We start from the raw sequence: 72,089 nt of genomic DNA, 5'->3' as shown, positions 1-72,089 counted from the left end.
ATTCGTCGAACACTGGTGTTCATCATCCTACCACAGTGTTGACTTTCCGCTTTTGAGAACTCCCAGACTCATCTGGACTTTTCTGATCCATCACCTTGTATTCCCGACTCCTCCGTACTCCACGGGGATCGCACTCCTGGGATTATACCAACTTTCCAGTCTTTAGACTTTGAAGAGTCTTCTTGATTAACTTTCCAGGATCGTCGTCGTAATCCTTCACCGTCCTCTCATTATTCGTCTATCCCTTGCCCCTGGTTGGACTTTGTGGGGATCTCCTTTTTTCAAAAGGCTTCATATCACTACCTGTCAGCGAATGAAGATATCTAACAGCACCTGCACAAGAGATTGTCAGATAAAAGCGTGCCCCAGGCGTGCCAACACTTCAACATCTTGGTCACTCAAACTTCCGAATAGGATTTTTGGATTTCAATCTTATAAGCATGCATCGGAAGGGACCTCCATGTTTCAAAATGCAAATATTCTTATCAAAATAAACGGATGTTTTCGTAATCAAATCGGTAATGAAAACAAAAACAAAACTATTTGACTGAACACGCATTTATTGACTAAACAAAGATAGCTCAAAACCGATCAACACACAGGAAGCAATCCCTAGAAAGAGGTGATCGCGCACAAAGGAAAAAATCTATCCTATTGGCAATGCGGAACCGTGATCTCATCGGGTTCCAACTCGGTTACACCCCATATGTCCTCAAGACTTTCCGCACTTTCGGCCTTCTGAACCAGACGCTTCCGATCGATCTCTGTCAGAGATTAGCTGAGATGTCTTAACCAAAGCACAAACGATCATGCTAGACGCAGTTGTTCGTTTCAATCCCTCTTTTGTCTGGACCGCTCTTTCGGGTTTCAGTCCACAGGGATACCCTTTTTTGCCCAAGCCGCCCTTGTGGGGTTTTCGACTTGCCGGGTATACAGTTCTTTTCTTTTATTATCCCTAACTTTTGCCCGAACCTTTTCTCTTTTTTTCTTGGTTCGCCGGGATGCCCCTTTTTGCCTGGACTCTTTTATTCTTTTTGTCCAGCGGGTCTCTTTCTTCACGAAGTATTTTCTAACTGCGTCTGCACTCACAGGGAATGGAAAATCTTCATCATTCGTGGTCGTCAACAACAAAGCTCTGTCAGAGGAGACTTTTTTTTGACCACGAACGAACCTTCATAATTTGTTCATCCACTTGCCCCACGATCGTTGAGGAGGAAGGCTCCTTTTCAACACCACATCTCTTCCATGCTACTCGCGAGATCGCACGTCTCGGTTAACAACACTCTTCATTTACTGGGTACAACTGCCCCATGACAAGTAACTGTCAGCCTCTTTTCGCAATCAGGCCTAACGCGTCATACTGAGTCCTTATCTACTCATCCTTTTCTAACTTCTCATCCATCTGGACTCTCCACAATGAGATCTAGCCTCTAGCAGGCAATATCACTTCCATCCCATACTGAATGAGGAAGGCGCTGCCCCAGTAGATGCACGTATCGAGGTACGACATTCAGGACACCAACTTCGTACTCAGCCACCATCGTTGGTGCTTTCAAATGTTATCGGGGAAGCATTAGCTCATTCACTTTAAACTCTCCCCATCAGACATCAGAATCCGTTCGGATTCAGGGTCAGGCCCCTCCTCCGGGATCGGTCACTCTCAATCTTTCGATTTGAGTACCTCGAGATGTCCTCATCAGGGACCTCAAACTTTCTCAGTCAATAATCCTCCATGGGTTGCTGGGCGACATAATTAAGCCTTACACTTACTGCTTCTCGGGAGGTACTTTGAACACCATGTTCAATCAACAGCATTTGCCCTCTCGCAACCCGTCCGGTCCATTGCTGACTTCTCAAGCACATACTTGATCAGATCCATTTTGGACATCCACAAGGTGGTATGAATCAGCATACACTGTCTCAATCGGCGAGCAGCCTATGCCAAAGTACATCAAGTTTTCTCGAACAGTGAGTGTATTGTTTCACAGTCGATAAACTTTTTGCTTAGGCAAATTGCATGCTCTTTTCGACAAGACTAGTCATGCTGACCCAATACGCCTCATAGACCCCTTAAAGGCTGTCAAGTACCAGATTAACAGTTGTTTCCTCCAAGGAAAGCATCAGAATCAGAGATTCCTGCTACTCATTTTTTCTTTCCATGCCCCTTGGCAGTCATCATTCCACCTGACCGTTTGATTTCTTTTTTTTTCGGCTCAGGCGTTTCTTGTATTGTTTTTTTTTTCTTTTTTTTTCTTCTTTTTTTTTTCTTTTTTTTTTTTTTTTAGCAGGATCGACCTCGACTCCTCTTTCGTTCACAATAAGCCTCGGCAGCTCGCTGAACAACACTCCATAAGTGCACTGACTTAGACTCAACAGTATGAGTATCTTAACCGGTTAAACAACTTGATCAAGTCCACCGGGTGCCCCTCTTCTGCTTGGGACTTTGTCATCATGTCATCAACATGGCATTCGCTTTCACGATGAGTCGTATCATGAAACAAAGTCACCGTAGCCCTTTGATCCGTGGCACCGGCCCTCTTCTTCACTAGAGGATAGTCTGCTCTCGACGGTAGCTCGTGCCCCGCAACATGGGTATTCCACCCTGGTGTATCTTGATGCAACCAGGTGAAGATATCAACCTGCTCTTTCAACAGGGCTACCAGTTTGTTCTCGACTCGCCTCTGAAGCGGCCTCAACTTTCATTTCCCTTCTGACCTTGGCGGTACTTGGGATGACAATCTTGAATCACTCCTTGTGCGGTTGAATCACCTTCTCCTCTTGTTTCAACAACCCAGCTAATTCCAGCAGATCACAATCTTCTTCGCCTTTTTCTTCGGCATGATAGCTTAGATTGTCGAAGTCATACGGAGGTGTAACCGAATTGTTGTCAACGAGATCAGGAGAATAGTCACTTTTGTGGTTGGAACAAGACAAGTTCAAAAGAAAAACGAAAAACATTTCCATTTTTATTTTTTTAAAACTGCAAAAAATGAAAAACAGGGAACACCGCTTTTGATCACAAAAACATCCATTCATTACTGATGCAAAATGTTGCACAATGAAACACATGAGGTGACCCTTACAATGGACCATTACGTTTCGGGCAAAATGTATGGCTTTCATGCAAACAAAATCAAAACACAGAAATGCTACACTTCCGGATGAGCGACAGTGGTGATTTTGGAGGCCTTCCAATCGCCTGGTACGCACGACTTTATCCACAGCTCTAGCTCGCGGTCGCGGTCGATCTCTTCACTCACTGAACAAGCATGATCAGAATCCAGCATTCCTGCACTGACAAAGATGTACGGCGGACGACGTCCTCTGTTTGGTCTAGACGACTCTTGATCTGGATAACCAATCCCGAACATGTCTGCCTTTACCACTATGTCAATGATCCTTCCCCAGCCTCGGGCCTCTTTGTTCTTCACCACCTCCAAAGCTTGTTTATAAGAAGAAATGGACAACTTCTTCTCCTTCTCAATAACAACAGCATTCTCCACCTTGACGGTTTCGATTGCTTGACTGGGTGTTTCAAATTTTTCACTGTCCATTTCTACTTCTATCATCTTCTGGGTCGTATCTCCTATCAATACACACCCCTATGTGGTGACGGTCGCACACCAATTATCAGTACCAGGGAAAACTCCATCATTCATCAGAGGTTTTGGGACCGCAGGCATCGGACCCTTTAACTGATCTTCCTCAGTCACCTCCATTCCTTTCTTGACCTTTTTCACCATCTTCATCTTTACAGGACCCTGCCTGGGTACAGGATTGACATCCCCATCCATGATCTGTGCCAAGCTGATGATCTTGGAGTCCACCATATCCTGGACAACATGCTTGAAAGCTCTACAACCCTCAATGTTGTGTCCGGGTGCCTCAGAATGGAACTCGCACCTGGCGTTCTCGTCATAGTGTGCAGGCCTCTTCTGTTGTGCTATGGGAATCAAAATCCTTGGCCGGATTAACCCCAAATCCCTCAGTCTCTTGAACAAAAGGGTGTAGGTCACAGGTGGTTCCTCGAACTGACGCTCCTCCTTTTTCTTCTTCACCTGGCTCCTAGCTCTCGGTGCCTTCTGTTGAGGTGGTAGTTGTTGCGGTGGTACAAGTGGATTACCAACAGGAGCGGTTACAGCAGCAGCATAAGGATGATAACGATCCTTACTGCGTTCTTTCTTTGCTGGCACACCGCTTGACTCAACCTCTTTTTTGAGCGGACCACTACCAGAGATTTTCTTTGCTACAGAGTCAGAGGGATTTGTCACCTCGGGTGACGGAGCTTTTCCCTGAACTTTCTCCTTGATCATCCAGCCCTCAATCCTTTCCAATCTCTCGGCCATGGCTTTCTGCCCCAAGGCAAGCCCTTGCACAACACTGACCAAATACCTCACCATCTCTTTCAGTTCGAGAATGTCGGCGTTGGGAAGATCCATCAGCTCGGATTTGTTGCCCCCTAGCAGGATATCTGAGCAAACGAGCTATGCGCACCGGTTGACACCTACAAAACAGCAAATGGGTTAGTATGACTCACACATGCAGCGTCTACCCGTACCAGGACTATCTGTCCTTTGATTTTGGTTTCACAGAGACAGAGAATTTTTCATTAATAACAATCCGACATCTGGATGTCTCTCAACCAGAATCTTAATCAAAAATAATGGACCCTGAGTACGGATGGACATGAGTTAAATGCAGATGAATGCGGAATGAGACCGATGCAAATGCATGAATGCAGGTCACTGGGCCACCAAGTCATCTGAAGACCCATTCTCTGAACCAGTCACATTCAACTGAGTCACCATAAATCCGACTTGGGGAGTTCCGAAATAAACGGAACTGGAGATTACATCCCTATCATCACAGGAACATTCACTGAACGGATGATAGCCAGATCCTCTGAACAGGTACTCTCAAATTCAACCCAGGGATCCGAAATAAACGGAACCCGCTGATAAACCACGGACAGAACTCCGGCGTCCCAGAAATAAATGTCCATAATTCACAGTCACCATCAGTACCAAGAGTCACCAACAAGTCACCAACCAGTCAGCAACTGTACCTGTAATAATCATTCCCTCCCACTCACGGGTGTCATCTAGGCCAGGGTAAGGTCGAAAGAAACGCAGCATAAATAACCTTTCGCAGAATATCATCCTGTGCACACCCGATGTATGCACCGATAATATCCCACCAGGGTCTGAACTGCTCGTGATATCAATGTTCCGCTAAGTGGCGCATACCACCCGCTTCCCATGACTCACTCTATTCCTAGGCTTCCTAGATTGCACTCATAGCCTGGGTATTGGGCCTTTTACCTCAAGTATCACCCACCCCCAATCAGAGAACACACAGCCAGCACAGCAGATGAAATGAATGAATGCAAACATTAATGCACACATTGAATGCAAACAGTAAATGAAATGAATGCAATAAATACAGCAGCAAATAACAACCAAAGCCCTAACCTAGAGAGCGCTAGGAGAGACTCGCTTAAGGAAGAAGGACCAGCACAGGTCAACTTCTCTATGGTCCCCAGCAGAGTCGCCAGCTGTCGCATTACGCGAAAAACCGGCGGGAAAACAAGAACAACAGAGCCGCCACCGTGCGTTATTTATCCCAAAAGAGGGAAAGGAAACGCTCAGAGTAAACCTGGGAAAAGACGTGGTCTCGCTACCAAAGAGAATGGGATCGGGAGTCGGTTATGCGGAGGGAAGGTATTAGCACCCCTACGCATCCGTCGTACTCGACGGGATCCACGCACAATAGGAAGGAAAAATGGTTGCTAAAACACTGCTCAAATAAACATCTATACAGGCTGAAAGAGACACAAGAAAACAGACAAGACTGACTCGGCAAGATATCGCATCCTGGGCCTACTTAGTCTATCAAGCATAGACATCAGAGTCAAAGTAGTTCGAATTGGGGAAACGACACATGCTCGCTAGGATATCGCATCCTATGCATACGTATCTCCTCGGACGAAGAAGAATCAGAGCATCCGTAGCTCGGCTAACACGCACACAAACAAACACAGGCAAAGGCAAACGTGGAGCCTGAATGCCAATCAATGGGCTTACATCAGCATCCGAACCAAAACACACACAAGGAGGCAAACGTGGAGCCTGAATGCCAATCACTGGGCTTACATCAGCATCCGAACCAAAAATACGCACTAACACTGGAACCCGAATGCCACTCGATGGACTTACATCAGCTTCCAAGCACACAACAAGACACAGGAAGAAGAAGGGTCTCGATTGCAACTAGGGCAAGAGAAAGGGGAGGTCTCAATCGCAACGAGGGCGAGAGAAAAGCATTATGTATGGTGATTTTATGATTAAAATGTCAAAACATGTGAAATTGGCATACATAGTTGCAATCGAGACCCTTCTTCTTCCTGTGTCTTGTTGTGTGCTTGGAAGCTGATGTAAGTCCATCGAGTGGCATTCGGGTTCCAGTGTTAGTGCGTATTTTTGGTTCGGATGCTGATGTAAGCCCAGTGATTGGCATTCAGGCTCCACGTTTGCCTCCTTGTGTGTGTTTTGGTTCGGATGCTGATGTAAGCCCATTGATTGGCATTCAGGCTCCACGTTTGCCTTTGCCTGTGTTTGTTTGTGTGCGTGTTAGCCGAGCTACGGATGCTCTGATTCTTCTTCGTCCGAGGAGATACGTATGCATAGGATGCGATATCCTAGCGAGCATGTGTCGTTTCCCCAATTCGAACTACTTTGACTCTGATGTCTATGCTTGATAGACTAAGTAGGCCCAGGATGCGATATCTTGCCGAGTCAGTCTTGTCTGTTTTCTTGTGTCTCTTTCAGCCTGTATAGATGTTTATTTGAGCAGTGTTTTAGCAACCATTTTTCCTTCCTATTGTGCGTGGATCCCGTCGAGTACGACGGATGCGTAGGGGTGCTAATACCTTCCCTCCGCATAACCGACTCCCGATCCCATTCTCTTTGGTAGCGAGACCACGTCTTTTCCCAGGTTTACTCTGAGCGTTTCCTTTCCCTCTTTTGGGATAAATAACGCACGGTGGCGGCTCTGTTGTTCTTGTTTTCCCGCCGGTTTTTCGCGTAATGCGACAGCTGGCGACTCTGCTGGGGACCATAGAGAAGTTGACCTGTGCTGGTCCTTCTTCCTTAAGCGAGTCTCTCCTAGCGCTCTCTAGGTTAGGGCTTTGGTTGTTATTTGCTGCTGTATTTATTGCATTCATTTCATTTACTGTTTGCATTCAATGTGTGCATTAATGTTTGTAGAATGCCAATCACTGGACTTACATCAGCATCCGAACCAACACAGGAAGAAGAAGGGTCTCGATTGCAACTAGGGCAAGAGAAGGGGAGGTCTCAATCGCAACGAGGGCGAGAGAAAAGCATTAGTGTTAGTTGTTAGTCAAACTCGACAAGACATCGCATCTCGTGCCTACGTATCTCATCTGGACATGAGAATCAGAGTTGCCGTAGTTCGGCTAAACTATTCCTGTTGGTTTGTGTTTTTTAAGTGGACCACGTCACTACGCAATCTACCGGATGCTCGACCATTGGAGACTTACTCACCTGTAGTAGAAGGAGTTGACGTATCCTTAAGAGGGGATGATGTTTGTTTGTGTCTTAGGAAAGCTCAAGCAAGAAAGGAAGTCCTATACGAAGGAACCGTGCTACCTTAATTGTCATGCAAACGAGACTACGCGGAGTCTAGCAAACCTAGGGGATACAATCACACCACACAAACATATACAGTATGAAATAAACACACCAACAAGGGGCTCAAACATCAGGGCTAGGCTTTAGTCGAGGGGTCATATCAACCTCAACAAACAAGCCTCTGTATCGGGGTCAGGTTAGCTCTTAACCTTGCCATTGAAGGGCTAAGGTGAAGCTAGATGAGAGGTGATGAGGGGTGTGCCTCATTGCTTCTATCTCAGGTCCGAGAGAGCATGTAAATATAAGAATGTGGGGGAGTTCAGAAAGATGGAACTCTTTCCCCAATTGGACTCGATAGATCTTGGGTTTGGATCTCAATGCTACAACCATGTAATGGGAGCAAGGAGAAGACTCACAGAATAGTGGGGGATAGATTGCTTATCCCTACCTTCCACCAATTGCCTCAAATGAGGACTTTTCCTGCTTGGGACAAATATAAACATACACAAGCATTGCCTCTTAAGGAGGACTTCAGACAGTTTTGCCCGGCCCGGTAACAGCCGGGTCTCCAGACTACATGAAGAAGAAAGTTCTATACCTCAATGCCAATTGCTTATAAGCAAAGCAATGCAAGTTCTTAAGAGAACTGAGCAACTAAGTGTACCTGTACAAAAGTCAAACAGAATCAGCATCCCATTCATAATCAGACAACAATATAATGATCAATTAACAATCCCAATGATGTGCATAGCACAAGTCCATGTGGACCAACATCCTACAAAACAGCTACATTAGTTTACAAGTATCAAGCAAAACATCCCAAATGTGAAACAATATCCTTAAGCCTTAACTTCTTAACCTGAAAAGCCAAAGACAAGTTCAAATGTAAGTGACAAGACCACTAGGACTAGCCTAGGGTCCAAAAGAAGGAAAAATCCTAAAACAGCAACCAATTCATGATCAAAGTCAAGCTATTTCAATCACAAAGGGATTCCAATTGGTCCCATATCCAAACCATACACCAATTTCAAGTTATGCAACATGTAAGGCAAAGGAAGCAAATGTAAACCACATATGAGCAACCAGCAAGATCACATCAAAAAAAATATCAAAACAGCATGGAAAATTCCACAAAAATTATATCCTAAACAGAGGACATTCAACAAGCTACATGTCAATTTTCATACAATTTGGCCTAGTGGAACTATGGGAATTAATTCAACATGACAAAGCATGCAAAAACACAATCAAATGAAGCTACAAAATGTACATTAACTTCAATCCAATGGCAAACAGTGACATTACATGGGAAATGGATGGGACCAAAGCTAAATGAAAGCTTAATGTGTTACGAAACACTCTATCAAATTTCATGTTCATGTCATTCATCATGCTCATTCTATGCACAAAATAAGGCAAACTAGTTCAAAGGAAGCACTAAGCCTACAAACAAAACTATTGCATTCAAATCCACATCAACACAATCCCAAAAATTCTCAAACAATTTACACCTAAACAGGGGATATTCAAGGTCTACCATGTCAAATTTGAGCTCAATTGGGCAAATGGAACCATGTCAATGAAAATCAACAAAAACAGACACAATTATAGGCTCCAAATCACAACATCAATACATGCTTCCACTTCAAAAATTCATAATTCAATGAAAACAACAAAGAAATGGATGAGACCAAAACAGGGAGGTCCTAACATGTGTATACTACAAGCATGCCAAATTTCATGATCATACAGTACCATATGAGCATTTCTCAATCAATCTACCAACCTATATCACACAAGCTTGCACAATTGGTCAACAAAAATGAAAAATCACAAACAATTTGAAAATGCAATGAAAAATTCCACAAAAATTCACAAAGCATCTTAACATGTTAATGATTCACCATGCAAAGTTTCACATCATTTCAACAAGTATAGACCACTCAATTAAATCCAGCAAGTTGACATAAGGAGGTGTGACACACATTGTCACACCTAAGTTCAAAAATTCACATCTCAATGATCAGGTATCAAAAATGCATGAAATTTACATGGAAATAAACCTCAGCCAGTCAACATTCATCACAAAAATTTTCAGACATTTATTTTATGATATGAGAATTTCATGATCAAATTGGTGCAAGGTATCAAAAATATACATGTGTGAATGAACCCTAGGTCAAATACTATTTACACCAAGCACAACTTTGACCAATAGGTCAAAAATCATCTACACTCAACCACAAAGTCAACAAAATAATTTTCACAATTTTCTGATTTTTCTACATTTTTCTATGATTTATTGAACATGTTATGTATCTTTTTGGATTTTTTAGAATTAAATAAAATTAATTGAATATGAGTAATGGCATTTTGGTAATTAAAGAGGCGCGGGCGGTAAACACCGCATTCAAAAATTCAAACGGATTTCCAGATCAAACAAGCATTTGCGCAGGATTCTCATCGTCTTCCCCAGAATTGCTCAAGAACACTCAAATTTCGAAACATCACCAAAACACGCAAATGAGTAGCCGTTAGAACCGTCTCAACATGAGGAACACGAATATGAACTCGATTTATCCTAACAATTCCTAAATCATGCGAATCGACCGATCTAGGGTTTTGGATCTATACTTCGAGTCGCGATTTCTCACGCTACAATTGATCATTTGCAAATCTAAAAGTATCATCGTAATCTACATAACACGACCTATAGAACGCACATAAGCATGGATCAAATGGTGATATTCGAATCTGGAGGTACCTGAACTCGTAGTGATGAAATCAATGGAATTGGCACGTGATTTGATGAAACAAAAACAGCATGGACTTGAGGAAGCAAGATGTGAAGCTCAGGTTTGCTCGATTGTGCTCCTAGTTCTCGGATCCGCAATTCACCATGTGAGGACCTTGAAAATGCAGCTGCGTTTGGCACGGTTTAGGAAGCTCAAAAGCACAAACAGATGAAGTAGGTGGTAATGCAAGATTGCTGCAACACGAATTCTGCAGAATGATCAAGGATTCATGGAGTTTTGCTTGATTTTGGTTTTGGAGTTCTTGAATGAATTTGAGAGGATTGTGATGATTTGATCTGATTTTTTTGGTGAAATGAAATTTCGTTATGTTTAGGAAGTAATTAGGCTTATATACATTGCACTAATCCACAATTAACCATGTAATTAGCCAAGTTGAAAGATTAGCAAATTGCATTTTCACTCAAAGTGGCCAAAATGCCCTTTCTCTAAAACAGTCCATATATCAGCTCAACTTTGATTCAAACAAGTCCAAAATATCACATGTGATGTGTAGAAACAAGTCCCATTTCCATTGGCCATGTATTTTTGAATTTCACCATTTGATAGCAAAATGTCCAATTTTAACCATTGCATTTTTCAAACCAAATCTCAATTTACAAAGCCTATGCATAAAGTGATGATTCAAACACATTCCAAATGCCATTCCTGAGGTGTTGCAAACAGTCCCATCTCAAAATTCCAAATATTTTGACATTTGGACAATTTTGCCCCTGATCCAATTTAACAGTCCAGTTGAAAAGTGACTTTTTGCATTGGCCACTTTTGGAAAAATCCAATGATGCACCCTTGAAGTACATGTCAAATGGAGTTTGTGCATATAAAGAACTTGCAATTTGGACAATCCATGTGGTAGTTATGGCCTCCTGATTACGGGTCTTTTCTGAAATTCACTGAGCCATATTTTGCAAACCACACATTGGATTTTTGAGTTCTTGGACTTTTTGGAAAGGTGAGAACAATATCTTCAACTTTCATGTTGGACAAAATTCCATTTGAAGCTTGTATGATGAAGTTATTTTGAGGAGAAAAAGTTTCCATTTTGGGCAGCTGAGATTACAGGTCACCTGCTATTTTTGGAAACTTTCTGTCTGACCTCCAAATCTTCAACCTTGGTCTTTGGTATGTCAAATGAGACACATATGGACATGAATGAAGCCTTTCAAACCATTTCCCACCTTCCAATCCATAAAATCGGGCACAGTTGACCACAGTTGACTTTTTAGGGTTTCTGGTTGACTGAACAATGACTGGTGACTTCTGAGCATCCAACCCTTGGCCAAACCACCTCAAAATGATACTTGGACCATATGAGCTTGATAAATCAACCCTAGGGCCTTGTCCCAATGAAAATGGCACTCACTTGCTTGATTGACTGATTCTCCTGATCATTCTGACCCAATCCATCAATTGAGCTTGCACTTGGGCAAATGGACAATGCAATGTTATGCAGTGGACATGTTATGTTATGACCTAATATGAAATGAATGTACAAATGGGAGGGTGCAAATTTGAGGTGCTACACCAGGATGCTAGCATAATCCTCCATCAAAGGTCCCAACAAATAATCCGGGAAGACGAAACACCTCAAGCCCGGGTCATAAAACTGGAGAAGAGTATGAATGGCGCTCCTATCGCTGTCTGTGATCCTGAAAACCAACTTCAGAATACCACTGTATGCCTCCCTGAACATCCCCACATGGTCGGGTGTAATCAATGCTATCATATCTCTCAACACACCAATCTCTGGGTCGAAGAAACTGTAGACAACATCGTCTTTCAAGCCGGTCCTCATATCTGAAACGAAGAAGTCTCTCAACCAGGATCTCAATCAAGAATGTCCCCTGCATATGGATAAACATGTGTTAGATGCAGATAAATGCAAAATGTGAATGATGTTGATGTATGAATGCAATGCACTGTGCCATCCTCCAAGTCATCTGAACAACCACTGCACTGAGTTACAGCCTCTAAACTGATCACCACCATCTGAAGGAATATGTAACCACAAATCCCACTCAGGGTTCCGAAATAAACGGAACTGAAAGATACATCACCATCATCACCAGAGACTCTCTGAACAGATAACCATACAATCATCTGAACCAGCCCAGGGAATCCTGAAATAAACGGATCCCCACTGATAAATACCACGGACGGAACTCCGGCGTCTCGGAAGTAAAGGTCCATAAATCTGACTTATAAATAGAACTCTGATCAATAACTGAACCCTTAGTCACCATCAAAGTCACCATCAGAACATGCATCTGTAAGAATCAACCCTCCCCTCACAGGTGAATTCTAATCAGGTCATCCTAAGGCGGATAATGGTCTCGATAATCGGGCAAAGATACTCAACGGGTTTGCCCTTTCAGGTGTGCCGTTGTAGCTCTCTTAAGATCGTCTAATCCAAAGATCCGGGAATGAACGGTCACCGAAGTCAATAGTTCAGATGAAGTTACTCAACCAAAGTGGATACTCAACAAAGGAAGAGCTCCCTCAAAGAACCTCGTCCGGCTTGTGGTATGTCACATCGCCCAAAACATGTTGACCTAACATGAGAGGCAACATGAGACCACACTAATCCTAGGTGTATACTCGGGCCTGGGTTTTAGCCCCACTCAGAACACCCTCCCCAAAACAGAGAAACCACCTGTACAGAAGACAACACAATGATAGTATGATGCATGCAAACATTTATGCAAATATATACACAACATAATAATCATAAATGCAATAAATAGAGCAACACAAGCAACCTAAAGTATCCTAGAGCGCTAGGAGAGACTCGCTTAGGGAAGATGGACCAGCCAGAGGTCAACTTCTTTAGTCCCCAGCAGAGTCGCCAGCTGTCGCATCCGCGAAAAACAACCGGCGGGCTAAAACAAAACAAACAGAGCCGCCACCGTGCGTTATTTATCCCACAAGAGGGAAAGGAAATGCTCGAAGTAAACCTGGAAAAGACATGGTCTCGCGACCAAAGAGAGATGGGATCGGAAGTCGGTTACGCAAGGGGAAGGTATTAGCACCCCTCACGTCCGTCGTACTCGACGGGATCCACGCTCAAAAGAATAGAAGAAAGGTTGCTAAACGCTGCTCAAAAGAATGCACACACACACCGGAAAGAAACACAGGTGGGAGAAGAGGGGAACGGGCTCGCTAGGATATCGCATCCTATGCCTACGTATCTCATCTGGAATGAGAATCAGAGCTACCGTAGTTCGGCTCACGCACGCCAAACAAAACACACACAAACAGGCAAACATGGAAACCGAATGCCAATCGCTGGACTTACATCAGACTCCGAACCAAACAAACCCACACTGGAAACCAAATGCCAATTCCTGGACTTATATCGGACTCCAAGCACACAACAATAAGATACGGACTGCCAATCGCTGGTCTTACATCCATCTCCTAACACACAAGAAGGTTGACACACAAACAAGTTACTAAGGAGTCTGGCACTCGAGCCTAGTAACTGTCAAGCAAACACACACAAAAAGAAAAAGGGTGCCCGGAGAGATCTCGTACGATCTCCTGCCTACGTACCTCATCTGGTATGAGGATCAGGGCAACATAGTTCCCCTTAACAGGGGAGAAACTTTCTCCTAACCAGAGACTGGGAAATAGCCAACTAGAAGGGAGACTGACTCGAGCCTAATAGTTATCATGTAATCCACAATGGTCCTAGGTTGAGGTTTCTATCTAACTTGCACAGGCAGCAAGCTATCCTAAATAACACCAGCAAAGCAAACACACACACAATTAGCACACACTATATACAAACAAAGTAGGCTCACACAAGGTTAGGCTGTGAAACACAAGCCAACTGGAATCGGGTGTAGTTAGCTTTTAACCCTAACATTGAGAGTTAGGGTGAAGCAGATGAAATGGGAAGTGAGGGTAAGACCTCACAGCTCTTATCCCTGGCCTTGGAGAGCTTCAGACAAATGAAAGTGGGAGTTCAGAAAGTTGGAACTCTTCTCCACATATGACTGACTCAACAAAGATCTTGGGTTAATATCCACAATACATCAACACAAGGTGTGTGAGCAAAGTGGATGACACACTGAATAGCAGGAGATGGATTGTACATCTCTTTTATCTGCCAATTGCCTTATCAAAGGTCTTTTCCTGCTTGGCACAAACATAAACATTCACAAGCATTGCCTCTTAAGGAGGGCTTCAGACAGGTGCCTGCCCAAGTAACAGGACAGGTCTTCCAAACTACATGAAGTCAGAAATATCATACCTATGTGGTTAAGCAACCAAGCAAAAGCAAGTTCAAATTGAACTTAAGCAACTTATGTACCTGTTGAAACATCACACAAGTCAGTTAAACTGTACAGACAAACAGACAACATTAATATCAACAGTCAAACCCAATAAACAAAGGCATAAGCCACAAGTCAAACTCAAATGAGTTAACAACCCTACAAAACACACAATGTTAGTAGTCAAAAGCAAGCATCAAATTCTCAAGTGAGGTTGCATCATGAACCATATAACCTAGATGTTCAACCTGAAATCAAAGCTCAAAGATGAGACAAACCACTAGGTCAAGGCCTAGGGTCAAAGATGGAGAAAAAATTCAAAACAGAACTTGAAAATTGACATGAATCAACTTCAATCAATTAAGAACATCATCCAAAAAATACCACATCAATATCAATTACCAATTCCATTTCATGAACAAAATATGTCAAGGTATGCACATTGTAACCACATTGTGACAACAGAATGAACAAATGCACATTAAATCAAAAATGATTCAATTAATTTTGGCAAAATTCATGGGTAAACAGAACATACAACATGATCAGCACACCAAAAATTAAGTCATTTGGACAAGTTTAAGCATGGCAAAGAAATTCTATAAGGAAAGGTAAGCACAAACAAGCTCAAATAGGACACCAAATGGTACATCAACTTAGCACAAGCCTAAAACAGAATTGGCAAATGATAGAAACTTCAAACCAAAGCCAAAACAACCTCTAACATGTCTAGAAACATTGTGCAAAATTCACATCCATAGGATAAACAACCATCATTTCACAAACAAATGAAAATCATGACTATTCAAAAGTTCACAAATGATCATCCAGAATGAAAAATCCCAATCAAATCAGAAATGATTCCAAAAATTCCACAAACAATCATGAGCATTCACAACATTTATATCAAGCATCATACAAAAAATCATGGCAATTGTAATTCACTTGATAGGGTAAATTCATCAATCATGTTGGACAAGCAAAGGTGTGACACAAATTGTCGCACCTAACTTAGAAAAATCATAACTCAGCAATGGCAATTGATAAAAATGCAAACTCAACACCAACATGTCCAGCAAGGTGTCTAGTTTTATCATGTAAAATTTCATGAGCATTGGATGAAAATTGAGCATTTCACAAATGAAGAACCAAGGCAAGGTCAAAACATGACATGTATACACAAACCCTAGGGCAAAATTAAATCCAGCCAGGGACAATTCATGAAAAAATAATGAAAACAAACTAGACATAAAATGTGACCTAATGCAAAAATCCTGGTATTTTTTGGAGCATTATTTAATTTGTTATGGATTTTGGAAGTGAAAGAAAAATTAAAAAAAACATGTGAGAATATATACATGAGCATGGCATGGAATAAAGAATGAAATATTGAAAACTGCCACAGCCTAGGTTCGAACACGGTGCATTTTTGAATTGGATGTTGGCGCGCTGCATGGGAATCCCATGCAGCCAATCACAGGCCTTGCCCTAGCGCACCTAAGGCAACGCTTTTGCGTGGCCATGCAAAGCGAAAACCGTTGCCAAAAGTGCAACTTCTTCTTCTCCAGATTTCACGCGCAGCAACAGTACTCATTCATCTTCATCAAGAACAAATTTCTTATTTCTTGCAATTAAACATACTAATGCCTAGATCTTTCAACACATAACAATAATCCACCATTAATTTAACACGAAACAACACCATATTCAAGAATCGAAGATTTCAAGTTTCACTATCAAAACTTTAAACACATGTAACTTCATGAATATTACACCAAATCACTCGATTCAAAGTGCAGAATTATCACCATTAAAAGACCTACAAGAACATATCAACAATTTCATGAATTAAAGAGATCGAAAAAGTGACCTCTTGAAGTGCAATTCTTGAATTCGCGTTTTCCAGGCCTGGCTATGCTTAAATCTTCCTCTACAAAGCTTGTATGAGTGAATGGATGAAGTCTTGATGTTCAATTGAGCACGATTCAACAGATTTTGAATTCCACCATTGATGAACTTCAAGCTTGCATAGGCTTCAAACTCCACGAATTCATGTGATTCTAGCTTCAATCTTGCTCCACAATGATGCTAGATGATGAATCAACCAAGAAAAATGCAAAGTGTTTGAAGAAAATTTTGAGAGAAAGTGAGAGAGAATTTTGAGAGACTTTGGAAATTCTAGATCTAGAATTGGGAAATGTGAAAATTCTGTTATGATTTGTGTTATATATGAGCTCCTAATCATGATTAATTAACCTCTAATCAAATGCTAATGAAAAATGGTTAATTTGGAGGTGTTTTGCAAAAATTATTTTTTCACCTTATGCATGGGATGCATGTGAATAGTGCACGTTTTTGCCTTGTATTTTCACTCAAAATGATATTTTAAGACCAATGGAAATGTTAAAATGTGAAAACAATGCATTATTTTTGAACTTGATTTTTTCCCTCCAAAATGAATTGAATTTTCAAATATTTATATGAATGGAATGCATGCCATGTAATGCATGTTTTGAAAACTAGAAGATGAAACAAGAATGTTACAAAAAGAACCATTCCATTTGGACTTATGGTTTGAAAGTTATGCCCCTTTGAAGTTCCATGTTCATTTGACCAAGATTTGACCATATCTCTTCAACCATACATGAGAAGTTCATGATCTTGGACTTTTTGGAAATTGGAGAACAAGATCTACAACTTTCATGTTCAACAAAATTTCATTTGAAGCATTTTTGATGATGTAATCTTGAGGAGAAAACCTTTCCATTTTTGGCAAATTCAAATTACAAGTCACTTTCTATTTTTGGAAAGTTTTGTCCTGACTTTATTTTCTTCAATGTTGATGTTTGAAATATCAAATGAGAATTGTTTGAACATGAATGAAGTATTTCTAACCACTTCCCACCTCCAAATCTAATAGTTGACTTGTGGTTGACTTTTTCAGTTGATAGATGACTTGGTCATGCACAGACGAACTTGAGCCTCAATCTCCTGATGAAATGGCTCCAAAATGAAACCCTAGCTTATACAAGCTCAATAGAACACACATGATGATCCCCATCTCCACAAAGACCCCATCTACTTAACAAACCCTGATAGGCACAATGCAACTGATTAGGATTGACCAGAGGTCAAAACCCTAATCTCAAGGAACATGATCAAGCACAATGAACCTCTTGGCGATGATAAGACCATGATGATGATGATGTACCATTTCAACCAAGATAAAGATCAACCTCCTTGAGGAACCAAGAAACCCTAATTGAAGCACAAACCCACAGATGGCTAGTGATCAATTCATGAAACCCTTAGGCTTGAATCTTTTAACTTTTCCATCTTCTGATAAAGACCTAGGAGGATGACCTGCTCAGTGTTTCCACATGATATGCAATATGCAAATGCCTAATGTCCTACAAAATGATATGCAATATGCTAAGCTAGTCCCAAGAGAGGAGGGCAAATTTTGAGGTGTTACAGTATCGAATTATTTATTAATAATAAAAGGCATTTTCTTTATTATGGTTTATTAATAAAGTCCCTGGAATAGATAGTCCATTTAATGTATTAAGTGTGACTTAATCATGAGAACACATTAAACATAAGGACACTATTCTTAAAGTATCTGTAGTCGAGCTTTAGTGTGAAGTGGGATAACATTAAAGCATTAAGACTATTATGTTTGTAGACTGATGATCACATCTCATGGATCATGGATAAAGAGTTATCGAGTCTTAAACATAGGTATGAATATTAGGAGTAATATTTATACCGGATTGACCCGCTATGAGAATACTATATAGAAAGTTATGCAAAGTGTCATAAGTTATTCTCATGGTGATAATGGTGTATACCACTCTTCGACCTGAAACCATTATGGACCCTAGATGTAGAGTCGAGTGCTTTATTGTTGATCCAACATTGTCCGTAACTGGATAACCATAAAGACAGTTGATGGGTACTCCACGAAGCATGCTGAGGGACATGAGTGACCTAGGTGGAATTTGCCCATCCTGCATAATAGGATAAATGTCTATGGGCCCAATATTGAACTGGACAAGGATGACACGGTCTATGCCTTGTGTTCAATATAGACATAAGGGCAAAAGGGTAATTATACACATAAGTATTATCACAGAAGGAATTGTCAGATCACTTGACATTTTCGTGTCTTGGGTAGCAGTGATGTGTTGCTAGATACCGCTCACTGTTTATTATGTTAAATACATGATTTAATATAATTGCCAATGCCGCGAAAACCTACAGGGTCACACACAAAGGACGGATTGATGAGAGATAGAGTAACTAAGGAATACGGTAAGGTACAGTGCCCTTAAGTGAATTATAGAACATCGTAAGGTACGGTGTACTTGAGTAGAATACCAAATATGGTAAGGTACCATGGGCTTAAGTGATTTTGGGCATATTATAAGATATGGGCCAAAATACACTTAAGTGGGCTTTTAGCTTAAAGCCCACACAAGTGGTTCTATAAATAGAACCCTTGTGCAGAAGCATTGGTTGCGGTTGCATTATTTTCGTTTTCTCTCTCTCTCTCTCTCTTAATCAAAGCCTTCATTCGTACCAGCTAGCACTGAGATTGAAGGAATCCGTTTGTGTAGACTGAGTAGAGACGTTGTCATCGTTCAACGTTCGCGATCGCTTCGTGGATCAGCATCAAAGATTTTGATCGTCACAAGAGATCTGCACCAAAGGTTTCAATCGTCACAAGAGGTAAATATTCTATCACTGATCATGACCATTCGTAAGGATCTCTAAAGGAGAAAATTTTAATTTCCGCTGCGTTTTGGACCGCAATTCTCCTTCATCCCCTTCCTCGGAAGCCTCTTAATGGTGATTTCTCTCAAGCAGAATGTTTGGTAAAGATTATTCATCTTTTCTTCCTCAGCAGATGTGATCTCACTATTTGAGACAGTATTTGATGACCCTTTGGATAACTTCCCAGTAGAGTTGCCCTTACGTCGGAGTCCATCTGTGCAATGACTTTGCCCCAGTAGGGACGACTGACGCTCCTCCCCTGAAGAGATCCTTGAGATGTAGTACCGGACGTTTGTGTACTTATTCGCTGGACTTGTTGGTGTTAGAAACGTCTATTTGTCAGCATTCATCATACATAAACTACGCATGTGTGCATATAATTTTCAAACATTCGGATATTCATATCGCATTCTTTGCCATATATCTTTGTTTGCGATCCCCTGCTAGTTGGTAATACATTTCCCCAAGCAGATGTCGGTGTATGAACTCCCCATATAGAGTCAGCTCCTTAAGCAGAAAGTGTTTATCTTTCCTTCCATAATCCCCACCGAGTTATATCCTCGTGGATGATGATTATTTCTGTTTCCACCCAACACATATATTGGGATGGGAGTCCCCATTGAGTTATATCCTCACTAGGACGAGTCTTGATTCAGCTTGCCTCTTTAGTTTGATCCTAGATTGGCCTCTTGTGATTGTTTCCTGCGCTTCCCTGTGGTATAAATGAATAATTATTCAGTAATCAGTAATCATTCATCTTATCCCCGGCGGAGTCTGTGGTTTTCTACCCTTATACCGGTAGTCGTAAACCCTATTTCATCCCCTTGCAGAGTTAACCTCTTGTTCGTCCTAATCGATGACGGTTATTTTTCCGTGGTTTTCTACCCAGTATCCGGTAGATGTAATCCCCTCCTTGACGGTTATCATTATCCAATATTCGGTACTGATAAGTCCTTCACCCCCGGTGATATATCTCTTGGATAATTGCTCTGATCAGGCAGCTTATCCCCAGCAAGTCATCTTTCATATACCGATTGCCGGTAATGGTTGTTGCTCCCCTTGAATGGTCATCATTATATACCTAGTTTCGGTATCCCGATGCCTTTCTTTGTCGGTCGATTTATCCTTTATTAACCCAGTAACTAGTTGTGGATAATCTTCCATGCGAGTATATTATCTATGTTCTGACGGTAATAGATAATATATCTCCTGCACTCTTTGGTCGAAGCCTTTGTTCTTACCCAGTTGAGTAAGATTCATATCCCTTTTTGGAATCGAATATCCATCCCATAATCGAGTTTGGTTTTAGCCCGCTTTTGGATGATGAGTGTCTTGGAAATATTCCCCAACTCACGTTTTGGTTGGTCACCTATTATATGCCCAGTAACCGGTATCCTTGGTGTTCCTTCCTTCTGCTCCCTATTATGACCTTTTGTCCCCCTGCGGAGTCAGATTTTCCTGAGCCGAAGTTTACCTTTTTAGGTCTTCCTCAGATGATTTTCGGATGTTTGATATCTCTCACCCTTGTACCGGTCTTAGATATTCATTCTTCCCAAGCCTGCTGTTCTCTCACCTTTATATCGGTGTTTAGGTCGCATGTCTCTTTGAGCTTATTACCCAGTAACCGGTAATACCTCATTTGTTATTTCCTCACATGAGTCCGGATTTTTATTCGAAGTATCCATTATGGATAATTTTTGCTATATTGGCATATTCCCCAATACGTGCATCTTTGAGTCAGCTCGAGTCTTTCTATTGATGTATTTCCCTGGATTTCCTTCGTGCCTCTCAGCAAGTTTCAATTCGTGACTTGCTCACGTATTTTATTCATTTACTCCCCGGTAGAGTCTCTTCCCCATGGAGTGGATTACTCATAAGGATTGTCAAATTCCTCCTGATCTTTTCCTTTATGGACTCATCTTCCCACAAAATATTACCGTTTGCATACATACATTCACATCATGAGGTCTCTTAGGGACCAAAATTCGTCTCTTTGTTATTATTTAAGCCCATTCTACCCCGTCGAGACGAAGATTTTAACCTGCACTTCTCCGGCTAGAATGACCTTAAATAGAGGAATCTGTAAGATCCCAATTTTGACCCTAAGATCCATCATGGCATCATAATATTGCATTTGCATTGCCTCAAGGATCATAGGCATCTTGGTACCCCTTACCTTTGGGTGGGACCTCTTGTGAGTGGTTTGAGATCACCAAGCATGCTTGAATTTTATATTATTGCTTTTCTTATTTTGTTTACTAACCAAAAGCACAAAAATATGTCACTAACATCTTTTGTTTATAGTTTGAGTAATCACAAGGTCAAAAGCTTCAAGGAGATCATGGGTGCAAAGATAGGGCCAAGAAAAGAGGAAAGCTCATGGAAATGGTTACCAAAGCTCTCATCCATAAAATATGCCTCCCTAGCATCTCAATTCATCATTTTGATCAAAGAAAGTCAAAGGGTTTGTGGTTGGTTCCCCAAGGAAACCCTAGTTTATCTGACCATCCACAATGCCTTGCTCTTGAAGCAACCTCAACCCATGGTCAAATACAATCAAGGGAAGTTCTCTAATTCATCATTTCATGTATATTTGAGCTTATTTGAGTGCCCTCAATCATCAATTCATCAAGATATGAGTTGTGGACTTGAGAAGTTGATCAGTCAATTCATCTGATTATTTTGAAATGCACTGACACCTAACTTTTTATGTGTTGGCCAAATGGAGATGATACCAAAAGCAAAAATGTTCTTAAGGACAATATGAACAACTTTCATGTTCATCAAAAATTTATTTGAGTCCTGGAAGGTCATCATCCATTCCAAGACATTATAGGTCATTTTGACTAAAACCCTAATTTTAGGTCAACTTCCCAAGAACATAACTCATTCAGTTTTTATGATTTTGAGGTGGTATCAAATGAATTGGAAATATTAAGATGTCTACTTCAAATGTTATGTTGAACAAAATTTCAAAAACTCAAAGGAAATACATGTGATAATACAATACATTATAGGTCACTTTGGACCAAATGCATTGAAAGGCAAAAAAGTCCAACTTCAAGTGCCCATAACTCTTTCGTCAAAAATCCAAATGATAAAAAATGTAAGTCCATTTTGATTTTCTTGAAACGATCTACAACTTTGATGTTGGAGGTTTTTTCATTTGGGGCTTGCATCATCAAAATAGAGGGGCTTGAACATTGGCCAAATTTGGAAACCTTGCCTTTACATGTTTTGCACCTTACACTTTAAATTCAAAATTCACTAATTTCCACACTTCAAATGGATTTTTTCCCAACATAACATTTGTTCCTTACATCAAGACCTTTCCAACCATTACTCATATGCTCATGTTTGGGTTTGGCAAATGGCATTTTCGAAGAGGAGAAGTTTTAGGCATAATTGTGCATAACATGTTGAAACTCATTACACAAGCCTATGCATTGCCAACTACACATCCATTTCAGCTCAATTATACTTCAGATTGCATTTGGCATTGGATTTGGGCCTTCTACATGATCATGCAAGCCCATGCAATGAAGATCCTCTTGCCATGCACACGAATTTTCCACCTCCTTGCATCAGCTTCTACTATAAATACACTTGCTTGCTTCACTTGAAATGACCCATGAATCAACCTGAAATGTTGCTGAACTGAAAACCAAACCTCTCACCAAAGGAACTATTTCATTTTCATCCAAATTTCTCAGATCTGAAATTCAACTAAATCTGGTTGAATTTCTAGATCTAAAGTTCTTAGACCTCTCTCTCATAATCCATTGAAGCTCTGTTTGGCCAAAGGAAGCAAGCAAGCAAGCTCAGATCACCACAATCAAAAGGTTCTCTTCAACTGGTTTTTTCTTCGAAACTCACTATTCTTTGATCTATTTGTTTGGCTATTGTGTTGTCTGAAGTCCTCTCCATAGAGGCATCATTGCTGTATATTCAATTTTCAAAATCTAACAAGTTCATGATGAACACCATCAAGTTTCAACCTCTGATTTCTCTCACTATGGAGATCTAGAGCAGAAATGGATGGTACAAGGGTGATGTACATCACCCCAGCTTTAATTTGGTACCTAGATCGTGGATTTTGGTTGAGTTTGGAGGACCTGCAACTCTGGCCGGAGTTTTAGTGCTCGCCGGAGAAGACGGTGGCGCCGGCCACCGTCCACCATGCCAGATTCAATTTGGATCGTTGGATGCATCTCCCACGTTTTAATCTCAGCCATGCATTTTGTTTACTTTCAATAATGCCTTGTGTGACGCGTTTGACTGGAGACCACCATGAGCGTGCATATCTGGAGCGTTTGATCAGCCACGTCAATTAATGAGGCTTGATCAGACGCTCCTTGTTTTTTTTGATTTTATTAATTTCTGATTTAATTTCTTTTATTTCCTTTATTTTCAAAATTAATATCTTCTTCATTTTAAATCAAAAAATATGGGACCAATTGCATTCTTCTCCAAATAAATTCTAGTTTCTAAAAATGATTTTTAATATTTTTTGTTTTGTCATTTGATATTTTTTGTGAATTTTCTCTTTTCTAGTTATTTTAATTCATTTTAAATAGTTTTGAATATTCAAAAAATACAAATATATTTTCCTAACCTATTTGAATGATGATGGATCTATGAAAAATATTCTCATCAATTTTTTAATTGATTTGAGATTTATTTGAGATTTTAGTTCAATTAGGTTATTTTTATTCATTTTTAATTGATTAAAAATAGTTTCTGACTTTTAAAAATGCTGAAACTTTTTTGTCAAACTTTGTTTGACCTTATTGAACTTGGGATAAATCACTTGGACCTTTCAAGGTTGATTTGAAGTGATTTTGAAGTTTGACCTTTCTTTTATTTTTAATTCAAGTTTATTTTTAATAGAGAAAATGCCAAAAATATTTTGCTTATTGTTTGACCTCCAATCTTCATCCCATTTCTGGTTTCTCATTGTTTGACTTTGACTTTCAATGTCATTTGGTCAACACACATGGATTGGTACATTTTATTTCACCTTATACACTTTATTCTTTCCATTTCCTTTTCCATTATTCATCTCTTTCTTCTTCTTCTTCTTTTTCTTTTTGATCAATGAGTTGAAGGTTGATAAGTTAGCATTGACTAGGGGAACTTAATCTTCCTTGATTCAAATCTAATTCATCTTGATCAATTGATCAAGTGAATGGCTTTGCATTAAGGATAAGTTGTTTCTTAAGTCATGCAAAAGGCTTAAACCAATACAAGATCAATTCTCTTCTTCTTTTTGGCATGGCTAGTTGTTGGAACTTGGTTCACTAATCAAGACTTCTAACTTGTGTTGTTGCCAATATTATTAGTGACCGGCCTCAGATAGTTGTGACTTCTATATAAGTCCAATTACGATTGCTTAACATAGCGCTAAATTTGCCTTATGGCACACTAACTATTAACCATTAACATTTACTTTTGCTCTTTACTTTTATGCAATTTACTATTCTTGCACATATTATCCATTTGCTTTTTTCTTTGCTCACTTGAGCACATGTTTATGTTAATGCAATTTGCCTTTTGCTCACTTGAGCACATAATTGTGTATATACTATTGTGTTTGTGTTTTGTTTGATTGTTGTGGACCAAATGCAAAAAAATGGACAAAAGGACTTAGACTTTAGGACCTTCCCTATGCAAAATGGAGTCAAAGAGCAACTAGGCCTCATGCCTTTAGAATGCTTAAAACTTGAAGATGAACATTGAAAGGACCATATTCTAAACTCCCTCTTGTCCATTCTTTGATTTGTAAATAGAACCTTTTGATGTGTGTGTTTCTTTGTGCTAGGGATTCCAACTTGATCCAAATTGAGGAACCATTGCCATGAGCTTCTAAGAAAGAAGGATCCAAGATACCTTGAGGAACTTTTCCAAGAGCTTTATTTGATTGTTGATTGCTTGAGTTTATCATTATGGTGATTGCTTATTCCAAAGGATGAGAGCTACTTGGATCATCAATATGATCTCAAGAGAGGAACTCCTTTTGTGGTTTTGTTCCTTTATCCCTTACCTCTTGTATGCTTAGGACCTTAGCCCTTCTTCTTCTTCTCTCCACTCTAACCCAAGCCAAAACTTTTGTGCAAACATTAACACTTGTTTTCAACATTAGAAACCTAAACCTTATGCTTTTGATTTTCAAACTTTCTTTTCATAACACTTATTGTGAATTGAATACTAAGACAACTTTGACCATATTTTGTAAATACTTTTCATTGGTAAATACCACTCATTCAAATCTTTTTGTGGTTTCAATGACCACTTTCTTAAATCACTTTTTCATGACCTTTAGCTATTAGGTTTGAGTTATCCTTGAGGTAGACGTAATACTCTCCTATATCCTTAGTGATGGACAATGAGTCTTCCATGCTTATTATAGGGTTAACCCCTCACTAGCATGTTGAAGCTATCCTCACATGGTGGATTTGTGGTTTTAGGTTGAGTTTTCTCCCTTGGATAACAAAAGACCTTAAGGCTTTTGGACCAATCAATTCACCAACTCATTTTGAGATTTTTACCCCGAACTACGAGGTTTTGATCCTAATCTTTTTATAAGATGGTACGTAGGCAATGGGTTTATCCATCCAAACACAAAATGTAAATAACTTATACATTCTCTACTCATCTCTTCAATCATGTTTGCACAAACAATTTTTCACAAAACGACAACCTTACAACAAGTGTGAAAAGGGCTCCCTAGGAGTACCTAGGATGTTTTGGGTGCCTAACACCTTCCCATTGCATAACCAACCCCCTTACCCAGACCTCTGACTCTTTTTTACTAGTTTTTGATTCGATAAAACTTTTAGGTTTTTGTTCGCTTTCTAACCATTCCTTTGGATAAATAGAAGTGCGGTGGCGACTCGACTTGTATGGTTTACCTTGGATTTAGTCAATATCTCTAATGGTAATGAATACCCCGCTACAACTACCACGAAGTTGCTTATTGGCTTTTATTCTGCTGTTATAGAAACTAATGCATTTTAAGAGTTGAAGCAGAACTGAAGTTTATTTAGGTTTAATCACCATCTATTCATTATTTGATGTGAATTTTTGTCATCATGTTTTAAGAACCTATTTCATTAATCGGTGTGCTATAAAGTACTAGGGTGAGCATGATATGATGTCCATATATGAAAATCCAAATTGGTTTATGATAACGATGGTATTCTAAACAGTAATTAACTGATCAATCAAAGAATTCAGAGCCGTTTTTTTTGCCAAGAGATTAGTACAATTCAATGCAAACAAAGTGAAGTTATACAAAATGTTGGGTGCTGCTGGACATGCTTGGAACTATTTGTATTTGGAGGAGATTTTCCTGTTGTAGGGAAAGTGAAATTTGATATTGTTGTTGTGTCTCTGCTGCTGCTTGAATAACCTGCAAAAATTAAACCAAATCACAATGGTCACTATCAAAACCACACATCAACACTTTCATTCACATTGATATTTAAATCTCACAATTCAACAACACTTACTGCCTTGTCTTGTGTTGTGTTGTGTCCCTCCCAAACCCACCAAAAACAACCTGAACTAGTTCTGCATACCACCAACTCAACTCTCATAGGGTTTCTAGATCAGGTAAAAGAATTATTGGGCTAAACTTGGCAGTTTAGGTGATATTGGATGTGATGAAGCTTAAAAATTGGCTTGCAAGTGTTTTGTTGCTAGCTACTGTTATGCTAACCGCTACATTAAGTGCATTTGTGGGGGTAAACATCGGCACCGATGTCTCTGATATGCCATATGCTTCAAATATAGTTGCTATTCTTAAAGCTCATCAAATTACTCATGTGCGTCTTTATGATGCCAATGCGCACTTACTACAAGCCTTTTCAGAAACCAGCATCGACGTTATTATTGTTGTCACCAACGAGGATTCTTCTAACATCACTCAATCTCTCTCTATCAATGGCATCCAATTCCAACGCCACCAACACGCTCCTTTCCATTTGCTACAACCACGGTTCTCTTCAGCTTCTCGATCAGAGGAAGCTTCCTTTAGAAAGCGTTTACTTGGAAATTCGGGATTCAAACGATGGTTGGAATGTTATACGAGATATGGTGGTCCGAGGAGCACCTGTTATTGCTATTGTTGCAACTCTCTCTGGCTATAAAGGTATCCAATTTAGATGATTTCAATGGATCTACTGATGATGTTGTATACTTCCTGCAGAAGAAGTTGGACTATCTTGTCTCGAGTCGGCCAACCGTGGTGAACTTATCAGATGCTGCGACAAAACTCAAAGAAATCATATTGAAAGTTGATGCTACAACTTCAGAGGCTAGGGGTGTTTTTCAGGCTTATGTAGAAGCTTTCGAAATAATGCTTGAGGACGATGTTGCATCGAACAAAGCAATTAGGACTTATGGATCTAAATTTATTCAAAACCATACAGAGAAACAAAAGCTTTCTGTTTTGACCCATTGCAACACTGGAAGTTTAGCCACAGCTGGATACGGTACTGCTCTTGGTGTAATCCGTGCCCTTAACAGTGGAGGAGTTTTAGAAAGGGCTTATTGTACGGAAACACGCCCATTCAATCAAGGATCCAGACTTACTGCCTATGAGTTGGTACATGAAAAAACACCAGCAACTCTCATAGCAGATTCTGCTGCAGCTGCACTAATGCAAGCAGGCCATGTGGCTGCAACCTGTTCTCGCTTTTACCATCGTTTTGGGTTCGTTGGCAGTTGGAGGTTGCTGCAATTGATGATGGTTCTTTTGCAGGATTACGGATATCATCTGTATTGGAAAAGGGAGTTATCTGAGGGCCCATGGGGATCGATGGAACAGGTTACTGCAGGAGGGACAAAATGCAAGAAGGTTCAAGCAAATTGCCGTTGCCATTTCTCATCAGATGGAAAGTTACCTGCAAGCAGTGGACATGAAAAACAGGCTATTACATGGTATATTGATTCTTTAAAACAAAAAGTAATGATGCAGGAAACAATGCGTTTGATGGGAATTATTGACAGAGAAATTGCGTAAACTCAATAATTCGCAACAAAGAATTGAACCAGTATCCAAATTGTGTGTTTATCACCAGAACAGAAGCAAACTAAATCAAAATCCAGCTCACCAAGGCCATTCCAGCGAACCAATTTCAATTCGGAAAAGGCTACCGTAGTGAAGCCAAGTTAACATTATTGTGCTCGAACAGGTCATGCAACATTAGTTTAGCACACAGTTAGTTGAGGTGTAATTGAAACATTTTCAAAAATTCACAGTGGTAAATGCACTTGTCACTAACACAAAGGTTAATGTGAGGAGAGGGGACACAAAGTGGCAATACGGACAAAATGCCAGGATGCTCCGTACCTACACTCACCACCACTCGTACAGAGTTTTAAACACCATTACTAACGGCTAAACAAAAACGCAAGGGGGGACCACTGAAAAAGTGAATCCCTTCACAAACTCAAAAGAGCAAAGAGAGAGAGTTATGAGTCGTATAAGAGGGACTACTGTTCACAAAGAAAACCCTAGAATTTTGTGGCGACCGTTCAAGAAGAAACCCTAAAAATTCAATTCGACGAAAAAGAGAGAAAACCTCCTAACGAAAAGAAAAGGAGAGGAGAGAGAGACAACCTAGAATCTACGCGTTTTCCTCGGAGAGAATGCAAAGGGTTCATCTTGACGCCTCCGTGGAATCAACATGCATCATAGTGGATTCGCCGAAAGAGTGAGCATCCTAAAGGAGGACCCAATATCACCCTTTCAATCACCGTCAACCTCTTTGTGAACAAGTAAATATAAGTTTTGTTCTGGTTTGATCTTCTTGCCTTTTGTTCACTTGGATTCACGCTCCACCATTGTTCTCTTTACTGCTTTGGCTTAGGTTGTTGTTGCTTGTTCCGCCTTTTTCTTTGATATCTTTGTTTCTCCTTGACCGTCTGCTACGGCTTGAGAGAAGAGACGTTTCTCTTCAACTGTGTTATGTTATTCCCTTTAAAAAATAATAATAAACAACGTTAACATCCCTTTTAATTGATGATTAAAGCAATACAAATATTTTTTTGTTGGAGAAAGAACCGTGTCTTGGAAACTGGCACCATGTTATCAATGTTGTTGATGGCTTTCCATTACCCTTGTTGTCCCATCATTACGTTGCCAGGAATTAAGTCATTATCTCTTCTTCCGCCACCCAACAACCATGCGGCTAGGGTGACCCTTTGGGATTCCGTTCCATTGTTCACATGTGGGGTTATTCCAGAATGGGCCTCCACTGACCCGAGTCTGGAACTTAAGTTCTTGGGCTTTAGTTGTTCATAGCTCAAACGGCCCATTTTTGGATATTATTAGTTTTATTATTTGTTTAATTGGCTGTATTTGTTTTATACGTTAGTTGCAGTGAGTTTAACAGTTGACAACATGGCTGGGTGGTGATGGAGATTGTTCATCTCCCCCTAAGTCCTGGGTTCGATACCCATGTGTGTTATTTTGATTCTTCAACATTTCAATTTCTCATATTTTCTTTAATTCTCATATTTATGTTTTAACCTAATTTTCTCTTATACTCATTTTTTTAATGTTTGCCTTTTTTATTTATTTATTTTAATTGGCAAAGCATCGATTTTAATCTATGGATTCAACTACTCTCACGTTGTTTATCCATGATTATTTTATCGAGATAACAATAGAATTTCGCCGCGTTATGATTAATCGCATATGACATTTCAATTATTGTCAATATATGTAAACCGGGTTTGAGCACATTATTTAGGTTTTGTGTGTCCCTCAATTTCCATCCGTGCAAATCCCGATTTTACTCCCTTTGATTTAATTTTTGATTATCTTGTAAACATAATTTTATGTTGTTTATTTTCTTCACATGGCTTACTCTTGGGCTTTCTTACAATGAGACAATTCTCTTGCACTTACACTCATACATTGCATTACTTGTTGTTTGGGCCCGATTTAATTATTTCATTACTTTGAATCCCCATTCGATAAAATGTACCCCCACTCCCATGACATGTAATAATTTTATCGCTTTTTATTTCTTTATTTGCTTGACTGTTTAGCTAGCTACTAACACAAGAATAAAATCAACCATTTCCTAAATATCAAAAATAAAAACTCGATCCAACATCAAGTAATTTCTCAACAAACAAATCAATCCATTTCTTCCTCCCATTCTATTCCATTTCTTTCAAACCTTCATCAAATGCTTGATCCAACGTCAAGCCATTTTCCATAATAAAAACTCAAAAAATATTAATTCATATTTAAGACCTTTTCAATAAAGATGGAAATGGAACGTGATGGATACCACGCACTCTTGAGACTAGGGTTCGAGATGGATGTCTCACATATCCTAGCACTCGTCATCACCTAAATCTATCTATTCCATTTCATTCAAACCTTCATTCAAATCTTTCTCTTAAACGTCCATCAATGCTTGATCCAATGTCAAGCAATTTTCATAATAAAACTCAAAAATACTTAATTCCTATTTAAACACTTTTTTCAATAAAGATGGAAATGGAACATGGTGGATACCGTGCACTCCTGAGATTAAGATTCGAGATGGATGCCTCGCCTATCTTAACTCTCGCCATCATTTAAAATTGTCAATACAGTTTTCTTCAAACCCTTTTCTTAATCAAATTCAAAACACTTAATCCTTATTAAACACTTTTGCAAGTAAGATGGAAATGGAATGTGGTGGATACCACGCACTCCTGAGACTAGGATTCGAGACGGATATCTCGCCCATCCAAGTTCTCGCCATTATTCAAAACACATCAAACCAATCAATTTCTTTTCTCGCCGTCGTGCGATTGACTCTTAAACCTTTTCAAAAATGAAAGGTACTTTGTTCCAAAACAATGCAAGGCAATGTTTCTCCACCTGTTTTGGGTAGTCCAATAATGTTTTCGTCGATTTGACACAAAGTAGCTTTCGCTAAAATCGACCAACCAACAAACATTGTTCTACCCAGAACTACGTAAGCCTTGATTTCTCTATTGAGATACGTAGGAGCAGGATTTGTAAATCTTGTCAGGCCCACTAATAAAAAACTTAAGTTTAGCCCTTCGTTGAAAATCCAAAAACATTTTCCTCTCTTTTATTCTTTCTTTCCCACCTAACAACTTAAAGCCTAACATTTCAAACTAACGCGCACAAATGACCTAACGGTTCCCGTTGAGTACAACAGACGTGAGGGGTGCCAATACCTTCCCCTTGTGTAATCGACTCCCGAACCCTGATTTGGTTGCGACGACCAATATCATTGTCATTCTTTCTTGGGTTTTATCGACATTTCCCCTTTCCTTTTAGGAATAAATAAAGTTCGGTGGCGACTCTGTTCAGTCCATCATTGCGAGCGTGCGATTGCGCTTCGCTAGGTCGTATCCCCATTTTCCGAGGTACGACACTCCGACACCGATGACCTAAACTATTTTGAAAAAAGGCGTGTACATTCAAATTCTTCTGGGTTTTTTTCACACAGCTCCTAACCTTTGGGCTTATTTTTTGACATGGCTTGTCACACTCAAAGCCCAATACAATGCAGTTTTCTCTTATTCACTTTTTCTACTGCACCCCTAGATTGAAGAGAACCTTGTCCAGCATTGGGCTTTGGCTACTGAAGCCCATGCATTTGGACTCTGTTTTGCCCTGTTTTTCAGCACATCTAAACCAGGTCTGCACCCTCTGTTTTGCAAAAGCTTTCTATTTTATTTGCTTTATTTACTTGTTAGTTGATTAATTTGATTAGTAGAATCTAGGCTAATTAAATCAATTAGGAATTTAATTAGAATTTTCATAATTAGAATTTTAGATTCAATAACCATAAAATTTAACAAAAGACCATTTTATCCTTTAGGGGTAATTTTGGACATTTTCACTCATAAAATCACATGCTCCTTTAGGAATAAAATTTTAACTTGGAATCTTAACCATAACATATTCCCTTAGGAATTTTAACATTGACGTTTAATGAAATTCTTGACTAACCATGGCATGTACCCTTAGGATTAACTTGTAATCAATTCTAACCATTAGATTAGGTTTTAACCAAAAAATCCGAAATCACTTCAAACCCATGATTAAATTGATCAAGAGAAATTTTGATCAATTAAATCTTTTGAACTCGTATAATCCCACAGTCTAAATTAGGTGACCAAAAGATCCTTGGTCGCTTAATAAAACTTTTCTTTTAAGCTGTGGAGTTTAAAGCATCAAGTCAAGACCTTCAAATTAAGGCATCCTCAGTCACACCAAGCAACATATTATACAAGATAAATCAAAGGCCAACACTTGGTTAACATGATTCAAATTGCACGAAACAAGCATTAAGTAGTGAGGAATGATGAGATGGAGTCTCTCCTATCCTCGTCTAGAGAGACTTTGCGTATGGGGCGTATGCCCCAAATATTCAAAGCGTTCGCCCTTACTCATAGACTTTAATGCAACACGAATTGATTAAACTACCAAGTCTTCTTCATACAAAATCAACATCAACACAAGGATCAACAACGAAGATTCTTCACCAGCAACTTGTCAGTTAAGAGAAGTATCACGCACTTCAAGTCTTAAGTAATAGGGAATGACGAGACTGAGTCTCTCCTATCCTCGTCTATAGCGACTTTGCGTATGGGGCGTATGCCCCAAATATTCAAAGCGTTCGCCCTTATTCATAGACTCTCATATGATTCTTATCAATCGACTATCAAGTCTCTCAATTCATCTCTCCATTCAATTCACTTCATTAAATCATCTTTTCTTTTGCCTCTAATCACCTTACTTTCAGCCCTAGTGGGCTGAACTACGAACACTCTGATTTCCTTATTGCACTATAAGGATACGTAGGCAGGAGAACCCAGTTTCTTCGCGAGCTATCTTATTTATCAATCTACATTATCTATTGCTACCATATTTATCGATCAATCATTCTTCATTCATTCTATAAATACCAACTTTTTAAGATCAATCATACTTCTCCTTGGACTCATTGTCTATCCTTTTGGGATGTTTTAACGACAATCCATCTCCTCAATCAAGATATGTTTGGGCTACAACCCCAAACACTTAATTCAGTCTTTCTTTTTGGCTTTACCTTATAGTGGCAGCCTACTAGCCCATGTATTGGTAAATGCCTACCTTGCTCTTTGATTCAGAGACTATCTCCTTCTTGGATCCAAGATACTATCCTTATTTGATCTCGAACTATTTGTTTCCCCAGCAAGTGATATATTATTCCTCAAACCATCTAGTAGTGCAATCATTCCTTGAATTAGTGTTTGTCTTATGAGCCCCCGTTTCTTAGACAAAACTCTCTCTCTCTCTCTCTCTCTCTCTATATATATATATATATATATATATATATATATATATATATATATATATTTCTCGTGGTTCTGAACTACGATTGCTCTGACTTTCTCATTGCATAATGAGAATATGTAGGCACGAGGGTATGAATCCTTGGCGAGCATACTTCTAATTATTCCTCCTTTGCCTTAGGGCATCACTCATATATTTCACCATTCATCATCTACCTTCGATTGTAAATGGCTCACCCTATGACATACTATTTCTTTGACATCGAAATACACTCTCTTTGGAATTCCATACACATCTTTTTAGGACACCTAATGTAGTCCGCCTTTATACCTAGAGTTGTTTGGGCTACAACCTCAAACACTTAATTCCTTCTTCTTTTTTTTGGCTATACACCCTATAGTGGCGGCTTGCTGGTCCGCATATCGGTTGAAGTTATTTCCCTCCATGGTATGAATTTCATTTCTCTTATGAATTCCAATACACTTTCACGTTTCAATTTCAAACAATATTTAATTCTGTGACTTTGGTAACTTTATTCCAATCATCTCCGTGATACATTCATAATCCACCTTCCTTCACTCCATGTGATATACCCGTTATCTTTGAGCCAAACAAACTACCTCTTTGTGCTCCTTCTTGCGTCACCTTGTGAACCAAGAGATGTTTGGGATTGTGCCCAAATACCTATTTCTTCGTCTTTTCGGCTTTACCTTATAGTGGCGGCCTGCTGGTCCACATATTGGTAATATCCACTTTACTCTTGGGTTCATGTTTTCACCCTTGTTGGAGCTCAAAACACTATTCTTTGGTTCAGACCATACCTCGATCACAATTCTTTCCATCTCCCACTTCTAGTTCCTTGAACTACGAAGCTCTGAATTCCTCATTGCACTATGAGGATACGTAGGCATGAGGGCCCCAATCCTCACCGAGCACTTTATCTACTTCTCTTCCTTTCCCCATTCTTTTGCGATTAATCTTTAGATATAACACCTATTCGAGCGAGAACAATCAAAACGGTTTCCATGGAGTACCATGAATGTTTAGGGTGCTAATACCTTCCCCTTGCATAACCGACTTCCTTACCCAACATATCTCTTTCCCCCGGGTTTTATCGATGTTTTCCATTTCCTTCGGGAATAAATAAAGTTCGATGGCGACTCTATTCTATGTTCGAGTGTGTGATACGTTCGGCTATATTTCCGCTAGCTTCATCCTCCATAGTACATCGTTGTACATGTCCGTCCTTTTTTCAACTTGAACTCAATGGTGCTCAAGAATTCTAAAGTGATGTGCTCATATGTAGGCGCTTCTCAATGCACAAATTCAAGCATGCCGTGGACATGAAACATCCTATCTAATTCTTCCGACATACCCAATTGAAATAAAGTGTCAAAGCATAGGTACCTTGTCGGTGTTATTTTACGTTTAACGTGTGATGAGTACCGTCGTTCGTGCTCCGGGTTGTCGAAGATTATATCGTGCAAATTCGGATGACGGATGGTCCGTTTCCGAGGCCTCAGGGATTCAGCTTTTGTTTGCTTCCCCTTAGAAATTCGCTTCGGTGGCATGATTGGTTCCTGCAACAAAAATTTATGACCAAAAATAAAGTATGGAATAAGGAAAAATGATTACCGTTTTCTTGTAAAGGACAGAGAGTATAACAACTTTTGTGAAGGGTGTCGGTGATTTGGATGGAGTATAGTGGTAAAGTAGTGAGCTTTTTGTTGGAGAGGTGATGGAGAACTTTGAAAAAGAATGGAGGAAGGAAAAAGGTTTGGTGAAAATGGGAGAGAGAAGGTGAGAAAATCAGATTTAATGGATTAAATCAGATTAAAATGGGTTTAAGTGGTAGAAAATCCGGGTGGGGTCCACACATGCAAAAAAATTTTTTTTTTGAAAAATATGACCGTTCAGCCTGACACGGGCGCCCGTGTCAGGCCCCTGGTTTTGGTCTCCACCTCCAGTAGAGCTGACACGGGCCGTATCAGCTGACATGGGCAGCCGTGTCAGCCTACTGGAAAATTCCATCTCTTTTGTGCCTTGCCTGATACGGGCCGTGTCAGGTGACACGGGCCGTGTCAGGTGACACGGGCACCCGTGTCAGGGCCCTATTTTTCTCCAAAAAAAACTGACTTTTTTCTTTATTTTCCCTTGCTCTTTTAGCCAACTGTCTTCTATGAGTTTGACTCAAACCTTTTCTTCTATACTGTGCGATTTACCTGCGAACCTACAAATAAAAATTGGAAACACACCAAACACTGAAATAATTAGAATTAAACCGCGTCAGTTGCCTCCCATGAAGCGTTGCGTTTAACGTCGCATGGCTCAACAGTCGTCTCTCTTATCCTCTGAGACGAACATTATCAATCAGACCACTTTTCTGCCCTTTGTAGTAGTGTTTCAACCTTTGTCCATTCACCTTAAATGTATCCTCATTAATAGGATTTTTAAGTTCTATTGCTCCATGGGGACACACTCTGTGAACAAAAAACGGATCCGACCACCTGGATTTCAACTTTCCCGGAAAGAGTTTTAACCTGGAGTTGAACAAGAGCACTTGTTGTCCCTCGACAAACTCCTTTCTCTGTAGCTTCTGATCGTGCCATTTTTTGTCTTCTCCTTGTAGAGTTTAGCATTCTCATAAGCTTGATTCCTAAACTCCTCTAACTCGTGGAGCTGAAGGATTTAGGATTCACCCGCTTTGGTAAGATCATAATTTAATAATTTGGATGCCCAAAACGCTTTGTGCTCCAACTCTAGTGGCAAGTGACAAGTTTTACCATAAACTAACTGATAGGGAGACATACATATGGGCATTTTGAATGCCGTTCTGTATGCCTATAGTGCATCTTCTAACTTTACTGCCCAGTCTTTCTAAGATGTGCGTACAGTCTTTTCCAGTATTTGCTTTATCTACCTGTTGGACACTTCAACCTGACCACTCGTTTGTGGGTGATACGGAGTGGCGATCTTATGTTTAACCTTATATTTCTTCAGCAAATTCTGCATCAGTTTGTTTAAAAAATGAGTACCTTCATCACTGATAAGTGCTCTCGGCACCCAAAATCTCGAAAAAATATTATTCTTCAGAAAGGTCACAACCACTTTGGAATCATTGGTGGGTAATGCCACCGCTTCCACCCACTTTAAGATGTAGTCTACTGCTACCAAGATGTAATTCTTTCCAAGTGAAGGTGGAAATGGCCCCATGAAGTCTATTCCCCAGACATCAAACAATTCAACTTCCAACATAGTGTTTTACGGCATTTGATTTCTCTTAGAAATATTCCCCGTTCTTTGACATCTGTCGCATTCTTTGACGATGTCTTGGGCATCTTTGAATAGTGTGGGCCAATATAGACCTGACGGAAGGACTTTAGGCGTTGTTCTGTCACCACTTAAGTGTCCTCCATAATCCGAGTCATGACAAGCTCTGATACATCCCTTTGTTCCTCCTCCGAGACGCATCTTCTGACCAGCCCATCCACTCCTCTCTTGTATAGGAATGGGTCATCCCACAAGTAAAACCTTCAATCATGAACAAACTTTTTCTTTTTGTTAGAATCAAAATCGTTAGGGATTACACCCCCACCAAATAATTCACGTAGTCTGCAAACCAAGGGAAACCGATGACAACGAGGATGTGTTCATCAGCGAACTCATCCTTTATCGGTCTCTTTTCTTATGTTTCTTCAATTAGTGACATTCAGGATAAATGATCCGCTACTGTGTTTTCACATCCCCTTTTGTCCCTAATCTCTACATCAATTTCTTGGAGGAGTAAGATCCACATGGGAAGACTCGGCTTAGAGTCCTGTTTAGAAAACAAATATTTCAAAGCGACATGGTCAGTATAAACGACAACCTTCAATCCTAACAAGTATTGCCTGAATTTGTCAAATGCATAAACCACAGCCAATAACTCTTTCTCAGTAGTTGCATAGTTCATATGTGTGGGGTTTAACACATGACTATCATAGTAAATGACATGTAGCAACTTCTCTCTTCGTTGTCCTAGGTCTGCCCCTACAGCAATATCACTCGCATCGCACATGATCTCAAACGGAAGAGACCAATTTGGGGCAATAATAATTGGTGCTGAAATGAATTTGTTCTTCAATGTCTCAAAGGTTGTGGTGCATTCTTTGTCGAACATAAACGCCTTATCCTTAACCAATAAAGTGGTCAGCGGTTTTGCGATTTTTGAGAAATCTCTTATGAACCTGCGGTAAAAACCCGCGTGTCCTAAGAAACTCCTGATACCCTTCTCATTAACAGGAGGTGGGAGCTTAGATATCATTTCCACCTTTGCTTGGTCAACTTCAATTCCCTTGTAGGAAATTTTGTGACCCAATACTATCCCTTCTCGCACCATGAAGTGACATTTCTCCCAGTTCAGAATTATGTTTGTTTTCTGGCACCTGTCTAAAACAAGAGAGAGGTTAGTCAAACAGTTATCAAATGAGGATCCAAAGACCGAAAAGTCATCCATGAACACTTCCATATGCTTTTCAAGCATGTCGGCGAAGATGGAAGTCATGCAGCGTTGGAAGGTGGCTGGAGCATTACACAACCCGAATGAAATTCTTCGATATGAAAACACACCATACAGGCATGTGAATGCTGTCTTTTCTTGGTCTTCCGGAACAACTGCAATCTGATTATACCCGGAGTATCCATCTAGAAAACAATAGTAATCATGTCCAGCTAACCTTTCCAACTTTTGGTCAATAAATGGCAATGGGAAGTGGTCCTTCCTAGTTGTTGTGTTCAACCTTCTGTAGTCAATGCAAACGTGCCACCCAGTAATTGTCCGAGTAGGGATTAACTTATTCTTTTCATTCCTTATTACGGTGGTCCCCCCTTTCTTTGGGACAACATGCATCGGGCTCACCCAAGGGCTGTCAGAAATAGGATATATAAGACTTACGTCTAACAATTTCACTACCTCTTTCTAAACTACTTCTTTCATTGCTGGTTTGAGTCTTCTCTGCGGTTGGACAACCAGTTTATGGTCTTCTTCCATGAGAATTTTATGCATGCACACAGTAGGGCTAATACCTTTCAAATGCTGAATTGCCCATCCAATAGCATCTTTGTATTTTTTTAGGACTTGGATGAGCTTCTCTTCTTGGATATTCTTTAGGCTCGAATTTATGATAGCAAGACATTTGCCTTCAGAATCGAGAAAGACATATTTGAGATTCTCAGGAAATTGTTTCAACTTTGTTCCTTCTTGGGCTATTTATCCTCCTCACTAGTTTGAGGTAGTCGTAAATCTTCCCACTGGTGTGGTCGAGATCCTTTCCACGGGGGTTGTGTGTCCAGCAAGACTAGCACTTCAGATGCCCTGTTGTCCACTTCTTTATCACTGTCGAAAATGGACAAACTCAACACTTTTTCCAAAGGTAATTATGGTGCATTCAAAGGACTATCATACATTATCACCTGATCCAGAACCTCTATAGTATGATTGGTATATATATCATCTTTGTACCTCATGGTGTTTCGAACATCTATCTTTAATTCCCCATCATAAAACCTTCAACGTCATAGTCCCTTCTTTTATGTTGATCAAGCATCTTCCCGACTCTAAAAAGGGTCTCCCCAGAATGAGCAGGATCTCTTCATCTTCCGACATTTCTAGAATTACGAAATCCACCGGGAATACAAACTTGTCAATTTTCACCAGAACATCTTCAACAATACCATACGGTTTCTTGACCGAATGATCGGTGAATTAGAGTATCATCCGGGTATCTTGCACACCCCTATACCAAGCTTCTTGTAAATGGATAACGACATGAGACTCACACTAGCTCCTAGATCAATAAGAGCTTTGTTGAATGACTTATCTCCAATAGTACAAGGGATAATGACAGCTCCTCGATCTTTCTTCTTTATTGGAATCTTCATACCCTGCAAAATAGCACTACAAGTTTCGGTTAGAATAATCGGGTAGGTGTCGATGACACGCCTCTTAGAAATGATGTCCTTCATGAACTTTGCATAAGTAGGCATTTGTTCAAGTGCCTCCAACAGCGGAATGTTAATCTCCAGCTTCTTGAACAACTCTAGGAACTTTTCAAAGTTTTTCTCATGTTGCCCCTTTTTCTTGTTTCTGGTGGGAAAAGGAAGCTTAACAACCGGCTTAGGCTCAATGACTATTTCTTTAACTACTGGTTTCAGTGCCACCACTTATTCCCTTACCGCTTCATTTTCTTTGATCTCAAGATCCATTTTGATCAATTAATCTTCCTCTTCATCCATATCCTCAACTGCTTCATCAGATTTACCATTTCTTGTTGTCACATCGCTCGCATTATTATGCTCTCTAGGATTTGTCACAGTTGCACTAGGTAGAGCACCTTGTGCTTGAGAACTCGAGGCTAATTGTTGTGTTATTTTCCCCATCTAGACTTCAAGATTTTTTATGGATGCTGTGGTGTTTTTCTGATTGTTACGGGTTTCTTCTTGGAATTGAATATTATGAGTTGCCATTCTTTCAATGTCAATCTCCCAATAATCTTTCTTAGGGGCTTGTTGTTGCTGTTGTTGTTGATATTGAGTTTGGTATTAACCGTGTTTAAGAGCGTTCCCTTTCTGGTCTTTCCATGAGAAGTTGGGATGATTCTTCCAACCCGGGTTGTACGTGTTGGAATAAGGATTATTCTGCTTCAAAAATTTAATTTCCTCCACTTGTTAAGGAGTTGCAAAACAATACACCGTTTGGTGCAGACCATTACAAATCTCACAACAGACAGTAGGAGCCGGTTGGACCTGTGCCACTTGTTGGGTACCTATATTCATCGTCTTCGGCTTCTTCTCAACTTCAGCAACTATAGTATCTTCGATACAAATTTTATTGGTTTCCAGCTTTAAATCGATAACCCCTTTTGTTTTACTTTGACATTTATCTTACAACTCCAAGTGCTCATTAGCAGCAATAGCTTCATTGATCTTCTTTATATCGGTGGCTGTTGAGAAATTAGTAGAGCCACCGGCTGCGGTATCAATCAATTGTTTGGTCTTTATTTTGAGACCATTCACAAACATCTGCATCTGTTCGGTTGGATCCATATTATGAGTTGGACAGGCGACCAAGACTCTCTTGAATCTCTTGTAGGCGTCTCCCAGAGTTTCCCCATCCTTCTGCTTAAAATTCAGAATTTCATACCTCTTCTGCAGAAAAACCGACGATGGAAAATACTCATTCAGGAAGGCTTTTTCCATCTCTTCCCAAGATGTGATGCTACCGGCAGGTAGAGAATAAAACCATTCTTCGGCTTCTTCCTCTAAGGTGAACGAGAATATTCTCAATTTCTTAGCTTCTTCAGTGTGACCATCAATTTTTAGAGTGTTGCTCATGGTCAGAAACCTCTGTAAATGTTTGTTTGCATCTTCATTTACCTTTCTAGTGAAATGCTTCCTTTCAAGTTGATTAATAGTACTAGGATGTAACTGGGAATTAGCCACGTTCACTGGTTGGTTGACAATTGTTAATCTGTCGGTTAGTGCATTTGCACCTCCGTAGTCACCCAACATTCTTTCTAATGGCGGTGGATTCTCCGCCATTGTTTCGATCTCTCTCTCTCTCTCTGAACCTGAATCTGAACCTGAATGAATGGAAGGTTGTTCTTCTTCTGATTCCAGTCTTGCCAATTGAGCCTGTCTGAGTCTTGCCCGCAAAGTTCTTTCGATTTCTGCATCAAAAGGAAAATCAGCTGAGGCCTTACCTCGAATACAAATATCAGAGACAAATTAGTTAATATTAATCGAAATAAATTAGTAAAATAACGGAAAATAAATTTTAGTTGCAGAGCAACAAATTTTCAATTGAAATAATTTAAACTTTATATTTGGCAATACCCGACAACGGCGCTAAAAACTTGATCAGGAAAATAGCAAGTGTACTATTTTGCCAATGTAATAATAATAGGGATGTTTCCCAAAGATCGATCTCGAGGATTGCGCAGTAATACAAGTTTAAATTGTGACTCAATTGAACAAAACAAATAGTTGGGGTTTTGTAAAAAGTCACTGTATGAGAAAATAAAACAGAATAAATCTTTTCACAATTTATAATAATATGCCAAGGACGGTGTATGAATATCTCCTGTAATGATCCTTGAGTGTATATCTCCTTAACAATTCAAAATGTTCAATTACCGGATCTTAAAATTGTTTTCTCCTAAGACCTCAGAGGGAAACCTTTGGTCATTCATTCTAATCTCTAAGTCCTTAGATGATTATAATGAAACCAAGCAATACAAATTAACAAGATAAAACCGGTAACCATAAGGTATCCTTAGCCCTAGGTGACATCTACTGTGGTTTCACTGTATAAAATCCTTAACAATTGCAATCCCGCTAATTGTTAACCATATAACAATCCTAATTTTTCTGATAAAGAAAGCGTTATACACATTGCACAGTGAAATTAACAACAAACATCATATATTAAGGAAATCATCAATTCATAGTCATTACACGATCAATTCAGAGACACCCCCTGGCATTGGGGGGTTTAGCCTCTCATATTATTCAAATAAGATACAAAATAAAATTTAGACATTACAAAAGTAAGGGAATTCCGTTGATCTTCAGCACCCGCTCTTGAAGGACCTCCGTTCTTCGCCGCTCTTGATCGCTTCAATCTTAATCGTACCAAATCTCTAATCGTGTAAAAGTCTCGTTCTCCGTATTCAAAAATCCCCTAAATAGTTCCTGATCATCAATTTGATGTAACAAAAGTCCAAAATGTCCTCCGGGATAAGTCGTGCCAAAATACAGCAAAAACTGGAAAATGAGGTGTCCAAGCCAACATTGGTCTTGTCAGGCAACACGACCGGCCATGTTGGCTGTCTGGCTGCAAGGGCTAACACGCCCCTTCCAGGGTGGCTGACACAGACGCCCGTGTCAGCTCCCTTTTTTATGGCTCTGGCCCTCTTCTCCTGACACGGTCCGTGTTGGGCAACATGGGTGGCCGTGTCAGGGCTACTGTATGTCCAATTTCCTTCTGACGGGTCCGAAACGTCCGATTCCCTTGGCGATTCCTCCGGTATTCTTGCTTACACCTGAAACTAGTAAAACTATCACAATGAGACATAAAATGGAGTATAATGATGCAAACCAAAGATAATCAACAAACTGAAATAAAAATGCAAATATCTAATTTACTAAACAGAACAACAAAACATGTAGAATAATGTGTTACCGATTTCGTGAAATTGTGCCGAATGAGTGTCAGAAAACAAGTAGAATTGGAGACCGATCAACTGTCATCATATCCCTAAGTTAGTAGGGATGACCAAATCTCTTAGTATTTTTTTTGTGATTAGGGTTTGTCCGCGGCGGAGAGAGGCCCTGTTTGGTGGTGTTTATGGTGGTGAGAGAGAGATAACTCACGTGAGGTGAATCTCTATGTTTATGGTGAGGAAGTTATGATCTCTCTTTTTCTTATGTTAGGAAAGAGGTATTTATAAATACGTTGGGTCTAGGGTTTCCTTAATAACCGACCCCTCAGTCAATAATAGATCGTCAAATCCCCGTTTCCTAGAGAGACAAAGGGTAGACTATTGACCCTGACTTTTCTCTGCCTGAGAAACGTTTTTTCCCACATTTTTCACGATTGGGCGAATGGGGAGTATTTAGGGCGTGGTTGTCCCTAATGGAGGGCGGATGATCGAAGTCACCCCTTAAGGGAAATCAATAGTCTTTCTACCTTTAATAGGTCTTTCTACAAATATATCACTCCAATATGAAAAAAAATATATTTAAAAAATACATAAATATTATAACAATCGCGCATTGCGCGAGTTACATTCTAGTTTTTATTGTTAGTAGATAGTAACATAATCCTTCACTTTAGCATGATCATGATAAAATTGCGGGTTCATGTTGGTTTATAACTTTGTGCCAGTCAAAAATTTTCCACCAATTATTGAATGGACTTAACATGTAAACAACACCTCCCCTTGACCAAAACTATAAGTATATTAGTACATCTTAACATTGATTTTGTTCATGATTGTACCAAATTATTAGTAATTTACGTTACATGTTAAATACTAGTAGAATATAATAAAATTTAGTTGTCGAAAATATAATTCATTACACACTTGCAAGTTCCTCTATTGATTTGAGTGATGAAGTGTTAATCTTGCGGTACATCCCTCTATATCTCTATGTCTATAGAAGACCTCCACCTCCATGTTAAAGAGCTATCACGATGGACTACACTAATCTATTACCGTTTTTTTTTCTCCACTCCAAAATAATACCATTACCTTAATAAATTTAGTTACTAAATAATAAATAATCGCTTCATTTTCTTACCAAAGTGAAATCATCTGATATTATTAATCAAAACTTGCTAAATACTGTAGACATAAAAGTCTCAAAAACAATGAACACAATATTTTCTCAACTTTAAAAGAGATCTTTATCACTTCTAAAAAATTGTTCTTCCAATCTATGGAGGAGTTAATCCATTTCTACATTGAATAATCTGTCATTCATTCTCATATAAAAATAATGTTATGATGAATATGCAACACACTACATTACATCTTTCTCTAGTGACTCAAACTTGTTTCAATCATTCTCTTTTATCATTTGTTCCATCTCTTCAATTCTCTTCAACACTACACTCATTTTAGGCCTTTTCTCAGGCATCAAATCAGTACACTCTAAAGCTATCTCAGTAAGATTCAACATTGCATCATGTCCTTCTCTTTCAGACAGTATTTCCAAATCCAATATATCAGTAGACCAATCATTATTCACCACAGTTCTAACCCAATCCGAAAGATCATTACTCGTTGTTTCGTCAACTTCGCCACCTCCGGGAATTTTACCAGTTATAATCTCTAACATAATGATGCCAAAACAATATACATCAGTTTTGTGTGTAAGCTTTTTCCTTTTAACGAATTCCGGTGACTTGCTTATTGATAGCTTTTCTGCATTTTTGTTGGATGATGAGAGTAATGACAAGAAACCATAGTCTGTGAGCTTGGAATGGTAACCTTGGTTGGTTTGATGGATTAGAACATTTGATGATTTGAGATTTGCATGAGGAACTTTGTGTGAAGATAAAAATTGATGAAGGAAATCAAGTCCTTTTGCTATGTCTTTGATAATTGAAAGCCTTGTGCTCCAATCAAGTGGTATTCTTCCAATTCCTCTTCCCTCTAGCACCAACACATCATGAATGTTAGTGTATAATCAGTCCTAAAAGTTGAATGCAAAATGACAGAAATGTGCCTAAATGTAAGGGTGGAAAAACGGGCCGAGCCAATGTTTCCGGCTCGTCCCTCTATTTTGCCTGCCCATTTTTTGGCAAAGTTTTGGCGGGCATAGGCCTAAACAAGACAAGACAGACATGTTTTTTTTTCCACTTGTTTTATGAGTGATAAGTCTCACCCCGCCCCATTTTTGGCGAATCGAGCCAGGATTTTCTTTCAGCGGACATGTCCGTTTGTCATCCCTAGCTAAATGCCCATTTTTGTGTCTTTTGCAAGTCAAGTTAGTTTTGCAACTACACACTTAGGCATGATTTTATAACTTCAATACATTTAATTTAAGGCTACAAAATAAATAAGACTAACCATGTAGGAGTTCAAACAAAGTGCAATCAGAGACAAGTTCATATATGATAAGCTTTTGATCTTCTGAATGATAAAAGGAGATAATTTCAACTACATTTTCATGCTTTATCTGTCCTAGCAATTGCATCTGCTGAATAAATTCCTTCTTGCTCAATTCATTCATGTAACTAAGTCTCTTCACTGCAACAGCATTACCAGTTTCAAGTGTTGCTTTATATGTAACACCAAATTCTCCTCTTCCTACAACCTCTGCTGATGCTCTTAACAAATCATCCATGTCGAAAACTTGAAGTTTCTTGTCGAAAAATTCTAATTGGCCTAATCTTCCAGAATCTTCACTGTTCCCTACATTAGATGCCCATGCTCCAAAAACATACCCTATAAGAAAAATACTAAAAAGTTTAAAACATTTGATCTCAAACATGTCATAAGTTGTTTTTACTATCTCTGCTAAACTGAGTCTCGACGTGCTTATCTCAGTATATAAACTCAAATAAGACAGAAGTACGATAAATTTATAAGAAATGACTTACGTGTTGAATCGTTTCTTCTTGTTTCATTTCCTTTAGCTTTTCTTTTGCAAACCAAGAAAGCAATAATCATCAGAAAAAGAAACAAAGCAGCTCCAAAAGCAATCAAAGCAATAATCCAAACTTGAAGTTTTTTCTTATTTTTCTCCATTGAAGAAGGACATGACATATCCAATGGCTTTCCACAAAGTTCGGAATTATCATCAAAAGCACTTTTTGGAAGCCTTTGAAGCAAAGAAGTTTCAGGAATTTTCCCTACCAAATGATTATATGAAACGTTAAAACTTCTCAATGATGGTTGATCAAAAGGTGGAATTTCACCATCTAAGTAATTCTCTTGCAGCTCCAAAACTTCAAGACCAAGCAACTCAACATATTCCAAAGGAATTGAACCCGAGAAATGATTAAAAGAAAGCTTCACTTCTTCTAAGAAAACCAAACCTGTGAGATTCGGCAATAGTCCGAAAAGTGCATTGTTTCTGAAATCAATTCGCCTCAAGAAAGTTATGTTTTGAAGGAATGTTGAAGGTAAATAGCCACTAAGATTAACACCATGAATTGTAATATCAACAACATGCCAATTCGAACAAGTGATACCAAACCATCTACTAATATTGTTTATACAAGGTGGTCCTGTCCAATTTCCATGCAAGTCCACAGAAGAATTTAATGAATCTCTTATGAGTAACAAAGCATATCTTTCTTGTGGATAAAAATCATTGATTTCAATATCAATACACAAAACTATGTTCAATGATAGAAAAAACAAAACCATATATAATATGGTTAAGTCAATGATCAAGCTCATGATGTTAGATAAAACTTCATAAAACATGAGTTTTAGAACCAGACAAGTAGTGTGAATAGAGTCATTTTCTTATCTTGTTTTGAATTGGACGAAGTTGACAAGGAAAAAATGGTACCAAGATGCTTATCATAGTGTTGGACACATAGGTATGAACAAGGAGATTTTTTGTTTATTTTCTATGTGATTTATATTATATATGTATCTGTGACATAAGATGACAGCTTTTCATATAAGAATATAGGATCTGCATGATTTTTTTTACATTGTTATTTGATGATTGAGTTGTTATTGTTGATGAATAAAAAAATATGGGTTGTGTCAAATGTAGTGACATCGTGGGAAGTTAGGAATTTAGGAATGTCAATGGTTACTATAATTTGGACACTTTCTTGTCATGTTTGCTTGCTTTGTCGAGCTTATTTTATTCATCTGCTTAATTCAACTTTCTAAGAGAGTGTTTTCTTTTAGATTATTTTAGTAAATTGGTGATTTGAAAAGATAACCTTAGTTTTACATGACATTTTTTCTTCTCCCTCGTGTTTGCTCAACCTTGCTATGTTTTCGTGGCTGATTTGTCTCTATGTCGCCGTCGGGTCATCTTGATCTCATATGTCCCTCTCATGGAAGATCCTTAAAAAAATTTGTTCGGACGGATAACATGGGAATCGGTTGAGAAAATTTCTGCAAAAACTTTTTGTAATAGTATGGATCTAAAGAACCCTGCCTAAAATATGTTATAGACCGACTACCAAGAAAATCTACACTTTCGAGTATAAAATATGCGTCTATCAAAGAGAATAAGTGACGCAAAATAATAATTACAATAAACAAAATCAATAAAATGCTCCAAATAAGTAATTGAATGGTACAACGGGAGATATGCACATAATGGTACAAGATATCCTTATGATTTGGTCAACATGACCATTGCAAAGGACTTGGGCTTCAAGTCTTCGTTGTGGTCCAATACACCCCCTCGAGATGAGTATACCGTCAAAGACATTCATCTTGCTCGTAAGTTTTTGAAAACGTGGTATTGGTAATGGCTTTGTGCGAAGGTCGCAATTTGTCCTTTGTTGTCACATGACTAATTGGAAGTTTGTTTGCCTGAACTTGTTCTCGAACAAAATGACAATCCATGGATATATGTTTCATTCTTGAATGTAGAATTGGATAAGAACAAACATAGGTGACTCTGACATTATCACATAACAGCTTAGGTGGTTGAGATATCGTAATGTGCAATTCTTAAATAAGGTTGGTGAGCCACATGATTTCAGAGGTAGCCATAGCTAGCGCATGATATTCTACTTTTGTGGATGAGCGAGCTATTGTCCGTTGCTTCTTGGAGAGCCGTGAGATATGATTACCACAAAAAAATATAAGGTACGCAGACGTGGATGTGCGATCATAAAGATTGTCACCCTAATCAGCATCACTGTAGACGAGAAGTTAAAAGGAATGTGGTTTCTTAAGCATGATACCAAAGTTAACAGTGGCTTTGAGGTACCTAAGTAACCTTTTAAGAAGCTAGAAGGGTAAGGTGGTAGGTGTGTGTGCATGAACTGAGAGAGTTTGTTGACAACAAATGATACATCGAGTCTTGTGAGGTTTAGGTATTGCAAACACCTATGATTTTTATGTAATGAGTGAAATTAGTGGTGCGGCTGCCATCATGCAGTGTGAGCATTGCAATGGAAGAGAGAGGTGAGGGTGATGGTTTAGCATCAATCATGACAAATTTTTCCAAAATGTCAAGTATATACTTGAGTTATGAAAGGAACATTTTAACACATCTAGGAATTAACTCAACTCCTATAAAGTAGTGAGGGGTGCCCATATTTTTGAGAGAGAACCGGTGGGACAAAGAGTTGATAAAATGAGTGACAAACTTTGTTTCACCACCAGTGAGTAAAAGATCGTCAACACAGACTAATAAATAATAAATGGTTGTACCTTTGTGATATATGAACAATGACAAATCATTCTTACTAATGTGAAACCCATTAGTAGTGATGAAGGTTTTGAGAGCATTATGTCATACTCGTGGTGCTTGACGTAAATCATAGATGATTTTGTGAAGTTTACAAAGATGATAGGGTTGTTGAGCATATTTCAAACTGGATGGCTGACCCATGTAAATATCCTCCTCTAGAGTTCCTTGGAGGAAAGCATTATTGACATCTAATTGATGCATACTCCATTTATATCCAAGTGCAATGGTGAGAATGAGTTTAATTCTTTGTGGCCAAATAACATATTCAAATGTCTCTTTAAATTTTATTCCAAGACATTGCATGTATCCTTTTGCAACTAGGCGGGATTTATATCTAGAGATAGTTCCATATGGATTCCTTTTGATGCGAAACAACCATTTACATTCAATATATCATGGCCAGAAGGTGGTGGAACAACTGTTTCAACTTATCCAATACCCAACAAAAATTATCTTTTTGCTCATATTCTATATAGGCAAATGAAACAACAAATGTTAACTTAGTTGATGTCATACCAACTACTTTAAACAAAGTTTGCATGTACTTATTTGTCTTGTATGTACTGTCCATAATCAACACACTAGGAAACATATTCAACAATTTCAGTGATTCTGGATGGGCCCAGAAGATATCCCTCACAATTTCTGACTTATCTCTTTTCCTACTCCAATAAACATAATTTGAATCCTCTATCAGCTTAAATAAATGTTGCATTTCCGTTTTAGGACCCCTGATGTCTTTCTGAATCCTACTCTTATTTTTATATATTTAGGTGATCCGAGTTATATTTTTCGGATGTCGTTCTTGCAATGACAACAATATGTGTCTTGGTGAAACATGACATTTTGTCAAATCAACAATATGTTGTTGTTCATCAGCATTAAGTCGACCTACAAACAAATGACCTTCAAATCTATCCGATAAACCATGGTTGTGAAGTCCACATTTTACGTCAATCTTCCAACCAAAACCATTTTTTTGTCGGTGTTGATCTAATTTTAAATGGACAACCACATTTCTTGGTAGCACTTTGTGTTTCACTTCCTTCTTTGTATTTTCCACCTCTATCACAATCAGATATAACTTTGTCACTTCTTCCTCTCTTTGCAGTTTTGGTGTCCGAACTAGTTATTATAACAATCACTCTATTGTTGATTCCAACCTCCCTAATCCACCTACCCGCCTCTTCTTGTGTCAAATTTTTATGTAGTTGAGAATATCTTAATAATATCTACACATGTCTGATCTTTATCACATATCATCAAAGAAATATTCATACCAGCTAAATATAAATGTAACAAAAATTAATAAAATAAAATAAAAAATAAAAAAAACACGTTCTGAAATAGTGAGACGTAAGAAATGCGGTTATTAAAAAATACATCACCGAAACTCTTACTTATAAGTTCTCCGGTTGTTAAAGTTATCCGAATAAATATTGTGAACCGGATGATTAAACAACAAGTTATCCGGTTTGATAGTCATATAAATTAAAAAATATTACTTTAAATTTTTTAGTTTAAAAAATAAATATGCCACACGTAAATAGTAAAAACTAGTAAAAAATAAAAAAATTAAAGTAAAATTTACAAATGTAAATTTAGAATATTTGCAAAATTGTGGAGGGTAGGGAGAAAAGTGAGGCATATTTCACATCACCGGCCACTGGTCAATGCTCTTTCAAGTGATTCCAATGCTTCATTTCAAGGGTGGTGTTGTAAACATGCTTCTCATCTTTCCCATTCACATTTTGAGATTTGGAAGAAGGTTGGAACCATTATAAATGCTCTTCAAAATATCATATATGACTTGTGATTGGATTGGATGGATGGTAAATCTTAAAAAATTTAAAGCATCGATCATATAGTGAATTTGAGTCTGGAAAAAAATTTACTTTACCAAATATATTAAATTCAACATTTATTATTATTATTATTATTATTATTATTATTATTATTATTATTAAACTTTTATAAAATTAATATATTCATTTTTTATCTACATAAAGAAGCTCAACTTTTATTCCACAAAATTATTTGATTTTAATTTAATATTAAATCAACATGTCCAAATCTCATCCCAAAAAAAAACCTCTCATTCATATATTTAAATATATTAGAAATAATTCTGATTAAAAGTTAATTATTTTAAAAATTAAAATTTATTTTTTCTGAACCGGTGATCAAACAATTATTAAATCAGCTTATCTTTTTAAAATTTTCAGACATATTTAAAAGAGAGAATAAATGATAATGTAAATTCATTTTACATTGTTAATTAACGGTCCTACATCCCATCAGATCAGATTGAAAATTTTAAATGAGATTAATTACTCTATCTTTGTCAATTTAAAAAAATTTACAGTGTCGATTCATCACCATCACCCGTTTCTATTACTTTATAGTTTTTTCATTTTAAATTATTTATATAACATAGCAAAATGATATATAGTGTACAACCTTTTTACATTATATAAACATAACCATTAAACCCTGTTTAAAATATTAAAAAACTTTCTATAAAAATTTAATTTTTTTAACATTCAATTGATTAAATATAAATTTTAAAAATTTGAATCAAATCATGAAGATTAAAACTATTTAAAAAATATGACTTTTATGAGAACAAATAAATAAAGTTTGATGATTTTATTAATCCTTAATTTTAATAAAATTGTTTTTAAAATTTTAGAATTATGAAATACTACGAAAAACCAATACTGTTTCTTCGCCGTTGAGATTTGAACAAAAGGAACAAAGCTGCAAAACCCTAAACCCTCTCTCTCTCTCTCTCTCTCTCCTCACATGAAAGCTGGAGTTGCAGAAAATCTCATCGAAGAACAGCGTAATCGTCAATATGAGAAAGAAGCTTCTCATCTCATGCTCCTCCCTCCGCTCAATTCTCAACGTCACTCCCAAATCCGATCACTGTAACTTTCTTCCTTTTTCTCTTATGCAAAATCTTTGTTACTTTAATTTTAGGTTCCATTTGTTAGTTTCAGTTACTGTTTTACAATGCTACATTTTGGAATCAGCGTTGAAATTGGCTATGAAAACGGAAATTTATTGTATGAGCAATTATGTGATCGTGTGTTTATATATTTGTTGTGTTGTTTGGCAGTGTCCCTTGAGGTTTGTGATTCTGTTGGATCATCAAAGTTTCAGTGGCGTGGATGGTCACATGCTGCTGCTTGTGTTCCTTCAGAAACTTCAGATACCCGCTGGAAAAGAGGACAGAGGGTTCCAAAACATGAACGGAGAGCTATGGTGGAGTCTTTTGTGAATAAGTATTTTCTATGTTTCTTTTGAAGTTGTTGAAGCTTTTGTTTAATGTTTTATGAAGTTTCATGCATAATGTGACATTGTGGGATGTTTTTGGCATATGAAATGTTTTTATGTAATAGAGATAGATGCACACATTGGTTCATACCTGCGTTGTTTTCTCTTAATATTAGATTGGATTAAGTAACATGAATCTGGTATTTTATGATAAGTGTTTGTTTGGTTTCAGAAAATATTTTCTGTTTTTGTTTTCAGTTAATGTCACATGCTTCACTCTGTATCCTGTTCTTAGTTTTGTAGGGTCTAGTTTTATAAGGGTCTGTTTGATTATAGGGGAGGGAAGGGAAGGAGATGTGCTTATTTTAAACTTTAGTTGTTTGGTTCAATTAATTGGAAGGGAGGAAAGTAGAATGGAGTGGAACTAGAATTTACTCTGAAGGGATTTTGCTCCTCTTCAAAAGTGAGGGAATTTAGAGGGGAAATAATATTTGTTTAAAATTTGGACTTAAATATCATTATTTAATATGAAAACAAATATTACATTATTACAAAGGTCTATTAAGAATTAAAATCCCTTTCCGGCTTTCCTCACCTTGTTGAGTCAAACACAACATAAACACATATTTACAATCTCCCCCCTCCCCCTTTCTTCTCTCCCCTCTTGTCCCCTCTGTTGAACGAAACAGACCGTAAATGAAAGATCTTGTAATTGATTCATTCATGTATGATACTTGTTTGCATTTTAGTTCCCTCAAAAAATAACAATTGTGTCTTCCTGGAGTGATCCATGTTCTCTTTGTTTTCATAAAATATTTTGCTGCTGAGCTACAATGCTATTTAGACACTTAAATGGCGTAATGCAATATACATATTAAACCCCCTCAAAAAAACTAACCAAGGCCCTCAACTGTTATAGACATGCTTGAACAATACAAAAATTGAACTGTTTTTATGGCCATGCATGACCAAAACACTTGTTCTGTATGAAATGTCCTGCTTAAAGCTAAACCTTTGTCTATGGTCAATAATAGAATAGTAAGTTTATGTAAATTCTTTTTAAGTTGTCCTACCTTAAGATTTCTGTTCATTTAATGGTCTATTTCATGCTGAAATAACCAATATCTGTACTTATTCTCACATTCTTGTGTTGACTTTAGTCCTTGGGTTGCAAGAAGGGGTTCTCATTTTTTATTTTGTACTGTTTGGTGATGATGAGCTGAATCTCTCTAATTATCTAACAGGCGTGGAGAAAAAGTTTGACATTCTTAAATACTCATTATTATTTTTCTTGAAATAATGTCAACATATTGAATGATCTTATGGAAGGAATTTGGTTAACAAGTAAATGGTTTATGTGGACTCCTGTTATTGTAGAAATAATGAATTCCCTTTCTCTATGCAGGTATCAATCAGAGAATGCTGGAAAACTCCCAGCAATAAAACATACCCAGAAAGAAGTTGGTGGCAGTTATTATGTTATTCGGGAAATCATTCAGGAACTAGAATACAAATCCAAAATGAAACCTTTAAACAACATTGGTGAGATACCAGTGGCAAAGCTATTTGATGAAAGTAAACTTAAAACCGCTGAATCTGTTAGTGTTTCATCTGGTGATATTAAGACTGTCAAAGATGGTCCAATCCAAGGTCGTGTTCAACCGGTACTTGTACATGTTACCCTTGCACCTGAGTTTCTTGAAGGAAAGGAGGGAGGTCCACAGATTTCCTCTTGGGAGGCAAGGTTGTGTAATGAAGTTGAAGTCATCTCCACACCAGTAAGCATTGACAGTAAACACTGATTTTAGTTATGGATATCTTACAGCTGTTATGCATAACAATGCTCCTGATGAGTATGTTTTTTATGTTCCAAAGGATATTAAACATTCTTGTTTAGGTGTAGGATGACCTGAGTCATGGTGATGGTTCCAAAAACCAAAAGGAAAACAGTTAATAATTATACTTTATACTTAATAGTTGCACTGCTTTGTTTAGATGCATTACTGACACAAGAAATTCAGGCACTGCCGCATATCTGTATAACATTGTCCCCATTCTCAATCTGACCTCAAGTTAGGTTATACGCTTGCAAATCATGAAAAATTCGTTAGAAATAGAGGTATCCTATTAGGAATTAGGAACTCGCACACAAGCAGATCTGATTGGTCTACTCCGGCAAAGTTACTCAGCATTTGTTTCTATGTTCTTAGTTACACCTCTTGGCTGTTCCGGCTTCCTATTACAGCTCTGGATTTCTATAATATTTACTGCTGTTCTTACTGATTGAGTCATTTTTATATCTTATAGTATTAGTTTAATTTTATTATATTGGTCTATGAAACAGGAGCTATTTTATTAGTACATATGGGTTTCTTGTAGTTCTTATAATTTGCATCCTATTTTATTAACAGGATGATCATTGCACCACATCTGACAGCAATATTTCGGAAAAACATTTTAAGGACTTCTCGAGTCCCCAGATGCCAAATGATGTCAAGACTGAGGAAGCTGTCTCTAGTTTTTCTGATTCTGTTGCACTAGAAAGTCAGTCGTTACAATTGGAAGCAGAACATTTTAGTAGGGGCCATGAATCTGAATTTATTGACATGGAAAATCATAAAAAAATGGAGGAACAATCCATTAGGAAAGCAAGTTATGAGAGAAAGGAGCAACATGCTTTGGAAGACATGTATGGTGAAGCTTCCCATTCTAGTCCTCAGGTGCCAAATGATGTCAAGAGTGATGAAACTGTATCTGGTTGCCCTTCTGATTATGTTGCACCTGCAAGACACCAGCTGAAAGAAGAAATAGAACAGGTTTTTGCTCCGATAATTGAAAAATCTGGCAGTAGTAGCAACAAAGATCAAATCCATGATTCTATGTTTGGAGATATAAAAAATCATTCAACAAATGAAATTAAGAGTCTCGAGAAAGCAGAACTTGAGAGAAAAGTGCAAGATGGTGCACAAGACAATCCTGGTAGGGATAGTCCCAAAATGTAAGTCTTCTAATATATTTTGATATCTACAGCTTCATTATTATGACTACTGTGGTGTTATTATTTTCATTATCTTTTGAAAAATACCTGCACTAGTGTATGCCAATATAAATAATACACAAGGAAATAAAGAATATTGACATAGAAGAAAATAAGGAAAGATAATATCTCGATCGATAATTATATTTATTACGCATATCTCAATGGTAGTTAAGCAGTTAAATATTCCTTTGTGCTCCTATGTGTTTGCGCTTAAATATTCCTTCTACATTTGTTTATATAGATTAGAGCATTTCTTGAGTTTATTAGAACTTATATATGTTTTCCAACCTGGATTATGCATTAATGGATGATTTTTGTGCAAAGAACATACAGCTATGTTTTCATTAATTTAAAGATCAATTGATTTATGGTCATGTCATATTATTATTTTTTCTAGTAATGTTGCTATAGGATATTGAGATTGCTTTCATTCTCCTAATATCTAGTGATAGCTCTAACAAGAGGGAGAGCAGCAGTGCAGTTGCTTCAGACAAATCAAATTTGTGGGGAAATCTGAAGTCATTTGCAGATGGCATCTTAAATATCTGGAGAAAGTTATGAATCTGCGTGAACTTATATGGTGCAGCTTAGCTTGCAGGGAGTTCGGTATTTTTGCACAACTTTGACTGTATGTGTATGGTTCAAAAGATACGCAACTCTTTTCAAATGGAGCACATTTGCAAGAGTTTATAGTTCTACTATTCGATTGCCCCCATTTAGGGTAAAGTCAAAAGCACTTTGATTCCCAATAGAGTAATTAGCCTCCCATTGTAAATGATTTGTGAACAGTAGAAAAGGAAATGCATGATATTACAATTAAAATTTAGATCTCGTAATCAAATTGTGTTCATGGATGACTTTTGTTTACATGAGTCTGAGCAGATGAGAAAGAAGGCGTGAAGGTTGCAAAGCAGCCAAGGTTAGTCCTTAGAAATTACATCTATTCACGACTTTGTATTTTGGAGAGCATTCAAAGAATATTCAACTCACTGATTTTCAAGGAATGATTTTTGTCCCATGGTCATGAAGACTCCTAAAGAGGAACCAAAGATAGTTTTTTGAAATATATATTTTTTAACTTCCACATTAAGTATAATGATTGCTTATCATCCTATACTTATATTCTATGCAAACTTGTAAAGCATGAGCACTATTTTCTGTGGTTAGAAACTACTGTTACTTTTGGGGCTAAATCACAAGTCAACATAGATGATGATGTGGTATACTACTTATATTGCTCACTTTGTACATTCACATTAGAAACTTTGATGTAATTGGCCTCCCATCTGCAGTCTCTGAAATATTTTCAAACATTGCCAGATTAGAATGTGATGTCCAACATTTATGTTTGATCTGCCTACCATATGTTCGATTCACATGTTGCCTAATTGTGTGATGTGGTATTGACTTGGTTAACCTATGTTTATCCTTTTATTGAAATATAATTTATTACCGGTATCTGGCAGAGGGAACAACAATTCAGGTTATAAATGATGTGTAAAGCCAGGTATTGATGAGTTTGCAGGTCTACCATCCCAATGCCATTAATATCAATTGGGTTATTTTTCTCGATGCAATAATAGCAGAGTTTTTAATTAGAATAATATCTATATGTTTATGATGAGACTCTTGCTTAGATATCCACATAGTTGAGTTGAATGAGCTTGTGAAAAGGTTTTTTGTGATGTCATGAAGAAAAGCTGTCTCTAATGTGAAATGATGCAAGCAATGATGTATGATTATTATTAATTTAATTTCAAATAAATGTCATTTTAATGTAATGAAAGTAAGTGCATCCTTATTTTCTATAAAAGAAAAAATCCACTACAGTTTATATTCATAACAGTGTGGCAATTAGGGTTCTAGAGAATGCTCTCTTGAGATGAAATTGTAAACGTAATCATTCCTGAATGTGTGGAAATGAGGCTTATATTATTCTGCCGAACTGTTTGTTAGATTGAATAATACATTTGCTTAAATTAAGCAGAATGCGCACCCAAATATTTATATTTTGTAGCAAACAAAGATGCATCACTGATTACATCAGGTTGCTGAACCATTTGCACAGCATGGAAGTATAATACTGAAAAATGACAGATCTTGGTTGATTGATAACTTGGAACTCACGTATATATGATAAAACTAATAAGCTGGCATTTGCATAGACGAAACCTGTCATTCCTTGGTTTACAGATCTTGGTTGATTGATAACTTAGAACTCCTATTGTTTTTAAAGTAAAGCAATGTCAATTTTATTGTATCTGATTATCGTATCTCAGTTTATTTGACTAAGCAGCTTTTCATATTAGCTCTCAACAGCAGCACCAGACAATGCTTCTTCTAGATTTTTTTTACAGTATTTTATAACTAAGCAGCTTTTTATATTCCCTTTCTAGTCAGTAGGAACTAAAATGATTTTTAATATATTTCATTTCTTAAAACATCTTAGTGGCTTAATAAATAGTTGCAATGGTTAAAAAATTAATTTAAATCAAATAGATGGAGGTTAGAATCATGAGCGAATTTTTTTTTATAGTATTTCAATCACTTCCAAATCGTCTTACAGTTTGTATACAGAAATGTCAAGGATAATTCAGCCTATACTCGAGTTTGTACAAGATCGATGAATATTCGAATGTAGGGAAGATGAAATCCAAAATTTTGTGTAAAGAGGATAGACGTTTCTAATTTATTTTTCTAAATCCAGAATGCTCAATTTATAGATCAAAGTGGTGTTGTTTTACAAGGTTGCGACCCTTGATGAAACATACACTTCCAACAACGTTTTCGTTAAATGTTGCATTATTTCGCCTACAACAACACTTTTTAAACGTTGAACTGTTTCACCAACAACAACAGTTTTCAAAGGTTGTACTGTTTCACATTCTGCAACACTTCACGAAGTGTTGCCTATTTTTGAATTCAAATTACAAACTGTTTATTTGTCAACTGCAAAACTTCACAGTTGTTGCCTATTTCTGAATTAAAAAGTTAATCTCCACTTCCATATTTTCTTGTCATTTTGGAACACACTCAAAATTATTAATTGTTAATAATTTTACAATAATCCCCCGCTTGATCTAATAATGACAAGATCAATTTTAGAAAAAGAGAAACAAAGAATGTTAATACAAATTAAGGATCTTTGGATTTGAACTTAATCTTAGTAAGGATAACACAAAGTTTAATCAAAATGTTAGATAGTTATGCTTAAGCCGTTATCCCTTGTGATTAAATCGACGTTACCTTACACACATTCTTTAATGGTTCTTCGCCTACATCTCTGCCTAACACTATTTACGACTATGTGTTTTTCCTGTTTTCGTGAATTTTTCATGAGAGAAACTCCAACTCTCACTTTGAGATGACACCATCTTGAAATTCATATATGTGAAGTTTATTTTGGATTTATTTCTTGAGATACATATCCTCGATATAGAACTCCATTAAGAGTTTGAAAAAACTCAACCCTCAATATTAATAGTCAACATTGTCATAAAATGTTGTACGAACATCCATATCAACAACTTGCTGTTACCCATTGAATCTTAGGTTAAGGTTTATTAACTTCATATTAGGTTTCTACCATTGTCGAAACCCTTATTTAAAGAGTTTCAATCTCATATCTCTTAAGGTAGTCTTTACTAAGTCTCTGGCCAATGTTTTAGTAAATGGATTAAGCAAATTATATCTCGATCGTATATATGTGAATGAAATGATTATATCCTTAATTGATTTTCTCATGAAAGAATGTCTAAAACCTATGTGCCTAGACTTTTAATTATATACTTCACTGAATGCTCTAGTAAGGTTGGATTGACTATCACAATGTATCAACATTTTTAAAATATTGTCCTTAGCTAATGAAATCTCTAACAGAAGGTCCCTCAACCATTCTGCTTCTTGTCCAGCAGACGCAAGAGCCACAAACTCTGATTCCATGGTCGAGAGAGTAATGCATGTTTGTTTCTGACTCTTCCAAAAAATTTCACCTCCAGCTAATATAAATATCTATCTAGTTGTATATTTATAATCTCCAACACTCGATATTTAACTTGCATTGGCATATCCTTCTAGTATGACAGGAAACCTACCATAATGGAGGTCAAAATTGTTGTGTTCCAAAAGATCACCAAAAATATTTGTGATGGTCTCTAATGATCACCATTTGGATTGCTAGTAAATCTACTTATTTTACTAACTGCAAATGCTATGTCAGGTACATTGCATCAAATACATTAGACAACCAATCGCACTTGCATATTCCATTTGAGCCTCAACTCTTCCATCATTATTTTAAAGTTTGACACTAGGATCAAATGGATTAGTCACTTTCTTGAAATGTAAGTGTTTGAACTTATCAAGTACTTTCTTTGTTGGGTATTAGAATAATATAAAATAATAATAACAATAACACAAGTAAAATTTGAGAGTTGAGTATAGGAATGAGAAGAAACACAATTGTAGCAAACTCTTGGATGATTAAGATGATTGTGAACTACAATATGATTACTGTATATATAATAGTTTCATATACTATAATGAGTGGATACTTATTATAGGATTCTACGTAATCTTCTCTACATCATAGAAACCAATGACTTATAATGCATTGAATTTTTCTACAAAAATAAAGATTACTTTATGTCCTCACAATCTCCCACTTAAAGTAATTTTGTTTGCTTTCAAAATTTCTTTCTGTTGCTACGTTTTAGATATACCATATGAGGACTTGCACCAATAAAACTTGTCAGCGTTGATTGGCTTTGTCATAACATCTGCTAGGTTGTCTTTAGTGTGAATCTTCTGCATGTCCACACTCCCTTCATCTACTACTTCACGGACAAAATGGTATTAAACTCCTATATGCTTTGTCCTGGAATGAAAAGCTGGATTTCTTACAATATGCAAAGCACTCTGACTGTCACAATATACAATAATTTTTGGTTGTTTATGTCCTAGCTCTTCCAATAACCTTTGAATCCATATAGCTTCTTGCATGCTTGGGTAGCTGCCATATATTCAGCTTCTGTAGTAGATAGAGCTACAACAGTTTGCAATTTGGATAACCAGCTTACCGCTCCTCCTGCAATTGTAAACACATAGCCAGTAGTAGATTTTCTTTTGTCAAGATCACCTGCATAATCTGAATCAACATATCCTCTGACACAAAACTCCAATCCTCCAAAACATAATGCAACATCTGAGGTTCCTTTTATATATCTCAGGATTCTCTTAACAGCATCCCAATGCTCTTTACCAGGATCCGCCATAAATCGACTGACCACTCCCACTGCTTGTGCAATATCTGGCCTTGTACATATCATGGCATACATAAGGCTTCCCACCGCTGATGCATAGGGTACTCGAGACATTTGAATCCTCTCCGCTTCATTGCTAGGATTCATACTTGAGGATAATTTATAATTGATAGGAAGTGGAGTAGATATTGGCTTACAGTCTTGCATGTTGAAGCACCACAAAACTTTTCGTAGATAATTTCTTTGAGAAAGCCAAATCTTCCTATCTTTTCTATCTCGGTGAATTTGCATCCCTACAATCTTGTTTGCTGGCCCCAAGTCCTTCATATCGAACTCCCTAGCCAATTGTGCCTTCAATTCTTGGACTTGATCTTTGTTGGGGCCTACCACCAACATGTCATCCACATACAACAACAAAATGATGAAAACATTTTCCTCAAACCTCTTGTAATATGTACAATGATCTGAGCTTAACCTGTTGTATCCAAGGCTAATAATGAAGGAATCAAATCTCTTGTACCAACACCTCAGCGCCTGCTTTAAACCGTACAGAGATTTGGTCAACATGCAAACCAAGTTTTCTTTTCCTTTTTCTTCAAAACCTTATGGTTGGAGCATATATATTTCTTCTTCGAGTTCTCCATGAAGAAAAGCAGTCTTTACATCCAATTGTTCAAGATGTAAATCATAAGCAGCACACATAGCTAACACTACCCTGATAGTGGTAAGTCTAACCACCGGAGAAAATATTTCATTGAAATCAATTCCTTCCTTTTGAGCTTATCCTTTAACCACCAATCTTGCATGATATCTTTCCACTTGATCATTACCATCACGCTTAATCTTATAGACCCTTTTGTTGCCGATGGCTTTCCGACCTTCTGGAAGTACAACAATATCCCATGTCTTATTTCTATGTAAGGCTTCCATTTCTTCCTGCATTGCTGCCATCCACAAAGAATCATTTGAGCAACTCATAGCCTCTTGAAAGGTTGATGGTTCTCCATCTTCGGTTAGAAGACAATATGCATCATGGCTTGCCATAACATAGTCTGACTGCCAATCTGGTTTCCTTTTCTGACGTGTTGATCGTCGAACTTCAACACCATCGGGTTCCTCTGGTTCTTGTACCTCGTGCTCTGGTTCTGCTTCAAAAGAATCATCTTCAACAGACTTTCCATCTATATGAACAATAGTGATATCTTTAGAAGTGCTATCATTTTCCTGCTCCCTTTGCAGTTCATTCTCTGCAAAGATTACATCTCTGCTGACAATAACCTTGTGGGAAGTGGGATCCCACAGGCGATACCCCTTGACACCGTCAGCATAGCCCAAGAATATGCATTTCCTAGATTTTGGATCTAGCTTAGTTCTTTCTTGGGAGTTGTACATCACGTACACAGGACATCCAACCACATGTAGAGTAAAATACTCAACTGACTTTCCTTTCCACATCTCCATCGGAGTCTTTAAACCGATTGCACTTGATGGCGATCTATTTATCACATAACAGGCAGTTTTCACGACTTCTGCCCAGAACGACTTAACTAATCCTGCAGTTCGCAACATAGCTCTAGTCCTTTCTAGGAGAGTTCTATTCATCCGCTCTGCTACACCATTCTGCTGAGGCGTATGAGCAACTATAAATTGTCTCATTATACCCTCTTCCTTGCAAAATGACAAAAAATCACCGCCTGTATATTCTCCTCCATTGTCTATCCTCAAGCACTTAATCTTCTTTCCAGTTTCAAGCTCAATTAGTGCTTTGAATTGCTTGAATATTGAAAACACATCTGACTTCTTCTTGATTGGGTATACCCACAATCTTCTGGAGTAATCATCAATGAATGATATAAAATATTTTGCTCCTCCTAGGGACATTTGTGGTGACTCCCACACATCAGAATGAATCAAGTCAAGTATGTGTTTGCTCTTAGTAGTTGATCTATCAAACTTCAACCTATTTTGTTTGCTTACCACACAATGCTCACAAAAAGGTAGACTTACTGATTTGAGCCCGGGTAAGAAATCACGTTCTGCAAGAACTTTCAAGCCTCGTTCTGACATGTGGCCTAGTCTGCGATGCAACATTGTCGTTGAGTTTTCTTGACTAGTTGATGCAATTGACACATCACCTTCTTGCAATGTCGCTCCCATAAGAATGTATAGATTTGCAGATAGCTTCTCTGCCTTCATCACTACTAGAGCACCTCTCACCACCTTCAAGATCCCACCTTCAACATGGGTCTTGCAACCGAGATCATCTAATTGTCCAATAGACAATAATTTTTTCTTCAAACCTTTCACATGTCGTACCTCTTGAATTGTGCGAATTGTATGAAGGAGAATTGCGATCCAAAACGCAGCGGAAATTAAAATTTTCTCCTTTAGAGATCCTTACGAATGGTCATGATCAGTGATAGAATATTTACCTCTTGTGACGATTGAAACCTTTGGTGCAGATCTCTTGTGACGATCAAAATCTTTGATGCAGATCCACGGAGCGATCACGAACATTGAACGATGACAACGTCTCTACTCAGTCCACACGAACGGATTCCTTCAATCTCAGTGCTAGATGGTACGAATGAAGGCTTTGAGTGAGAGAGAGAGAGAAAACGAAAATAATGCAACCGCAATGAATGCTTCTACACAAGGGTTCTATTTATAGAACCACTTGTGTGGGCTTCAAGCTAATAAGCCCACTTAAGTGTATTTTGGCCCATATCTTATAATATGCCCAAAATCACTTAAGCCCATGGTACCTTACCATATTTCGTATTCTACTCAAGTACACCGTACCTTTACGATGTTCTACAATTCACTTAAGGGCACCGTACCTTACGGTGTTCCTTAGTTACTCTATCTCTCATCAATCCGTCCTTTGTGTGTGACCCTGTAGGTTTTCGTGACGTTGGCAATTATATTAAATCACGCATTTAACATAATAAATAGTGAGCGGTATCTAGCAACACATCACTGCTACCCAAGACACGAAAATATCATGTGATCTGACAAAACCTTCTGTGATAATACTTATGTGTATAATTACCCTTTTGCCCTTATGTCTATATTGAACACAAGGCATAGACCGTGTCATCCTTGTCCAGTTCAATATTGGGCCCATAGACATTTATCCTGTTATGCAGGATGGGCAAATTCCATCTAGGTCACTCATGTCCCTCAGCATGCTTCGTGGAGTACCCATCAACTGTCTTTATGGTTATCCAGTTACGGACAACGTTGGATCAGCAATCAAGCACTCGACTCTACATCTAGGATCCATAGTGGTTTCGGATCGAAGAGTGGTATACACTATTATCACCATGAGAATAACTTATGACACTTTGCATAACTTTCTATATAGTATTCTCATAGCGGGTCAATCCGGTATAAATATTACTCTTAATATTCATACCTATGTTTAAGACTTGATAACTCCTTATCCATGATCCATGAGATGTGATCATCAGTCTACAAACATAATAGTCTTAATGCTTTAATGTTATCTCACTTCACACTAAAGCTCGACTACGGATACTTTAAGAATAGTGTCCCTATGTTTAATGTGCTCTCATGATTAAGTCACACTTAATACATTAAACGGACTATCTATTCCAGGGACTTTATTAACAACCATAATAAAGAAAATTCCTTTTATTATTAATAAATAATTCGATACAAGTACCAAAAAGTATTGGCCTCTAGGTCTTACACCAATATTGTACCATCATACATTTTTATTTTGACAGTACCTACACCAGCAATTTTTAAGGTGTAATCATTTCCCATGAACACTGATCCTTCTGAGATAGGTTGATAAGTGTAAAACCAATCTCGTCGAGGAGTCATGTGCCATGTTGCTCCTGAATCAATTATCCAAACATCAGTGAGCTGTTTACTACCTTTGGAATTATTTGTTGCTCCGCTATATAGAATCTCTCCATCATCAGAGGTATTGGCAATACATCCTTGAGATGAACTTGCCTCATAAGACTTCTCACCATTCTTCTTAAACCAACAATCTCTTTTCAAGTGCCATTTCTTGCCACAATTGTAGCATCTCACATTCATCTTACTTCGAGATTTTGATCTACCATGATTTTGGCTCCCACTGGGGCCACATTCCACTAATCTGCCTCTTGTCATTGTCAAAGCTTCTACTTGTTTTGAGTTTTCTTGACGGTCTTCCTTATTTATACGCCTGAACTCTTCCTCAAGAATAGCTCCGACAACATCATCAAAGTATAGACGGTCTGTAACATTATTATTTGTTAAGTTGCCGACAAGTGGATCATATGAATTTGGTAAGCTCTGAAGTAGTAGTTCTGCACGTTCATTTTCTGCTATGCTAAAATTTGCCGATGTAAGTTGAGCAAACATTGTATTTAGAGTGTTGATGTGATTTGTCACAGATGTGGATTCACTCATTCGAAGAGTGTAGAGTCTTCTCTTTAAGAAAATTCTGTTGTGAAGTGACTTGACCTCGTACAATTTGATGAGAACATCCCAAATCTCCTTTGCAGTTTTCTTTTCGGCAACGCTAGACAAAACTGAATCTGCCAATGCTAAGTGCAAATTGGCAACAGCGTTGCTATCCATCTCATTCCATTTTTCGTCAGATAATCCCTCAGTTCTATCTTCAATTGCTGCTAAACAATTATCCTTTCTCAGGATTGCCTTTATCTTCAGTTTCCATAGGGAGAAATTACTCCCATTGAACTTCTCAATCTCAAATTTTGCCGTCATGGTAATTTCAATTAAACCGGCTTGCACAATTTCACCGTGAATAATATTTGCAGCGAAATATGGACCAATACCAAATGCTCTGATACCACTGCTGGGTATCAGAATAATATAAAATAATAATAACAATAACACAAGTAAAATTTGAGAGTTGAGTATAGGAATGAGAAGAAACACAATTGTAGCAAACTCTTGGATGACTAAGATGATTGTGAACTACAATATGATTACTGTATATATAATAGTTTCATATACTATAATAAGTGGATACTTATTATAGGATTCTACGTAATCTTCTCTACATCATAGAAACCAATGACTTATAATGCATTGAATTTTTCTACAAAAACAAAGATTACTTTATGTCCTCACATTCTTAACATACTGTGTTTGACTAAGTTCATAACCCCCATTATTTCACTTTACTTTGATCCCCAAAAGTGTGCCAACTAGTCCAAGATCATTCATCTTGAATGTGGAAGTTAGAAACCTCTTTGTTTCTAAAATTCAATTCATCTCGTTGCTAATGATCAATCATATAATCAACATGGAGACAAATGAATATCATAATATTCTCACACAATTTTGTGTACAAGCACTTGCATCAAGAATTAGATGAAGACGATTTTTAGATAATTATGCTGATGATGCAAGAAGGTTTTTAGATGAAGTGAGGGATATGAAAACATGAGAAATTTAAAGTAGTATAATATAAGTTGCAATGAGCACCTTATTTATGTTCATTCGTCTCAAATCTTCACTTTAGTTTGTATGCTAAACCTTCTTGATCAACTTCATCATTGATGTGCATGACACTTTTGAACCTTTTCTTCTTTGATAATCTTTGTCTTCATCAAAATTGAATTAGATATAAGATGTATTCCTCATAATCTCCCCTTTTTGATGATGACAAACTCTTTAAATTCATGTTTTGATTAGATTGAAAGCCTTCCCTTAAGTTGCGTGTCTCCTCTTTAATTGGTGAATCTTGCAATGCAGAGTCAAATTTTGATGTCATTATTTCAAAGCTTATTTTAATCCATCCAAGGATTTGACAAGTTTGCACGCCTTTTGTTCATTACCAAGAAACACATAACCTTCCGATTTTTTCATGTAAATCTCCTCATCGAGATCTCTATTTAGGAATGCTATTTTGACGTCTATTTGATGAACTATAAGGCCATGCAAGGAAGCTAATGTAAACAATACTCTAATTTTCGTTGTGCTTGCTACTAGTGCTTATGTGTCAAAATAATCAACACCTTCCTTTTGTCTAAAACCATTGGTTACTAATATGTTATTGTAGGTGTTTAGTGTACAATCACTATGATACTTCCTTATAAACATACACTTGCATCTAATGGATCTCGATCCTTTAGGCAGTCCGATAAGTTTCCAAGTATGGGTTAACATTGTTAAATCCATTTCGTCTTAGATAATATCATTCCAAAAAGCGGAGTCCTTTGAAGCTAATGCTTCCTTATAAGTCTTAGGATCGTATTCCACTTGAAGAATAAGAACCTTACGAACAAAATTCTCAATATTTTCTTCTAAAAGAAATAAATTGGTTATTGATTTTGTTCGCTCATTGATCCTCAGTCTTTCGGACTCTCTTGCTTATCCTAAGTTCGGATTGTTTTTCAATAATCCGTGAAGAACTTTCAGTTTATGTTTCAATAATCCGTGGAGAACCTTCCTCACGAGGTTCTTTATTTATATGAATCTTGAATTCCTTATCCTTCGTGATAAGGTTATCAAAATTTCACATCTCGTGATTCAATGACTACATTAGACTCTAAATTCAGAGATCTATATAAATCACTATCCATCTTTGCATGATCTTTTTATGTCTGATAATAATAAGTCTCATTGAATACAAATATTTTATTCCTATAGAATCCAAATCAAATTCAATTGAATAATTTAAAATTATAAACTGTAATAAATTTGATCACTTTAATAATTAACAAATTTTTAATATAATCATTTCAAAATAATAAATTATATTTAAAAAAAAATTACGCATGGTTTAAAGCAATATATCTATCACTATCACTGTAACACAAACTTTTAACATTAACACAAATTATGTATGTTTATATTAATTTTTTTCAATTATATACATAATATGAGAAAATAAATAAATCAATAACCTCTTTGTCATATACTGCTAGTATATGTATGGCTTCTTAAATTTGCACTTCAAAATAAAGGGAAGTAGTACTTTATGAATTAACACGAGAGGCAAACATATATCTAAAATAAAATTCTCAGACAGTACAATTACAATTCATTTACGTGCGCACTATATACAAATCATGTGTATATAATTTTGTTTAAGCAACAATTAATTATGCAACAGGGAACTACTTTTATTTTATATACATATAATGTGTTTAATTACCAGATTCTTTTCTAAATTTTTTTAAATCAAGTTGGTTTAATACAGTATCTCGGATGTTTATTTATCAAAAAATCAGATTATCAGTAACCATCCTTAATACTAACTATTTGTTTAATTTTATTTAGGACGTTGATGTTATGATTTTTACAACTCTAATTTTTATGAGAAATAATTAAATATACTCGGATCCATAATATGTATTTTGAATGTGTCTACGGTACAACAATTCATCCTTTAATATTTGAAACGGAAGTCTTGATTGCCACTTTTTGACATACTGTAGGATTGTTAGAAAATTAATTTAAATCAAATGGATCATGTTAGAATAGTGAAAAAATCACTTTTCTTATAGTATTTCAAATACTTCTAAATCATCTTAGAGTTTGTATGCAGGAATATCAAGGATGATCCAGCTTATACTCGAGTTTGCACAAGATCGGTGAAAACATGAGTGTAGGATAAATGAAATCTAGAATTTTGTGTGAAGAGGATATACTTTTCTAATGTATTTTTCCAATGTATTTTTCCGAATCCATAATGCTGAATTTATAGGCCAAATTGATGTTGTTTTACAGAGTTGCGATCCTTAATGAAACACACACTTTTAGAACATTTTTGCTAAATGTTACATTCTCTCGCCTACAACAACACTTTTTAAATGTTGCACTGTTTCGCGTACTTCAATAGTTCTTAAAGGCTGTATTGTTTCGCATTCTGCAACACTTCACGAAATATTGCCTATTTCTGAATTCAAATTATAAACTTCCCACTGCAACAAACACTTCAGAAGTGTTATCTATTTCTGAATTAAAAAATTAACCTTCATTTTCATATTTTCTTGTCATTGGAATACACTCAAGATTATTAACTATTAATAATTTTAAAACAACAATTACATCGGTGATTATGAGTCAGAGTGACGGGGAGGGAGAGTGTAAATGTAGTTGCAACTTCAACTCATTTAGGTTTTTGTTTGAGAGTTTTTAGGGGAAGGGAAGGGAGGAGAGAACTATGAAAAAGAGAAGAAATGAGTGAAAAGAATAGAAATATTTAGGTGTGAAGAATTTTGGGGATTTATTTTTATTTAAAAATCAAAATCCCTTTAATTTGAGGGAACTAAAAAATTGTATTGGATGAAAATTTTAGAGAATTTTGGAGAACTTAAACAAATTGTTCAAATATAATTTTTGTTATAACATTTAAAAAAAATGTTAATGATAAGCAATATTGTATTATTCTATAAAAAAATATTCTAAAAAATATTAAAGATTTCTCTTTATTTTTTCTTCAAATTTTCAATCTCCTTTTATATATATATATATATATATATATATATATATATATATATATATATATATATATATATATATATATATATATATATATATATATATTTGTCAAAATGGACTATCCGGCCCTAAACGGGATGGCCCTCAGGTTTTTTCGGGCCGGGCCTAAAAAGTCCATATTGAATATGGACTCCAATTTACTACCCAGGGCCAGCCCTATCTGGATTGCGGGATACCCGACCCTAAACGGATCCGACCCTAAATGGGTCCATCTCCAAAAAAAAATAAATAATTCTCCTTATTTTGTAAATAACCATATTATCCTTTTTTTTAAATTATTTTTACTCTATTACTAAAATCATTTTAAGTTTACAAATAAATGACTTCAACTCTTTGTTCAAATTACATAAATTAAAAAAAAATTCCTCAGCTCAAGACTACATATTTATTATCAATTAACTCATTTAGTTACAAAAGATTTAGGTCAAAACTTAATTTGTCTTATGAACGAAATTCGACTAATTAGTTGTCGAATGAATTCCAAACTACTTCAGAATTAGTTTTATTGTGTTGTCAGTCCTACAATGTAAAAACACGCAAAAAAGCAAATTAAAATAAAAAACTATTTATTTGCATAATTAAAAAATCTTTAGCACATTTCATACCATTTAAAAATATAAAAAATTCTGATAGTAAAATCATGAGTAAATAAAGAAAAATATTATAATAATATAATGAATATGAAAACATCATAACTAAATATAGATGTCGTCAAATGCGTACAAAACAAAATTCAAAAGCATCTGATAGGGATGCTATGGTGTTGTTGTTTGGATCTCAAACTTACATTTACTAAATAATAATTGAATAAGTGTAATTATTAATGGACTATGTAATTGAATAAAGTGTAATTACATTTACTAATGAGTTTGTTGAATAATTGACTACTAATAGATGAACCAAATTCAAGTGCTAAGTAAGTTAATTAACATTTTTAAAATTTTATTTTGGGCTGCTGGGCTACCCATAGCCCATACGGGCCGACCCATTTTTTAGGGCTTTTCTGGGCCGGGCAAAAAAAGGCCCGAAAAAACATGAGCTCAAAAATAAGGCACATGTCCTAACTTTTTTCGGGCTCGATGGGTTGGCCCATGGGCTTCAGCCCATTTTGATATCTCTCTCTCTCTCTCTCTCTCTCTCTCTCTCTCTCTCTATATATATATATATATATATATATATATATATATATATATATATCAGACAAACAAACAACAAACTGTGTCGCTATTTCTTTTTGGATGGAAAAACCAATTCTCTTAAACGACACTCGCCAAAACATGTTGCGCTTTAGGAGGGATATCTTCCTTTCTAGTAAACCTCTAAGGTAAAAATCTAGAATCACAACACTAAGACCATCCAAAGCTTTATCGAAATCAAAGTCCATATCATATATCTCACTGCCTCTCAATATATGATCCTATAACACCCAAGTTGGGCCCTAGAAACCAAAAACGTGTTATGAGGCAACCTCTACTAAAGAGTACAAACCCAAACCCCCAACTCTAATAGGCAAAAAAGTCACCTTTCATTGGAGGTTCCCAAAGAGAGGACCTCTACCAACGAAGATGTCTTCAACCGCCCTTCACAACTCTTATTCAAACCAAATAGCTTCTTTCTCCATATGCTTAGGTTGACATGTTCTAAGGCCAAAACAGAGTTTGGCAATACCCATGCAAGAACGAAGTAGAGGAATCTCACTTTGAGGATCCCTTAGTTATGGTAGAAAATGAATGATCTCAACAACCCTGACTGCTCTCTTCATGGACAACCCCTCGATAAAGTCTTCATATTGACTAACAACCCCTCCAAGAAACTTCATTCCCAACATCTTCCTCCCAATGGATGAAGGAAATAACTCCTCGTGCAGTTTACTATCATCACACGAAGGCCAAAAGATACCAGTTTTATGAAAATTCAATACAAGACCTAATCTTGGACCGATGTCTCAAATGATGTCAAGGGTTTTAGCCACCTTCTTTGATTCCTCTATGATGGCCCCATTATCAAGGTACCAGACATGAATAAGAAGCTTACAGTTGTCACTGATTTGATAAATAAGTAGGTGTAACACAAGGGCAAAAAGAGAGACCCTAACAGGTCACCCCATTACACTCCAGTGACTGACATGATATGCACATCCCTAAGGTATAACCTTGTTGCCTGACCATAGAGAAACTCAAACCACAAGGAAATAGATGGGCATCTTACCCTCACCTCTCGTATAATGGCTAATTGATCTACCAGGTTAAAAGCATTCGTGAAATATACTGTGAGCATAGTCAAAGATCCATATCCATGTCGCTTGCTTAATACCCTATTGGCACTGTGCAAATCGCCTCAGCACCACCCGATACCCCAACCCCAAACTGGAAGTCATTGAGATATCGTTCCACATCCTTACTGACCCCTTTCATTGTAACCTTGGATAGCAATCGTCTATGAATAGAACCCACGAAAAATGGTCGTAACCATCAAGATTCAATAATGGCGTCAACTCAAAGGTGTTGAAGCAACAAACTATGCCAAACTCACTAGACATCTCCCTCTCAACCATAGGTTAATAACTAGAGTGGTTACAGATAAGATATCTCTAGACACAACAAAACCTTATCCACACATTACATCCAATAAATGTTGGGCACGTAAGCCATCTCTACCACATGAACTTCCTTTGGGGAATGACTTAATGCACCTGAAGACAATATCAACTTCAACCACTAAATCAACTTCAAAGAACAAAGTGGTCGGCATGGAGGGAGGTGGTTTGTACGAGTGTTTAGCCTTCAAAGCCTTCATAAAATCATTTTTCAAACCCCCCTCCCCAATTCTCTCCTTCAAACTTAAAAAAAAAACTTATTGTCCGTTTGGTTACACATTTACTTTTCTATGCTTTCTAAAAATTGAGTTAACTTTTCTCGTTTTGGGACAAGCTTAATTTTACAGCTTCTTCCAAATCACATCAAAATGATGTTTAAATGGAAAATGAATCCATTTCATTCATAAAATTCATGCATCAGAGCTTGTAATAAGTGTTCGATCAAGATCTGATGGTTCAATATAATATATTTTTAATTTTTAATTTTAATTTAAAATATTAAACTTAAATTTAAACCGTCCAATCTTGATCGAACGAGAATTAGTACTCTGAATGCCTGAATGTGTGTTCCCTTGACTAGCGAATACTGAGTTTTCGGGTTCGAATTCAAAACAAGTGTCC

General features: G+C 37.5%; 2 protein-coding genes and 1 pseudogene across 2 annotated transcripts; 2 read left to right on the top strand and 1 right to left on the bottom strand.

Moving 5' to 3' along the window:
* Positions 1-27,457: 27,457 nt before the first annotated feature.
* Positions 27,458-28,543, top strand: LOC127104275 (methylthioribose-1-phosphate isomerase-like; annotated as a pseudogene).
* Positions 28,544-44,192: 15,649 nt separating this feature from the next.
* On the bottom strand, positions 44,193-46,918 carry LOC127115693 (probable leucine-rich repeat receptor-like protein kinase At1g68400). The gene is made up of 3 exons (XM_051047169.1): positions 45,993-46,918; positions 45,460-45,837; positions 44,193-45,042 (listed from the first exon to the last, which is right to left on the bottom strand). The coding sequence occupies exons 1-3, from the start codon at positions 46,822-46,824 to the stop codon at positions 44,444-44,446; spliced, it is 1,809 nt and encodes a 602-aa protein (XP_050903126.1). The 5' UTR covers positions 46,825-46,918; the 3' UTR covers positions 44,193-44,443.
* Positions 46,919-51,502: 4,584 nt separating this feature from the next.
* On the top strand, positions 51,503-56,439 carry LOC127132038 (uncharacterized). The gene is made up of 5 exons (XM_051060911.1): positions 51,503-51,723; positions 51,915-52,080; positions 53,478-53,850; positions 54,484-55,070; positions 55,559-56,439. The coding sequence occupies exons 1-5, from the start codon at positions 51,651-51,653 to the stop codon at positions 55,671-55,673; spliced, it is 1,314 nt and encodes a 437-aa protein (XP_050916868.1). The 5' UTR covers positions 51,503-51,650; the 3' UTR covers positions 55,674-56,439.
* Positions 56,440-72,089: the final 15,650 nt, after the last annotated feature.

The sequence above is a fragment of the Lathyrus oleraceus genome, chromosome 1 (genome assembly GCF_024323335.1).
Source record: "Lathyrus oleraceus cultivar Zhongwan6 chromosome 1, CAAS_Psat_ZW6_1.0, whole genome shotgun sequence".
Lineage (NCBI taxonomy): Eukaryota > Viridiplantae > Streptophyta > Magnoliopsida > Fabales > Fabaceae > Lathyrus > Lathyrus oleraceus.
The sequence above is the reverse complement of the archived record's forward strand: the minus strand, read 5'-3'. Positions and strand labels throughout refer to the sequence as shown.

Bases quoted from the DNA above. Each gene is read 5' to 3' on its own strand.
- LOC127132038 (XM_051060911.1), top strand. From the start codon at position 51,651: ATGAGAAAGAAGCTTCTCATCTCATGCTCCTCCCTCCGCTCAATTCTC. The intron at 51,724-51,914 runs GTAACTTTCTTC...GTTGTTTGGCAG, and splicing joins CACTCCCAAATCCGATCACT to TGTCCCTTGAGGTTTGTGAT. The intron at 53,851-54,483 runs GTAAGCATTGAC...TTTTATTAACAG, and splicing joins TTGAAGTCATCTCCACACCA to GATGATCATTGCACCACATC.
- LOC127115693 (XM_051047169.1), bottom strand. From the start codon at position 46,824: ATGTTTTATGAAGTTTTATCTAACATCATGAGCTTGATCATTGACTTA. The intron at 45,838-45,992 runs GTAAGTCATTTC...TTTTTCTTATAG, and splicing joins AAGAAGAAACGATTCAACAC to GGTATGTTTTTGGAGCATGG. The intron at 45,043-45,459 runs GTTAGTCTTATT...TGTTGGTGCTAG, and splicing joins TTTGTTTGAACTCCTACATG to AGGGAAGAGGAATTGGAAGA.